This window comes from Pezoporus wallicus, unplaced genomic scaffold, assembly GCF_028554395.1.
Source record: "Pezoporus wallicus isolate ANWC-B61680 ecotype Strahan unplaced genomic scaffold, APGP_CSIRO_Pwel_v1 contig_8542, whole genome shotgun sequence".
In the NCBI taxonomy this organism is placed as follows: domain Eukaryota; kingdom Metazoa; phylum Chordata; class Aves; order Psittaciformes; family Psittacidae; genus Pezoporus; species Pezoporus wallicus.
Window position 1 is genome coordinate 2,954,531 of NW_026640148.1, and position 72,089 is coordinate 3,026,619.

The 72,089-nt window shown below is 41.9% G+C and overlaps 1 protein-coding gene and 1 long non-coding RNA gene across 2 annotated transcripts; both read right to left on the reverse strand.

Moving 5' to 3' along the window:
* Window positions 1-3,212: 3,212 nt before the first annotated feature.
* RAD18 (RAD18 E3 ubiquitin protein ligase) lies at window positions 3,213-60,281 on the reverse strand. The gene is made up of 13 exons (XM_057417692.1): window positions 60,077-60,281; window positions 59,613-59,694; window positions 55,837-55,898; window positions 54,410-54,480; window positions 46,565-46,920; window positions 44,349-44,448; window positions 41,838-42,022; window positions 37,916-37,992; window positions 37,154-37,214; window positions 31,176-31,310; window positions 27,815-27,971; window positions 15,418-15,480; window positions 3,213-4,368 (listed from the first exon to the last, which is right to left on the reverse strand). The coding sequence occupies exons 1-13, from the start codon at window positions 60,134-60,136 to the stop codon at window positions 4,266-4,268; spliced, it is 1,512 nt and encodes a 503-aa protein (XP_057273675.1). The 5' UTR covers window positions 60,137-60,281; the 3' UTR covers window positions 3,213-4,265.
* Window positions 60,282-67,618: 7,337 nt separating this feature from the next.
* On the reverse strand, window positions 67,619-69,742 carry LOC130603738 (uncharacterized). The gene is made up of 2 exons (XR_008973265.1): window positions 68,744-69,742; window positions 67,619-67,907 (listed from the first exon to the last, which is right to left on the reverse strand). It is a non-coding gene; the product is annotated as an uncharacterized LOC130603738 (long non-coding RNA).
* Window positions 69,743-72,089: the final 2,347 nt, after the last annotated feature.

A 72,089-nucleotide genomic window follows, 5' to 3' on the forward strand; every position in this document is an offset into this window, starting at 1 on the left:
CCTCAAGAGCGTCACTGAAATAAATACCCTCCATTCAGCCGCTGTGATGAATGGCGCCACATAAAACAGTCAAGAGTTTTCTGGCAGCACTAAAAGCAATACAAGTCACCAAAAAGAAGCCCAAATCCACAGTGGATATGGTGATGCTATTGCTGAAACATAAACCTCTGTTAATTACCATCAGTACAAAGCAGGTGTCAGAAAAGCCCATCAGTTCCCCAGAACAGCACCCTGGTGACATTTCTGCTGGCATACTCAGGTTTCCCATCAGGCTGCTTTTATTTAAGCCCTTCATTGTGGCCTTGGGTGCTTATGGAGCGTGGCATGGTTTAGCACTCAGTTTCTGGCCTGTCCCTCCAGCTGCCAGCCCCTCTTCTGCTGAAGGTCCTGTATTCCTCATGGGGAGCTGTCCCCACAGAGATGCTCAGTAACAGCTTATCTGCTGGGAGAGTGTCCCAGCTTGTGCTCTCAAACCCAGTGACTCCAGTGGGTCACTGCTTCTTTGCAGAAGTTCACTTCACCCAAGGAAAACACGACAGCCAGTTCTGTTTGAACCATAACCTAATAGCAGTATTCTTGTGTTCACCGTCCTGCTGGCTTGTTTTGAATAGCTGCTCTGTTATCACTCAGAGCATGGTAGCCAGGAGAAGGCAAGCCAAGGAGGGTTGCATGAAGACTTGCAGGATCACCTCATGATGGAGTCTTTCACCCACTGAAGTTAGTATCCCGGAATTTATATATGATAGTGTATTTTATCTGATCATTAAATAATTGATTTAAAGCTGCCTATACTGGAAAGTTAAGAAGTTTCCTTAGCAAATGGACTATGGCGTTACAGTGGGCTCCCTAAACAGTCTGGACAAGTAAAATGGTTAAAGAAAGTGGAAGCTGAATTAAATTCTACTTACTGCAAGGAAGACATTGGATGGATTGGTTTCATTTACTACACCACGCAGCTCTTGAACGCAGGACAGAGATCCCAGCCAGGCACCCCTCACTGTCCCAGAGCAGGCGGGTCAGGATCTGCTTCCACCCTCTCCCCCAAACTCACCTCTTTTCCAGGACCACCAGATTCTGCTGTTTCTTCAGAAGGCAGAGCGCCGTGTACTCCAAACGCTGCTGCTGCCATGCTGCTCCCAAAGACCAGCAAAGCCAGTGCTAAACCCCTTCCAAAATCCCACCTCTGCCCGTGGAGCCCGCACTCCCTCAGCAACTCGGCTTCATTTTCACATGAGGGTCTGACATGTTTGCAGGGATGGGAGGGCTGTGATTTGCACTTGGTGTTACTGGTCCCCTCAAGACTTTGCTCCTCCAGTAAAGGAAAAGAGAGGCTGCATCTTCTGAATTCCTCCCTTCTACTCGTCCTCCCCAGTGCACAGCACCAGGAGTTCCTGCACCTTGCAGGAGGAAGGAGCAGAAATGTTACACTTGACTCATCACTTAATTATGTGAAAACAGATTATGAGAGCAGTAGAGCCAACACAGCCTTAAGAAGGAGCTCCTGAGCCGCCCCTATCTCAACCTCCATGCACCATCCACAGCCCAGAACACATCCCAACCCAGCTCAGCCACTGCCATAGCCCCCAGTGAAGCCAATGTGACCTATAGCAGCCGAACCAAAGGGGCAGGGATTTGCTCCATCCCACCTCCGTAGGTCCCCAGGGGTGATGGGCAATGCGGATGCAGCTACAGATTTGGCACACAGCATCCTGCAGCACCACAGACACCAGCTAAACAGCCACACTGACAACGCAAGCTAGGGCAGCTGTAGATGCCAAAATCAGTATTAAAACAAGAAACACTGGAGGCTTGTATTTGCAGCAAACAAAGAAGATGCACATAAGAAATCACAGAATCATAAACATTTTGGTTTTTATTTTAGCTGAAAACTTCTCTTTTGGAAAGTCACCACAGATCCAACATAGCAGGTCACTGCAAATGGCCACAGAAAGGTTTATACTGAAAATATATGCAAAAGATTAAACACTGTTAGGAAGGTTCATGTCTCTGCACGTTCTGCCCAGGCCGACAGGAAGGGAGTCTTTCATAATGCACACCAAAGGAGCACCAAGCTCCGGCTTTCTGCTTGGAGAAAGATTTGATTGAATGAATGGAAGGAAAAAAGTCATTTCCACAGCTTACGACTTTTTATACATTAAAGGGTATAGCTTCCAAGGGCAATGCTTTTTCTTGCGTTCCTCAAGTGTCCGGGGACACATTCTGAAGACGTGATGACAGGACCACACTGCTGCTCGCTGCTCTGCTCCTGCCACCCGGGAGGACCCTCGCAAGGGCTGCACTAGCCTCTGCAGCACTAAGGCACACAGTGTGTACTTCATGTTTCATGGGTTTATTCACCCTCTATATTGATTTTTCCACGTACTTCCTAGCTCATACTTACTTAATAAATTTGACTATTCTCCTTATTGGGTATTGAAATACATTTCCACCTCACAGCAGTAGTTACTATCATTAACTACAAATTTAACTCTGCGAGTGGCACCTGGTTCCAAAGAAGTATCTGCTCTCAATACAACATATTTATAGCCCATTCACAATACTCAAAAGGAAAGCTCCCATGTAGATAAGTATCACAGGATCCTAATTTTCCCTGCCAACCCAGCACTGTTAGGGACCTCATGCAGTAAACAGCACCAGGCTGACCTTTAACACGTTGGCCACTGAACAATGAATCAGCTGTCAAGGGCTCCCAGCCTTACAGCTCCCTGCCTAAATCTGTAACTGTACTCTAAAACCAAGCCAGCAATGGTACTGTTTCAGATCCTGCTGCTGTGGGAAGGATGATGGGCTGTGACAGGTCCCTGTTGCAGCAGCCAGCGCTGCTCAGCACCACAAACTGAGCAGAACAGAATGGGCTCCTCCTCCAGCCTCCTCAGAGATACCCTCACACTCCTCCTCAGCGTAGAGCTCACAGTATTGGTACTGATAGAGTTTGAGGCTAATTTTTGGGTATGACAGTGGATATTATTACCACATTAAAGAAAATGAAGAGCTGCTAACTCAATAGTAATTAAAACATAGAATAAAGACCTCCAAGGGATGCTCGGCAGCTGATGTAAACTGGTCCACATGAATTTCATTGACCATTACACATACAAACATTTTTATTCTTCTCTGGTGAACTGCACAGAATTTAGATTGCTCTTGTATTAACTGCTGTGATTAAAAGGCAGACCTACAAACAGAAGTCAAAAAGGCTCACTTTTAGTACAAAATAACCCCAAACAAACAAAACAAATCCGCTCCCCCTTTTTCCTCTGCATCCACTTACCTCAGTGGTGTTATTACAGTTCACATTGGCCTCAGACTTAGCCTGCTCTGAACAAAAACACTGCTGGGAACCGCGGTTTGAGGAAGAGTATTTTTGAAAGTGCAATGTCCGGTCCCAATTACAGCTACAGCCCAAAGTCAAAAGACAGACAACTCTCAATGTTATACAGACTTTGTGCTGTCTTTGCTACGTTTCTGATGGAAGGCTATGAGCAAAGCTCCAAGGCTCAGTGAGAACATCTTTGAGCATTTTGCATGGTATGTATTTTGCTTGCAAGCTGTGCAATCTTGTTCAGGTGTACCTTAATTCTCTTGCATTGCTGTATTCCACTACAAAGCTCTGTCATCTTCTAAGAAAGATGAGACTTTTGAATGCTAATATTTATTTTAAAGCTAGAATACCGAATGTGCAATGACCTTCCAATTCCTTTCAAATGTCATGACTTCAAACTGAAGTAGTGACACATACTAATGAGTACATTTACATGGATGCATTAAAAACAAGTGTATTCCTGTGGACTCAAAGTCTGCCCCATCCCTCAGCTGCCCCATGCCTTCCCCCAGCTGAGCCAAGGAACCAGAGCGTCAGCATCTGCCTGACCCCAAGCAAAACACTGTCCGGTGGTTGCTTCCAAGAGGAGAGAGCAAGCTCCTGCAGGATGAGATGTGAGCAGGAGTGGCTGGAATATTCAAAGCCATATCCTTCAGCAGCAAAGCTGCATGTGGCACAAGAGCTCACTGAGGCTCCAGCTGGACTCCAGCACTTCATACCCAACAAGTTAAATGGCCCTCAGTGTTGTAAAGAAAACCCATCAGCACACCAGTCTGGTTATTTTAAGGCAGTCTAATTGACAGCTATGTGAAAGTTCAGCATTTACTAGTTACCCAGATACACTGAAAACTGGAAAAAAAGTAAGAAGTATCTCCCAGCGTTAAGCCTTCTGCGTAGTTTTAAGCTTCGTGGCGCTGGAGCACTAGTTCTTCCTCCTCTTGCTCTCGGGAAGCAGTTGAACATTTTCTAGCACATGGGGCCAACGTGACTCCCTTTTGTTAACTCTTGGACCTGTGGAAGTGCTTCTGGAAAAAGCAAAGAAAAAGGAAAATAGGGGTTTGAAGATGCAAATACCAAAGGCTGTATTAAAGTACTGTAAGCAGTATGTGGCACACACACATGTATGTGTTACACTGGTGATGGTGAAGAGAAATACTGCTCTGCTGTCTTGTTCGAAGAAGGTGACAGCACACACAAGTCACGCCATCCATCCCAAGCCTGCAGGGACAGTGCGTCTCCTCCTGTCACAGGACCACTGTGGAAGAGGAAGGAGCAGCAGCACCCTCTCAAATTCCTTGTCCATAAATGAGAAGAGCCCCTGGCACTGACTAAATGATTACGTTAGATCAGAAAAGGTCGACTTGAAAGGGAGTCATCTCCAGCAGCACAGCCACCAAGGAAAAGGACAAGTGGTTTTGGTCATGGTTACCCAAGAAGGAAAGCGCGTGGGACTCCCATCTTTAAACAGGCTTTTTGCCAGATGCTCTTCTCATTTATGGACAAAGAATTTTCCATTGGAAACTCAAAGAAGTGTTTTCTTTTTAGTCATACAGTTAATTTTAAAGAAAACGAAAAGTTAAACTAGCCATATTTAAATTAAGCAGCTAATTTCCATCATTCAGCCTCAGAGCTTAAAATTCCGTGTAGTGTTGACATGAAGGATACTGCTCATCTGTCAATAGTTATCACTAATTAAACATGCCTTATAAATGCATTCTTTTTTTGACCATTTGCTAGGATGAATCCATCCTGCAAGGACTATTCATTTGGCTTAAACTGGGAATTCACAACTGGAAACAACAACAGAAAACTCCCAAATATATACCAGAAGAGATTAACAGGAACAACCCATGTTGCAGAGTTCAGTTCAGCACCATGATGGAAACAAGAGTTCACCATGTCCAGGAAGATCCCAGCACTGGTTTATTCTGTACCTCTGGAGAGGGCAGTGTCACCAAACACACACACCTGCAGACAATGCACAGGCACACCCCTTGCTAACCACTATTTTGCATTATTTAAATTCAAAGCAAATGCTAATGCTGAGTTTTGCTACATCTCTGAGCACAGTGCTGCATTGCCACTAGCAGTCCCACACCAAACTAAACCACACGGGCTAACAGATGAAAGGATTCATAAATGGATACACAGATGTTTTAAGAGTGTCATGATACAAATTATTTATTTTCTTTTAAATTAAGCTTAAAGCAGCTACTTTCAACCAAACCCATAGGAGCTGCTGCTCTGTGTATCCACAATACCCAGCTCCTGTACATGGGCTGTATCTTATGTTCTAGGTCAAGAAGAATTTGCCTATCTCCATCCAGCTTTGCAGCTTTATGGCTGAGCAGAGGATAATTAACCTCAGAGGTCAGGTCATTATGAGCTGGAGAATCACGCTTTTAGGGACAGAATAAGGTATGGAAGTGATACACCAACCATCCTCTACAGCACATGGCTTTGGCCACTGATGGATGAAGGACCCTGAGCTGGATGGACAACTTGTTTGATGCAGCTTTATAGCCTATTGTCTTTGCTTTCCCACTCCAGGGCTTTGCCAGCTCACAAGCACACAGCAGCGTTGTAGTTCTCCAGGCCAGACGGAGCCTTTCAGGAGTGTCCATTTGGTACCAGAGAGAACTGTCTCCTCAGCCACACACTCCAATGAATGAGGGAATGAAATTAACTCCCAATGGTCTGCAGAGCACTCCTGATGGCAAAACCAAACAGACAAAGCAAGCTAAGGTTTTTTTCCAAAAGGTAACTGCATAATATAAAGCTAAAACCACATTAAACACTTGCTGTTTCTTTCCTTACCATTAATTGCTGCACTTTCCCAGAGACATCACTTGGGTAGAAAGGCTGTGAAAAAGGGGTGTTTCTACGAATTTGTATTGGTTTATTTGAGATCTTTTTGTCAGATACAATTCCTGCAGTTTGGGAAGAACTGCACTGCTTGCTTACTAATGAGTTGTTGAGGTCTAGCTTCCAGTAACCTATCTATAGGTAAACAGTAAACTGATACAAAGCAATGCTTCAGATTCAGTAAATTATTTCAAATATGATCATATAATTACTACACAGAAAGTGCTGTGAGGCAGGAAGCAGACCACAGTGAGCACAGCAGGCAGGCCAGGCAGCACTTGTGCTGGTGTGTGCCATGGCAGTGGATGGGAGCCCATCCACTAAAAACCTAAAGCCCTGATGGTTTTGCATGGCATCTTCTGAAGCCGAGAGTAAAAATCAAAGTTGCATTTGTCCGTACTGCAGATATGTTTGCTTTGGCACAGTACATTCTCTTAGATGAGTATTCTCCCCTTCCAGTAATGAAAAAACTAAACTTAATTACTTATTTAAATCCAGAGGATGTTATCTCAAAGTATTTCCAAATGTCCTTGCAGCTTATGATGGCAAAATAAACTCTTGTAGCAGCCTTCATCTCATAGCAAATATCCCACTGACAAAATAATTACATTTATTGGAGTTTAAAGTGCTTGAGGACAACTGATTTTTATTTTTACTTCCACAAATACTTTTGCAATCCTGCCTCTATTTATTGGTATTCAATCCACTTTATACATGATCCTACAGATAAATCTCCACTGTCTTTTTATTACATGCCGATTTTGTTCTATCATGAAGTATCTCACATTCTACCTCTGTTTTGCTGGATTTAGGATAGGATGCAAACATTAGAAAAAAAATAACACTCAAAGTAGGAATTAGTAAGTTATTTTCCATGCAAATTAAAAAAAAAAAGAAAAAAGAAAAAAGAAGGAAACTGAAAAAATGGGGAAGTTAATTTCAACTTTTCGTAATCTAAAGCTTTGTAACTACCACTAAGCCAGAGAAGATATTGGTCACAGAAATCCATTCCAAGAAATAACTGATTAAAATCAATCTAAAGACCCACCCTGCAAATACTATGCCCTTTGTCTTAACTGGGACTGCTCACATGATTTATAGCTGCTTATGTAAGTTTGGAGAGTGCCTAAATAAGATGTTTGTGTGATACTGGAGCCTGAGAAGGCTGCAAGGTATGAACAGCAACCCAGCTGCACCAACTCACTTGAATACCCAAACGTCATCACTCTCACAAGAGACCATTAGGATGCCTCAATGCCACTGCCTCTACGGATTTCATTACAGTGACCATTCCTATCAAGCCTTTCAGAAATAAATAACTATGAAATGTCACATTTCACTAGAGAGAAAGGCAATAATGTCCAAAAATATGCTGGTTAATGGGGTTCCACTGTATTATGGGGAACTTGTGGAGGATGCAAGATATTCAAAAGGCTAAAAAGGAGAAATACAGCTTCTGGATGAGGGTGATGGGACACTAAGGGGCATAAACCAGACCAAACCACGAGTTTTTCACAGAATGCCCCCAGGAGGGTCAGTTCTAGCAAGGTCTCAGCTGGAACCCCAGAACAATGTGTATATGGCACACTGGTTTTCCCCTCATCATTCCCTTCTCCTCTAAAGGAGGCTAGAAAGGGAAAATAACTAGAGGGATTAGAGGCACAGGGAACATGACAAGGGAAAATCAGTTTCTGTAGCCTTGCTTCCTCTGGAAAAGATAAGGCCAAGAAGAAAAGGCAACAGTTTTCCAAAGTGTAAAATGCCCACTTCTCTCCTTACCAGGCTTATACATGTCACTCACTTTGCTACAAAGACATAATCACCCTTTTAATGTTGGCAGTAGTTAAGCAAATTAACGCTAGGAGACTGCAGAATGCTCACCACTGGACATCTGCATCGAGCCATTAAAGACCCAGAAGCCCCTTTCCCACCATCACAAGTACAGGATTTGTGAAGACACCAGACAAATTATTGGAAGCGCAGTAATTAAAGAAAACCCATTTGAGTTCCCAAACTCCATCTGATACTACTTTTACTATAGTTATGAGGAATACAAATGACTGCACCTACGAAACTTTAGAGAGAAAAATATTTTCTTACTCATCTGACACTTCTGTGGGTTCGTCTTGACCTTAACTGAAGACTGTCAGGTATCAGCCAACACCTTCAGACAAGATCACACATACCCTGAAAGTCTGGGGCAAAAAAAGTAGTATTGCCAATCCCAGGTACTCTAGAAAGCATAACATAGACCCCAAAATGAGACAGAAAATTAGCCTTTGTTTTCTAAAATGAGTGTCCAGCTAGCTTTCTCTAGCTTTCTCTGGAAGTGGAGGACGATGGCTGCACACTGCAACCTGCTCACCTGCACTCATCTCACTGCCATAACTGCCTGCTCCAGCAGGCAGCCTCTTCACTGCTCCATCTGGAGCAGAGAGCCCTTCCTAGGGAGCAGCAATGTTCTGAACCCTGTGACTTGGTTCATTCTTCCCCTGAAGCGCCAAAGGTACAAGAGAAAAAACAAAATTCACTAAAAAAAAAACCCAACTCTTTTGATGACAAAATACGTAGCTGCATTCACAAAAACATGAATTGGAGACCTGCAGACACAAAAATGGGTTAAACAAGCAATTGTCACCAGGAGGTTTTGCTTAATAAGGCGACTTTTGAACGCAGAGTCCATGTCAGTATAATATTAAATGTTCATCAAACCATGAACCTGCACAGTCTTAGGCATTTGCATAATTCTATATGCCAGCAACATGCTGAAGTCAACAGAGCTATTCAGATATATAACTGTTTCCAGGAGCATGTGATTCAAATTTTTATGCCTCACCTATTAACTCTTACCTACACAAGGATGCTTGCTCAGGATCAGGAACTTGATTTATATCTGAAGAATTAAAACCTTACTCTCTGAACTTGAATGGAAAACCACTTGTCTGCCAATAAAAGTTAAGTTGCTAACAGCATAGACTAACAAATATGTGTTGTTCATGGGGAAAAATAGGCAATGATTCAGGCATACCTATTCAACTCTGGGACTGAGAGGCACAGACCATAGTTAAAAAGACTAGGTTGAGATGGCTAAAGGACTTGGCTTGTGAAACCAGACAGGGAAGAAGTTAATGCATTCTTCTGAAAGCAGTGAAGGTGATTTTGATTGAACTAGGCATGTTCTTCACACAAAGAAAAAGGCAGTCAACTATTTTAATAATTAACTACAGAAGAGGAAAGAAATATTTAACTCCAAACTGTCTCACAGTGGAATAATAAAAGCATGAAGAAAAAAGTTCTCTCCACTGCATGGCTGGAAAGACACACCAAACGTGTGTCTGATCTTTGATATGCTTTCAGAAGGTCTGAAATCAGGATGCTCGTGTACAGGGGATGGCACCAGCCTCAGAGCTGGACAGCAGTAAGTCACCACAATAAGGAGCCCTGTGAGTCTGGAAACTTCTGTGAGTCCCATGGCCTCCCAGGCGCATCTCCTTGTGCAATAAGGACATAAGACTGATTATTTCAGGGGTTTTAAAACAGATTCAACTTTGGTTCACATTCATTTTAATTAGGGTAAGAATATTTTTGTACTCCTAGACTTTAATCCACTGGTCGCATGGCACAGTATCATCACCATTAAGAACGCAAAGCAAATGTACTTGACCTTCTACAGAAACGTGCAAATGTTAGTACTTTGGTAAATCAGATCCTTTCCTGTATCTCAGGGTGGATTTTGTAATAAGGAGGGATAAGAATACCCTGACTACATACTACATAGTCATTTATGCCCATCTGTGGTGAAGTCATACATTGTAATGGTATTTCTAGCACCCTGCCTTACCTGTTCCTCACACACCAAGGTACACTTTGAGATGTGTGGGGAACTTGTATTGCAACAGTGCAGAGTTAATGACTGAAGCTACATCTGCATTTAGGAGTGAAACTGAGCTATGACTTAATGACAAAGTCACAATAAAAGCCTTTTATCAAATCCACATTAATTTTTAGGCATTCAGATCCAACACTGCCCAAAGAACTGACCCAAACCTGCAGTTAACTTGGCATCATCTATGGCTACTTGACATCCATACCAGAGAACTGTGAGACTTTCAGTAAGTGCTCACCTAAAGATTACTGAGAGCTTGAAACCTCAGATCCATCAGATACAGAGCAATATGAACTTATGTCATCCCAATCATATTATTCCACAGCCACTGGATCTGTTACTTAACAGAGGGAAAAAAAGCAAGAAAAAAAATGCTGTTGAAAGCTCAGAACACACTGAAATTGTGCTTAAGTAAGTTTCAGGAAAGGAATGAAGTTTCACTAAAAATATACTCCAGACTGCCACTAAAATATCCCTACACTGCTCCTTTTGGGCAACTTTCATTACAAATTAATAGCGAGGATGTTGTATACAAATACTTGGGTTTATTATTCAGTACTAGTCTCTGTCTCAAAAAGAGACAATTATGGAATTGTCATTAAAAGCTTAAAAAAAAAGCTTTAAAAAAAAAAACCAACCCAAACCCCAAAGACTATTTATTCTAAATACAGAATATGAATGTTTAGTGCTTCCTTATTAGATCTGTCATGTAAATAAAAGGCTCAACCACCATTCCCACTGAAAAAGGTATGATATCCTGGTGCAGGGCTTCACCTATTCACATGGGTCTCTCACTGCCTGATAAGAATTAACTGCAGCTGAATAAGCTGTTACGGTCAGACAAGCTTCAGCTTAAGCCCAAACAGACGAGAAGGCTGCTTCCAGAAACCAAAGCTATAGATTTCAATTGAGACCCAGCTGTTCCATCTCACTTTTGTAACTTTTTCATCCGTCCAGGGAAAATAAAGGGTGAGCTTTACATGGTCTAATTAAGGTTGGTTTACATGGTCTAATTCTCTTTCAGAGACCTGCAACCTGAAATTGTTTGAAACCTGTAAATCTCCTGTTAAGAACACTGGCAAACACTAAAAACAGTCACAAAATAGGCAGTGGATTCAGCCCTGCTTATCTCACCCCGACAAACCACCACAGGGACCATCATGGGTTACAGACAGGGATACCAACCTGAATTTTCACAGTGCAAGTGTACTGCCACATGCCTGGCATCCTGTTCTTGCTGGGGAGTGAGGAGGGGAGATAGAAAGCAGGGATCTTTCCCACTCTCCCAGGAATGCATTCCCTGAATGAAGTTAAAATTACTAAGGTATGCTTTCACTGCTGAGCAAAGAACAGCCTGTTCCTATCTCTTTCACTGAAGCTTTAGCTTGAATTTAACCCTTGTAGAGACACAAGAAACTCCTAATCTAAACTGTGGAAATGCATAAAATGGATGGTATTTTTTAGAAGGACTGAAAATCACATTTGACAAAAATGAATCATTCACATGAAAAAAGAAATTTCTGCTAACAAAACAATCCTGCTTTTTAAGGATCGTACTCTGGAACAATACTGGCTTGTCCTTCGGAATGTAAAGCTAAGAGCATCTTAGGATTTGCATCTAACATACTAAGGAAGCATAAATAAGTGTATTCTCCATGCTCACACCTGTAACTAAATGAAGACACTTCCCCTTGGTCTTGTTCTGCAGAGACCTCAGTGAGTTCCAGAATGAGACCTGTCACCAGCAGAGCTGGTACTTCAAAAGTGAGATTCTGTAGGGCATACAGTAATGCTTTGGAATGCTCAGCCCTCGTGCCTTCCTGTCAAATAATGCCATTTAGGATTTATAGGTATTAGAAGACATAAAAGTCTGAATACGGCCCATTTAGAAGTATTCCTACCAGTACAAAATGTGCACTTGAGCCCAGACCATCACTGCATCTTTCAAACTTCAGCAAGAAACACCTAATGAAAATATGCTATCTAACAGAGGAATTCAAGTTGCCCATTAGCTAAGAGGTTTTGTTTTACATGCAAAAACCTTGCTCCTCATAATACTCACCCACTGGCAAATGTTTATTGTACTCCAGAGGCAAGACAGCAATATAACTCAAAGCCAGTAGTTCAAATATCTGGAAGGCTTAACTATAACACAACATATAGCAAAGATAAACAACATTCAAACTACCAGTTTTGCTACTGTGCCACTTTACAAAGAGCATCCATCAGCTCTTGCACCTTCCCTTTTCCCCCATTTCTGCTTGTTTGGTTTTGAGAATTTGCAAAATACAACTACCCTTGCAAGAAAAAAATACTTTGGACACAGAATGAAGCAGAAATCTCATTTAGTTTAAGGCTAGCTTTACTGGTTTATAATCTGCCCATTTCTAGCTCTGATGCCTGTCTTTCCACAGCAGAATAGTAATTACCTCATGTTCAAAAGTGTATTAAAACACAAAGCCAAAAACTGGAGCGTTTCAGTCACTTGGTTCTCTTGCTTTGCAAATAAATGATTATTAATTCTTATAAAAATAAAGTAAGAGAGATGATATCTTTCTGGCATAAGTCAACTTCTATAAAATCTGGGCTGGTGATGAAATATACCATCTGCCTGTTCTTTGGTATGCTGGCCTGTGACTTCCTGTGGTAAGTCTGCCAAAGCAGAGCCCTCATTTGACCTACCGTGCCACTGAGCATCCTGCAGGATACAGTTCTGCACTAAACAGAAAGGATAACTTCAATGAAAGTTGTAGATCTGCTTTACTTAACATTCTTCTGCACTCACCAACTTGGGCAAACTTTATTACCACTCAACTTAAAACCACCACATGACCAAGAAGTTTCCTGGGTGAAAGAAATTATCAGAGGAACAAATGATTTTGTTACGGATATATAATCATAACTAACATTAACATCCATTACGGGACAAACACTCCATTAAAGAACTCTAGTACTGTTTTCAGTATTGGCATTCCCATTTCTTCTTCTACTAAGGAACATGTTTTTCCAACTCATGCAACAAGCCACAGACGCCAAACCCGTAAGCCATAGCATACTCTGTACTGCAGAAAACTATTGTGCCAACTGGCACCTCCAGTATGGAGTTCAGGGAGCACAATAAAAAAGAGCAAACAATAATTTTGATTGTACCACCACCAAAATTAATTGCAAGTCACTATCTGTCTGTGGATAAAGAAACGACAGTCCACCACCTGCAAGCTTGGAGCCAGCAGTTTTGCAAAGATATGGAAAATATGACTGGGAAGGTGAAGACTGTTTGCTGGCTAGCTGCTTTTACAAAATTTCTCCAAAATGCTTTTAAACTGGATGTTTTTAACATGTTTGGTAGACTAGTTACTACCTAGAAAATTAACACTAGATCATAGAATCATAGAATAGTTAGGGTTGGAAAGGACCTTAAGATCATCTAGTTCCAACCTCCCTGCCATATATTCCAGGCATTACATGAACAATTAAAAACTCATTAGAAGTATGTTAAATATCCTCCTACAGGAAGCACAGACTCATCAAAACCTAAGATTTCCCTCAATAAAAGAGGCTGCAATGAATCCTTATAGAAAACACTGAGAAAGTACACAGTTCCCTGTGGTAATTAATTACAGTTCTCCCATTAAGTGCAGGTTTGTTTTAAAAATATAGACCTCGTTACCGTTCCCTGTGCTACTGCAGAGCAATTTACTCTGCTGCTGTTACTGCTTGGCCTGCTCCTGAGCCCTCACAAACCAGCAGAGCCCCACAACATCCGCTGGGTGCAGTTTCCAGCCCCACGCTCCCCCACCTCACTTGCAAGTCCTCCAGTTCTGGTAGTCACAGTTCCCCCATTCCTGCTTAAGCATAATTCAGAGCCACAGATCCTTATGGTTTTTATTCAACCCACTGAGAAATAGCCAGCTGAGATTAATACTTCACAGGTAACGGAATTATGCAATGAGGTGGTTACCAAGGACTTCAGTTGATCCCTCATCTCATGATCCCTGACCCAGTTCATCAGTCATGTATAAATCTTGCAGCAGATGTAAAGATACCTGTGAGAAAGCTGTGGCTGCTTGCTCTTTGATACATGGCAGCAGCAGATCATCACCACCAGAAGAGACTAGCAATATGTACAACCAAGTATTTTTTACTTTGCTTCCCCTCTCAAGGGGTCACTTGCAGGTACTACAAAATAAAAGGCACTTGTGAGTGTTCTTCCAGCAAACACCTTCCCAAAGCAATGCCTCCCTGTACAAGAAAGGCTCCGTGATTACTTTCTCCAGTGAAGCACTCTACCTCTGCCACCAATGTAATCAAAGCCTTATCGGTGCTACTGTTAAAGCCCCTGTAAAATCCACTAGGTTTTCTAACCACACATTGTAAGGGAATTTCAAATGTTACTCTATCATTAATCAGGAATTTTAGGAGCTGTCACAACATATTGACCACGTATGTATGCAATAGATAACAAATTGTGTCATAAATACTCTTTAAAAAGCAGACTACAAGAATTAAACACAATATGGTTCACATCACGCTGCTAAGATCAGCTACCAAAGTGGATGTGATATTCAAAGAGAGATCCCAGATCAAACCAGTGCCAGCTGCAAGGGTAAACTGTACTACTTTTGCAGACTTCTACCAGTCTTGTTCCTGTTCCTTTGTATAACTACACAGCCTTTCAGTTGATATCACAATACAGTATTCCAAATTTCACTATAACTGCACACCTTTAGCACCCACACAGACCCCTGTACTTCCTCTCCATCTTCATGTATTTCATTTGGTTACTTCAGGAATCCTTGGATGGTTTCTTAGTATTTCTTTGTACAAAACCTTGCACAGCTAGACCCAAAATTTAAATATTAGCACTATATAGTACAAATAAGATGTTAAGATTTTAAAAACAAGAAGATGCTCTTCTCTCTTCAAAAAGTAAATCAAAACAGATGCTGCAATTCCAGCATGTTCAATTTGACAGAGATGTGAGTGACAAGAATGCAACTTTAAATACAGTAAGATCAGATTCTCTTATTTTTCCACAAATATCAGTTCCCTCATTATTATTTTTTAAACATCTATTCATATTCAAATATACTTCAGAACAATGATTTTCAACTGGTAAACTGACCCAGATTTTCAACTTGGAGCACCCAGGTATTCAGGGATCCAAAAATACTGACTAAATTGTGATGATTCTCTGGAGATTCTCCAAGAACCTGACTCTTCAGAGGCATTTGCTTCCCCTGCAGAAATCTGTAGTATTCCACAGACTGGAAACTACTACCTAAGTCAGTCACTAGGACTTTACCACTCATATTCTGCTTACTCATCAGAGGAAGCTGAACGTGTCTCAAGTTCTTCCAGATCTCTCAAAATGTCTGAACTGGAGCTGAAAGGGAAAATAAAACAGATGTAAATTATTTCAGTCACAGAGGCTACTTAAGTCAGGATGTTATCAAATTCAGCTACCACTACTGCATCAACATTGGAAGAATCTGTGTGTGTAGATACATGCAGACATGCACACACACGTGTATTTAACTACAAGTATGAGTTTAGCAACATCAGTCAGACCCCTTCTCAAAGTTTCAAAGAAACCAATTCCACAGATGATTTCAGCCTGCAATTTAAATAAGAATTTTTGTCAAAATTCAATAAAATCTGAATTAAGTGAACATCATTCTTAGGTCAAATGTTGATAAATAACTTTTATTGCGTGTTCAGGTTCCATGACATAAACTATTGCAAAGCTCTTAAGTATATGCCAAATTGCAGGGTTGCAGAAATCAGCTGGGAAAATGGCGTTTTCTGGAAGCTATCCTTCAAAAAGATGCCTGTCAGCTCAGTCTGTACCTCATTACAGAAATTACATCACAAAGCATGTTACACAAACAGTTGAGAGAGATTCTACTGTAAACCATGGGACAAGCAGTTAGATACCAGTCCTCTTGGATTGACTTTAAAAGGTTTTACAATCAAATGAATGCTCTGTTTGTTAGAAGACAGCAGACATAAACTGTAAAAATACATTCCCCAAGTCATAACTTTATACACAGATTATATGTTTGTTCTAAACACATATTAAGGAAAACAGCCCAAAAATACTCATTCTCACAGGACAGATTCCAGCGTGGCAAAGTGGAGTCTTCATAATATGGATGATTGCTGAGGTTTATAAATGGCATTTCTGCCAAAAAAAATAAGTTTTAACAAACAACATGTCTCATACTAGAGAGGTTGTCTTTGTGTAGAAGACCCATGCAGTGGTTTAGTGGGCACTTCTCAAAGGTGGAGCCACATTTTCAGTCCCTGGTAGAATGGAAGGTGGAAGCATCTCACTGCCCACTTCGGCCTCAGCAGCCCTCAGAGGGTGAGCGCTATGGTCTGCTGCCCTCTTGTACCATTTCAGTATTGTCTTTGCTTTGCACTGTCCCTGTTGGAGTTACAAATCATAGAATCATAGAATAGTTAGGGTTGGAAAGGACCTTAAGATCATCAAGTTCCAATCCCCCTGCCATGGGCAGGGACACCTCACACTAAACCCAAGGCCTCGTTCAACCTGGTCTTGAACACTGCCAGGGATGGAGCATTCACAACCTCCCTGGGCAACCCATTCCAGTGCCTCACCACCCTAACAGGAAAGAATTTCCTCCTTAGATCCAATCTAAACTTCCCCTGTTTCAGTTTTAACCCGTTACCCCTTGTCCTATCACTACAGTCCCTAATGAAGAGTCCCTCCCCAGCATCCCTATAGGCCCCCTTCAGATACTGGAAGGCTGCTATGAGGTCTCCACGCAGCCTTCTCTTCTCCAGGCTGAACAGCCCAAACTTTCTCAGCCTGTTTTCATACGGGAGGTGCTCCAGTCCCCTGATCATCCTCGTGGCCCTTCTCTGGACTTGTTCCAACAGTTCCATGTCCTTTTTATGTTGAGGACACCAGAACTGCACACAATACTCCAGGTGAGGTCTCACAAGAGCAGAGTAAAGGGGCAGGATCTTCTTTGACCTGCTGGTCACACTTCTGTTGATGCAGGCCAGGATACGGTTGGCTTTCTGGGCTGCAAGCGCTCACTGAAGCCGGCTCATGTTCATTTTCTCATCGACCAACACCCCCAAGTCCTTCTCCCCAGGGCTGCTCTGAATCTCTTCTCTGCCCAACCTGTAGCTGTGCCTGGGATTGCTCTGACCAGGTGTAGGACCTTGCACTTGGCATGGTTAAACCTCATGAGGTTGGCATCAGCCCACCTCACAAGCGTGTCAAGGTCCCTCTGGATGGCATTCCTTCCCTCCAGGGTATCAACCGAACCACACAGCTTGGTGTCATCGGCAAACTTGCTGGGGGCGCACTCAATCCCACTGTCCATGTCAGCGACAAAGATGTTGAACAAGACCGGTCTCAACACCGATCCCTGAAGGACACCACTCGTTACTGGTCTCCAGCCGGACACTGAGCCATTGACCACAACTCTTCGTGTGCAGCCATCCAGCCAGTTCTTTATTCACCGAGTGGTCCATCCATCAAATTGATGTCTCTCCAATTTAGAGACAAGGATGTCGTGTGGGACAGTGTTGAAGGCTTTGCACAAGTCCAGGTAGATGACATCAACTGCTCTACCCCTGTCCATCAGTTCTGTAGCCCCATCATAGAAGGCCATCAAATTGGTCAGGCAGGATTTCCCCTTAGTGAAGCCGTGCTGGCTGTCACCAAGCACCTTGTTGTTTTTCATGTGCCTTAGCATGCCTGCCAGGAGAATCTGCTCCAATCAAAAAGCAAGAACCGTTTTGTACACCACTTCCATTCCCCAGGTGCAGGACAGCAGTCCAACATTGTAGCTCTTTACAGATTTTTGAGAAGAGGAGTTCACCAAACACTGAATATTCATAACACATTGCATCATTAGAGAGAAGATAATTCCAATAGGAGAAGGAATTTAAACCCCAGTGATGCTGTCAGGCAGCTGACAATGCTCAGGGTGCATTAAGAATGGTTTGGGTGCACTCTGACCATTCATGAAGAGCCCTCTGGGTATAAGAGCTCTTGCAGGCAGTCAGCTTGGCTGCTCCTGCTCAGCCAGTTTGTCGCTGTCACCCTGGGCTCTCCCAGTCACACAGACACGGTTGGTGGCTTCCAGCTCCCCAGCCTGCTGTCCTGCACAGCGTGTTCTCCGTGCCCAGGACACTGTCCCCAGTGCCTCTCACCAGCCTGGACCTCTCCCAAAGACACCAGCCAGCATGTCCTCACAGAGCATCACTTCCACCACCTGAAGATGCCCTGTGTTGAGTTAGGCTTCAGCCATAGAGATCTCCACACTCTCAATGTAATGGCATTACAAAACATCAGCTCCTAGGACATACCTGGAGACTGAGAATCACATGCAAACATAGCTGTTTGCTTGTGTTTTTTTTAACAAGCTTTTCTTCAATTAATAAATGGCATGCAACTCTTACAAGGTGGCAGGATTGTCTCATCCATTACCATTTTGTCCCCTCTTGCTGCCTGTCCATCCCTCTGAAGAGGGATTCATCAGATGTGACTGTGGTGATAATCATAGAACCACCAACGGATTACATTAGGAAAACTTTTCAACACATGCACATTTAGTCATAAAAATAAAAAGGAAAAAGATACCAAAAATGTACATAAAGAACTGGTGCCATATGGCAAAAATTATTTTGAACAAAACGGAATTAGAAGTTTCATGTACAATTTTAGAAACTCTGATGATTTCCTGTGAATTTTCATGAACGGCTGCATAAATCTACCAAATTACAAGCATTATCCAACAGAGCACTTTTAATAGGGAAACAAAATCACCTGAAATTAAAAGCAATGCCTGCACTTATAGGGGAAAAATGTTTCATCCTGCACCAATTACCAATACTACTGCTCCCAACAACCAGCAGAGCAACAGGCCCTGCCCAGAGCCCAGCCCCACACATGAGTGCCTGCACAGAGGTGAAGAAGCCCTGGGATGCAGTCAAGGGGAAGGAAGAGGATCACTGTATCTTCCTTCAGAGCATTGATTCAGTACAGCTACAACCTGGTAATACAATTGACTGCTAACCTGTTTTTTTCTCTCTAAAGTCCATCAAAACCTCATTTTGGATACACAAACTGGACGCCAAGGAATAAGTTATTATATTTCTGAATCCTATTCCGATGTTCCAGTCACATTTCAAAAAAAAAGGAGGGGGACAACACAAGGGCCTATGTGCATGCTTTTAGTCCCCTAAAATAGAAAAAGAACAGGTCTGATGCCCGAACATGATGTACTTGCTTGTGTTATTATCATTTATTACCAACTGCGTTTGTCACAAGCAAAACAATAGAAGTGAAAAAATCTGGCTAATGCTCAGAACAGTAATGCAAGTTCATAATTCACAAGCGTAATTCACAGTCTATGCCTACCAAATTATTTTAAAACAGAGCACAAAATGTCCTGGAGTGAGTTACCACCTTGGCCTATTCGTGTAGACGTGAACGGGCTATCGACTCACGAGTGATCAGTCCCCCAGCAAACCAAATTAACTCCTGCGCTGTGACTGCCTTGAGAGATGGAGGATGTATGAACGTCACTGTGCAAAACCAAGCTGCAGGGTTATGAACTTTCCAGCTGTAGCTTGAAAGCCCTTTGGTTTTGGAATATCTTCAAACAATCCATTGTTTCAAGCCAACCGCTCTATGAAATAGTTTTCTGCATCTAGTCTCTCTAAATCAATTTCTTTTAGAAAGACTGAGCAATTGTTTGGTTTTGAGTTGAAGTGATTATATACCTTCTGCCACATGCAGGGGAAACAAACTGTTTGCAAATTAAAAACCGATCAACCAACCAAACCTCCTTAAATATGCCAGACAGTTAAACAATCTAAAAAATCATTTTCAACTAAGCAAAAGGAATTTTGACCACCAACTGAATTCATACTTTAAAAGAAAACTCTTAAGCTCTTCTTATCATTGAATGAGTAGCCCTTAAACTGAAGAAAATTAATTTAATAAAGAAGGAGCAGCTACCTCATTACAGATGTTTCTATACATTTTAGCCTCCGGGGACCAAACAGATCACAGAATTTAGAATAGTTTCATTCATTTCTTCAGTATTTTTTTGTCCATTCACTATCCCATAGATATCTACCTATACTGAGGCCAGACAAAGCAAAACACATCTTCAGACTTTATTCAGCCTCCAGATCAGAAACAATTTCCCACAAGAGATTTTCTGTTCTTTACTAAAGGTCACTGTTCTATCCTAAGATTTTACTTATCAGTTCCAGATGAGTACATTTTTATAGCAAAACCATTAAAGTTCTGAAACTTAACTGCTCAGGATGCAACAAGCTGACAGAGCAGGTGACAGGGTGTGAAGAGATTTCTTTTCCTGGACTTGTTCCTGTCTCCGTGTTGAGCAAGTGCAGTAACCTCCAGTGACCTGGGCAACTCCCCAACTCTGCCTCACTTTTCTGCAGAGTTAGTTTCTTCTGAGCACTTATAGGCAACCAAGAGTAAACTATTCCTTTCCTGACCATCATTTGGATTGGACTTCCAATCCCAACCCTTTCTTTTTATTAAGATAAACAGACCACCTTAAAATAGAGAGAAAAAGGCTGATGTAAGTGTGAATAACATGTCTCGTTCTAAAAATGAAAGGAGCAAATGTCTCTTTGTTTATTTTAAAGGCAGATTAAGTTCCTTCTTGGCTTCACGGTGACCAGACAGGGTCCTTTAATCAGCCCATGCTGCTGTGTATTATGTACTGAGCTCTGGCACGTGCATTGTGCATTTTTTTTTCCTCAATGCTGACATTAGAAATGAATTACAGCCTGTCTCATTTTATCAATGTCATTTGAAGGTGAATGCCCAGACACAGGGAGTGAGGGAAAATGGTTTTCTCCACCTTGCAATCCTGCTTCCCCTTTGACTTGCCTGTGATAAACAGTATGAGCTTGGTGCTGGAGTGGCTGTAAGTCCTGTCTAACATCCAAGATTAACTGTTTACTAGAAAGGCTTCCCTAGCTTCCCACTACCTCCTCTTCAAAACATGTGCCCCTGGTACCATTGAACTTCATCCTCCTCTCTTTGGAGGACAGCAGGCTTGCCAGGCTTGGACCTTCTCCACAACTCCCCATGGATGGCTCTCGTCTACACTAAACCTTATGAAAGCTCCACTGTTTTTCTTGACTCTTTCTAGGCTTTCCTGGCTTCCAGTGGCCTCCTCTGCACCTCAAGAGTGTGCCCTTGAGGCTCTGCTTTTAGAAAAGATCTGCTAGATCCATCTTAACTGCTTTCCTCAGCAGTATGGCAAGTGATGTCCAGACCCCATGCCTCTAGACTAAGGACCAATGACCATCTGAGTACATGCCACAATATAATTTTTTCCCCATATACATCTGAGGTCATCAGCTGTTGCTGTTTGAAATGACTTCTCCAGGACACTCTTTACCGTGTCTCACAGTACCTGGTCATTTGCTACAGCTCACATTTTTTGGAAGAAAGGTATGAATCGACAACACAGCAGATAAGTATCATCATCCTTCCAGAATGAACCCATATTTGAGGCCAAAAATTGAAGATAAAACACTCTTATCTAACATCAGAATATACATCATCTCTGAGCCAAAGTAGTTTAAGACCTATTAAGTCAAAAATGCACTGAAAAAGGCAGTTATTCCCCTGATCAACACACTTTCATATACTTCACTCATTTGACAGTGATGGCCAGCCTAGGGATCAGCACACTTTCTTTAAACTCAGACTGCCAGGGAAGAGCTTGCACAGCTTTCCACCGTTCCGTCCTGTCAATGGACAAACTGATGTCTACCAAGAGGTTTTCAGAGGATTGCTGCTATCTGGTGAACTGTAAACTGAAGCACAGCTTCCTATTTCTACCTCTCCTTCTGCTCATGAGCTAAACCCCAAACTCTGCAAAGCACAAAAATCCAAGAATAAGTGACTAGCTAGATCCAGATCTTAGATCGTGATCAATAGCTCCTAAACTTAATGCCAAGAAGCCCCATTTACTGCAAACGAGGCCCCTTACTCGGGCATCAATCTCACCTGGCAGAAGCTGCAGCCACTCTGTGCATTCCAATGGCAAAAAAATTTATGCAAGCTGTAGATATAGCACTTCTCCACCAGGATTTCAAAATTAAATCACTGTGTTTCAATGTACACCTTAGCATCCCAAACAAGGCCAACAGTATATATTGTCTACTGTTGCAAGTCCTCCACTCTGGTCATCAAGCACAAACATTTTCTTCTAACACTAAGTTTTAAAGAAAAATAATTTGCTTAAATACCTATTATCCCTATTATATAAAATGCTTTTAATAGAATATTTCCTCTACAGAGTTCATTAACCAGCTTATCATTGTCCCTCCTAGCTTCTTTTCTAAGTTTCCTATTGTTTAAGTAGTTGCATAAAATTTGGCTTCAGTCCCAGAAAGTAAAAGGACACAACAGGACTATTTATATGGAGCACTAAAGCTCTGTGAAAGCTTTATGTATGACTTCATAGCTTTGAAAAATTATCCTTTAAAAGTCATGGCTTTGTTTTGGTGTTTATCTGTTGTGCACATTTTGCTCCCTTGGTGGGATCATCAATTTATGAAGAGACCAAACACATTTGGGTCAATACTATACTCTCTGTGCACGGCCCATATCTTTTTGCCAGCAGGTGTAAAACCTTTCACTTTCTCAATTAAAGTATCAACTTAGAATAATATCAGTACAACAGTGATTACTGTACAATGTATGAATTTAGAACATTGACCAACTGCTCCTTAGAAAATATTGACACAAGACTGACAAAAGACAGAAGGCCCTGAGAAGGAGAAGAGTCCCTAATTTACTTGCAGCATCGTTTTACAGAGCAAACATTTCCAGATTTTGTTATATTCTATATACTGCTCAAAATCCTTTTCTTAATCCATCATAGCATCAGCCCTCCATTGAGAAGTGCTCTCTTCATAAAAACACAGCAGATCTGGACTTCCAAATATATTTCAAGTTTTGACACTTCAATGTGAAAAACCTTTACCCTTGTCAAAGGATATCCTCTTATTATCAGAAATAAAATACAAGCCTCAGAAAATCATTACTTGGTACAATAGCACAATGCTACTTAAACCCTCAAAATCTAGATCATTCTTTTTTGATCTGTGCTGTATTTATTTTACTACAATTAACAAAACATTAGCCCCATGGTAACCACAGAGTGACAAAATACATCTCTTACTTTCATGCATCTTATGTGACTAAACCTACTTTCTCCAATCCCTGCAAATCCTGCCATAATTCAGGTCCATTTTGGCTGCACTAGGAATGTGCAAGCAGCACACTGAGTACAAACCACCATTCACCACCCAGAGGTCCACAGCCCAAAGCTAGTCCACAGACATGGCAGAACTTGACACAAAGGGCCAAGCAAAGAGCTGGGTATTGCCCAGAACATCAGACTTTTGCAGAGTAGCTATCAGGAACAGAAACAGTAAAGATGAAAAGCACATTTAATTCTTTCTCGTATGTGTCCTCCCACATCACCCCTCTCTTTCTGGAGCAGGTGAGATTCCTGTAACCTGTTTCCCAGAAAACACAGGAAAACCTGGGAGTGCTCTTCAGAAAGGTACAGTGTGGAACAAGGAACAGTTGTCAGCCAAGAGGGGCCTCCCATGCATCATCACAAGGCATCATTTGTCACTTTAACTAAGCTTTCACTGTATTATTGCTGGTTTGACCTCTTCTTGAGAAGAGTATAAAACCAGGGAGTTGGATGTAAAAGATGACAATCTACAGTGTGTACTGCCCCAAGGCACACTCCAGAGCCCAACTGCCACTCAGTTGAGTCTAATGCACAACTGGAAGAGGAGGGGCACATACAACAGAAAACAACCAGCCACACACACCACAAAGCCAAAAAACCCACCACTTCATTTAACTTCTTGAGCAGTGCAGCAGCTCTCTTTTAAGGTTAAAAATAAACTGAAAGCACACCACCCAAACCAGGGATGTGCATAGAGGAGGAAAGTGAAGATCCCAGAGAGATACTGAAAAAACAATTCTGTGCAAACTCTAGTCATTCTGTTCCTGTTGCACAGGAGCTGAATTTAGGAGAAAACCACAGGGAGCTATTAAGCATGCTTTTATCTTATAGAAGGTCCAAGTATCTGTGATATGTACCCACTGGTCTGTACAACTGGGGGACTCTCTCTTTGATCCAATAAGTTTATGGAAATATTTCATTCGGAGATAATGAATGCACAAAAAGAAGGAACAAACAACTGCCTTGAGCCAGGCATAGCGTACACAAATGCACACTTCCCAACAAAATCTGTCAACTCAGTTCATGAAAGCACGTTCAGATCATTAGTAACTGCCACATGCTAATACCCTCTAGCAAACTTCCTTACAGTCCCTTAGATACACTTTCATCCAGACTTTAGGTTGATATACACTGCTGTCTGCAGAAAAGAAAAGGCAAAGAATAAGAGTTTAATGTCAAAGGCCACTGGAAGAATCATTTATAATGTCATCCACACACCACATTGGCAGTGAAACAGAGATTTAATGATACCATGGATGAATCACAGACTGGTTTGGGTTGGAAGGGACCTTAAAGCTCATCCAGTTCCAACTCCCTGCCACAGGCAGGGACACCTTCCACTAGAGCAGCTTGCTCCAAGTCCCTGTGTCCAACCTGGCCTTGAACACTGCCAGGGATGGGGCACACAGCTTCTCTGGGCACCCTGTGTCAGCACCTCAGCACCCTCACAGGGAAGAACTTTCTTATATCTAATATAAATCTCCCCTCTTTCAGTTTAAAGCCATTCCCCCTTGTCAAAAGCCCCTTCTCCAGGTTTCTTATCAGCCTGTTTAGCCACTGGAAGCTGCTCTAAAGTCTCCCTGGAGCCTTCCCCAGGCTGAACAAGCCCAGCTCTCTCAGCCTGTCTCCATAGCAGAGATGCTCCAGCCCTCAGCATCTTTGTGGCCTTCTCTGGACTTGCTTCAACAGTTTCATGGCCTTCTCGTATTGGGGGATACAATACTCCAGATGGAGTCTTACCAGAATGGAGTAGAAGGGGAGAATCATCTCCTTAGACCTGCTGATCATGCTGCTTGTGATGCAGCCCAAAACATGGTTGGTTTCTGGGGTGCAAGTACACACTGCCACATCATGTGGACCTGCTAATCAACCAACACTCCCAAGTCTTTCTCCTCTGTGCTGCTCTCAATGAGCTAATACAACGATGAGCTAACACAAGCCCTTTCTACCACCCAGGAACTCACGCTTTAAGATTAAAACTCCAAATTTTCCAAGGTCCTTAGCACCAAAAGGTTAATTTGCAATTAAGAAAGAAAATAAAAATTCAGTAAAATAATGGAAGAACAGGAATACTTGCTTAAATTCAGGATGAAGAGCCAAGCTGAAGGTGTTTATTTTGTAGAACTAAAATAACAATCTGAGCTCTAGGGCAACTGCAACAGCAGGCACAGGAGGATAAAGCAGCCCCATCTATCATCCCTGCGCGTGTCAAACATGACATCTCGCAGAGATCTGCATGAGCTGGGCCTGTATTAGCCCCAGGGAAGAGCTTCTGCCTGGGCTCCTGCCCACAACCACTACACAAACCAAATGTCAAGATTCCTCAGAACTGCCTGTCAGCACCAGACAGGCCATGGCCCAAGCTGCAAACCGGAAAACTAAGGCTTCAGGCATATAAAACAGAGTCACAGGGACAGCTTCTTCCTTCTAAGTGAGCACTGAAGAGTTGTTTTCCGTGGCCCATTTCATTCTTCAACTGAGATCCTGAGTGGAGCAGCTTCAAGTCACAACCCAGAACAGTGCAAGCCTGCAAGCACCTTTTAAGGGGTGCATCTACCTCCCCCTTCAGTTTAAGGCTTAGTTCTTGGTCCACTTTTAAAAGGGCTTCAGTGTTTAAAATCAGGAAGCAAGTCTCTTCAAGAGTCCAGAGCACTGGACCCTATTTCAAAAGTAAAGAAATTACTGAGATAACAGTTACCTGCATCAAAGGGAAGCAAAAACTATCATCATTTACATGACATCCTGAGAAACCTAGATAAAACCAGTGCATCAGTAATCTTAATAGGTTTGTTACGTATTAGATAGCAAATACAATGATATGGTACGTTTCTCAATTTTACAGTAGCAATTCAGGCAGAAAGACACACACAGGAAAGAGGGGAAAGGCCATCAGGAGGGGAATGACTTTATTGGTATAATGCAAGTGTGAAGCTAAACAAAAATGGAATGATCCTTTGAACCTGCCACAGAGACCCTTTCTGTCTCCACATTAAGTGATCTGCCCAGCCACCATATTGCTGTTTACAGACAGATGTTTAATATATGTTCTCATTTAGTTCAAGTAACTGGAAACAGGCAGCAAAACCTCATCATGTAAAGCAAAGACATTTAACATTTGGTGCTCTATAATCCCTCTGAGCTGATCTCCTCTTCCCTGTGTCTTCCTAGGCTTTCATTCACTGCTTAATATCTGCCTCTGTGAAACACAGTATCTTTAATCCCCACGCTGACTGTGAGCCAAAATGAATTGAAGAAAATCTGTTTCTGTTAAACTTTGACAACTAAATTGTTCTTTTAATAAACAATGATGAAGCCAAGCGCTATATTATTCTTAATATTTCCAGAAAAGGGAAGAGGCACATACTATTGGTGTAATGGATGGGAAATGAAGAAATGTTACTACTAGCCCAGCAGTTGTCCTTCAGTTACTTCCTCTGATTATCTCCCACTTCTAAACACAGGAAACCTTTTTCCTCCTGGTACTGCAGGCCTGCAAAGGGTGCCTTCTCCACTCACTGCTGTTATCAACAAGATAGCAAGATTATTTTCAAGATCAGCTTTTTTGCTTTTAGACAAGCATCAAAAGTCAGTTATTCTGTATTTGTTTTCAATTGCTTTTCACTTTTCCTCCAGCAGCTGGGGCCGCAGCAGCCAGTACTGCAATAGGATGTTTATCTCGCTCATCATTGCCATCTTTGACAATTGAGTAGATAGCAAATTATGATCCATGAAGTAAATATCTTAAACAGATACAAATGCTACCTTCAAAAACCAGATAGACCTTATCAGCAGTAACAGCTGAGTCTCCTTCCAAGAAAATTCACTGCACTATCAAAAGGATACATTACTTATAAAGCCTTCCTTGATCCTTCATTCTCTGAAACCAAGTAAGGCAATTTCAGGAGGCAAATCTAAATGCATGAAGGAGAGAAGTGAATGGCTGTCAGGACTTCAAGTTTCAGTGGCATTCTACCACTGACTGCAAACAATGGGGCATTTAAACTCCGTTTCTTACAGCAATACTCCACTTAAAAAGCTATTAAAATACTTTAGGCTAGATCAATTTTTGGACCTCTCTAAATAAAACTTTAAACAGAAGGGAAGATGATGCAGTGGAAGAAAAACATCAAATGGTCTCCTCATTCCCTAGACATTCCACTCAGTGTTACACTATCACTCCTCTATCAAGACATGACAAAACTATTAAGTGAACTCTGAACGTATTTCAGCTCCATCCCTCAAGCAACTAAACAGCCAGAAACATAGAGGAGAATGAATCAGCAACCACAGCTTAGAAACCCATCCTATGAAGCAGGATACATCTATTACTTGAGGTTACTGGCAAAGCTTTTCCATGTTTGGTCAAATCTGGTATGAACCAGGGAGAAGAGACTCTTCTTCACTAACCTGCTTGTTGATTCAGGTAACAGCGAGGACGTAGGAGATTCTGATCTCCGGCCTTCCTCCAAGGAAGGTAATTCACTTCTTTTGTCATCAGGAGTATCAGGTTTGAGTACCTGGTCTTTTCCAAGGGCAAAACCTGTGTGATGCTCTTCCCTGTGTTCTAGCAAGAAAAAAGGCAGAGATTAGCAGGAATGACAAAGCAAAATGCTGTCATTTAAATTTCTGCAGTGTTGAGATAGATGTTAATAAAAAGCACAAAGTTTTATTATTTATTTAAATACCAACGTTCCATTCCCACCTACTTGCTTCCCAAAGCTCTCAGTTTCAAAGGTTTAATTTCTTCTCCTGCACAGTAAAAAAAACTCCAAATCAACAAAATGAAACCCTACCCTCTAAGAATCAGAGACTGAAACAGAAACGTTTCATTGTTATGAGCTTCAAACACAAACAAGGAGAGAAATGAAGGGTAAGGATATTTGTCTCATTTCCTAAGATCAAACTGCATTTCGGAAATTAGCAAACACTTAACAAGACAGCGCTGTTCGCCGCTTCTTGCTACCAGTTCACTTCATCCACTGCATGAGGGAGCTTGTTCACTTTAAAGTTTTACATGTCAAGTCCATAGGCTTAATACGACAAACATTATGACTTATTTCCTTATGCACCTAAGACAGTGTCAATCTAGATTAATTGATGTTTCCACTTTTTAATAAGTAATTTCTAAACAATGCATCAAGCAAATCATAAAACCATTTCACTGTGCCAAGTGTTTTTACCTATAAAAAGACGGACAGTTCTCTCAAGTACCTTCTACCTCTCCAAGGTGAAAACAAACATAGACTTATGGGATGTGAAGGTAAACTGTCCTTACACCACATACACAAGTGTTTTCAAACGAGTTATTTAACTAGAAAGTTGCACAGGCCATTAAAACCATACTGATACTCATCTCATTAATAATCCTTATTATAGCCATCCACAGAAGTGTTCTGTGCACCCTCATGAACCAAGCTATATTCCTGCTCAAGTCACTTTGACTTTTCTGCCCCTCCAGAAATTACTTTGACAGAAATGGCCAAACAGAACTGCAATTAGAGTGCAGAGGAGCTATACAATCTTTGAATCCAGCCACAGCTTGCCCTTTACCTGCCGCTGAAATGCATAATTAAATATCAGGAGCATATTTTCGTCTGTTGAAAACAACTGGCACATTACAGCAAGTCAGTTGCCCACCTAATGAAACATCTCTGAAATTAACAGGTTAAAAATAGCACAGGCCCTGTGCAATAATGCAACCCAGAAGAGCATCATTTTGTATCACAAATATTTATCAAATCCTGATGGTGCTTCCCCTTAGGCAAAGCAAAGCCCTATGTTAAAAGTTATAAACACTGGAAATGAAACACTTTAAGATGATGTAAATCAGGAACCGAGGCTTAAAACATCACCAAAACCAGAGCAAGATTTACAGAGAAGCTTAAAGTTACATCAGCCAATACTACAGTAGAGGGTGATGGAAGATACGCAGGTGTTAAAAAGAAGCACAAAACAAAACAAGTATGATTTAATTCTGTATAATTCCACTGCTTCCATGAGAACCCAAATCAAATGGGGAAGGAATGCATACAAAGCCTTTGGTCTTCTCAGCAGTTATGTTTCAAATGGCAAGTCATCACACCACTGCTGGCTTTCTTCCTTTCATGTATTTTTAATTTCCCATTTGATAAAAAGGCAATTGCTGTTAATAAGAAATACAGGGGGAACAGGCTTTAGGCAGCTGTTCCTCTACCCATAAGCCTTCTTTTATTTTGTTTTGTTTAAATGGTTTACAAACAGTCAAACAGATGCAGATATTTGGGATAAAACTAAAAACTGAAACTGAAAAGACTACTGAAAGCTCAGTGCATAAAAAACAATGAAAGTTTTGCAGGTTTGTCAGAACCAGAAGAGGTGGGATCACATACGTAAGTCAACATGGTACAGGATGATACATCTGATATAAAGGTTTTTTCTACCTGAGCACTCTTTTAGAAAAAATATATGGCTTTAATTCAGCTTCTCAAAGTCTGTGGTTCAGCACATGACGAAAAAGCTTACACAGAAGACACAAACCCAGTAACTCTTAGCAGCCAATCACTCAACAGAGCATAGCTAGAAATCATTATCTAATAATATATTGCTTCTGTCTTTACTATAGAACTGGAAGGTCATTGTAAATTATGTTAAATGACATAAACCTTATCCTTGAGATTCTTTATTCTACCCTTCACATGGAAAGGATTATGTGTCACATCAAGGTCTGCATGAAAGGATAAGGATAAAATTCATACTACCACATTGGTATTTTCACCTCTTTTTATTCCTGAGGGCTTTGCTAGAGGAGACAGCGAAGGGACAGCCAAAGATTAGTTCAGCTCAACTCAGGAAAGCAGAGATTTGTGAGAGCTGATGCAAACTAAATACCAGATTTTCCCAAGGATACAGACAACAGCGCATCCAATTCTAGTCAACGGAATTCTCTCCAAAATCCAGTATCTTGAATAGATTAAAATTTACATGTTAGGCTGAGAAATGCTCTTCTAAATCACACATTCAAAGATATGTGTACACTGCCAAAGCAACCAGCACCATAAAACAAACAAGACTGAAGATACCTATAGGGAACAAGTTAATAACACAAGTGAATATTTCTTTGATGCTGTGGGTAGCGAGTATGACAAACACACACTGGATGTTGTGCCTGACTCATAAAGAACTGAGTAACTGCAGTTGTGCATTCCCACTTTTCACTATGTTGAAGTATATAAACACAAAATGAAGTGAGTTAAAGAGAGACAACATACTGTATGAACAGTCTCAAAGAAGCCAAAGTATTTTTTTTCTTGGACCTCAGCACAAATGAATACTTGTTCCAATCCACACAAATATCTCTGTAGCTCCCAATTTCCAACTCGCCATTGTATTAGTGAAACAGAAAAGCTGAAATCCAGCAAGTAAGCCCTATGATCACCTTCATTTCAAAGATGCAGATAGCCACCTGCCCATTCTCAGCAGCTTCAGCAGATTTGGACTGGAACCTAAGGTCCCATTTCAACCAGGTAATTAAAATAAGCACCTAAATAAAGGCCACCTATACAGGTCCCACTAAAATCAAACAGATTATATATTTATTATGGGTTGTGTTTATGTACCACACTAAAATCAATAGCAGTCAATTTTTTATGCCTATGATTTTTATGCCTTTTTTTTTCCCCTTAAGGACTATAGCAGAAGAACAATGGGAGGAATGAACATTTCTCTTTGGGAAAGCCCCACTCCTTAGTGTGGAACGAAGAGGTGGACTATATTAAACAACATTACTAACCTGTGGCTGCTGGGAGGTCTTTGGCAGTAGTGACTTCTTTGGTTTTAGCACCTTCTATTTTTCTTTTACCACTTTGCTTCCACCGATTATCTACTTGATCCACCAAAAACTGAAATTGACTTCTGTGTTTCTTTCCTGTAAATGGACGAGTGAATTACTAATCATTGCCACAGCACTCTTAAGGTACGCCATAAAAAGTGAAAAGGATGTGAACAGAAATAAACACAAAACACCGAATTAAAAATGTTTTTGCTACAGCAAAGGAAAGCCAACTCATCACTGCAATATGTTCCATAGTCTGTTAATGATCAAAATCTGTGTCTGTGCTTTTACAAAGTTACCCAGTAGCCAAGAACACTTACACAGATGAAAGCTGAATTTTTGCTCAGAAGAACTCTGTTTGCTTGGTAGTCCTGTGAGGAGCCCTCTGCTAGAGAGAAAGATCAAAATCTAACTCACAACTGCTCTGCAAATGGCTTTAAAGTTGCTCTGGGTTTCTTCCCCCATCTCTGCAGTAAAACAATGTCAAAAGCTTTTGTGTCATGCTTATTACCCTGTTTTGATTCAGGTCCTCTAAATCACAGTTAACACTGCAAATACCCTGCACTTTTCAACCACTTCGTATGTTTTAAGCAATCCTCTGGTATTCAGCCAAAGCAATGTTGTTTTTTAATCTAGATACTTCAAATTCTTTACTCAGGCTGGGAAAACACCCGGTCTCCTTAGTCAGACAATGTGGATTACCTAACCCTGGGCACCAAGGGAACATGCTGTTTTCCCTACAGAATGCCGCAACTTCTACGGAAGAAGCATATTAGACTGTTGCTACCCACTGCTAGTACAGCAGGGAAGCCCACCAGTCCATATACATGGCTTTATACCGATACGTTATGGTGAAGGCAGCAAACATGAATTTCTTTTCTTTGGAAGGACTTTCAACAAAAGCCACTCTGACAGATTTGCCCTTTTGAGACAAATAAAGTATTTCAGATAAAACCTTTAGCTCAATTTTTTGCCTACCAAAAAAGTGTTCATAATGTTTTCCATGCCAGAGGCAGGAAGGCCCAGTGGACATCCAAAATGTCCCTGGGGCAAAGCAACTGTAACAGCATGAGAAGTAAAGCACACATGGCCCTTGTGGGCTCCACACTGCCTCTCACAACAGTACCCAGTAAACTAGCTCACAGAGACATGAGAGCTCCCAGTCAGAGCATTTTCCAATCCATCCTTGCAGGAAGCAGGACTCAACGCAGTGGCCATGGCCAACATGCCTCCCTCCTCTGCCATTGGCAAGGAAATCTTCCTGGCAATTGCAACACAGTGATGGACTAAACAAACAGCTCCCGAGATGAGTACACCTCATAGTGTAGAACCCACTGCACACACACAGCCTGTTTTCTTTCTTTTCATACGCATAACTGAAAGTCTCTGCTGTGTAGAAGCCACATGCATGCTGCCCAAGTTATACTTGCAGGAAAGACTAAGGTAAACCATAGCAGAGAGGATGGGCAGAAAAGTGAATGGGAATGCTCACGACAAATGAGAGCCAAGGGCTAGCGATGGGCAAACTGGGCCACTCTCCCCCTGACTGGGACACTGCAGCCCATTGTACTGAGGGTGCACACACCAGCTTCCTCCCCATCCCACAGGTGCCAAGAGCAAAAATCAGCAAAGCAAATCAGCGTCCCACTCAGCACGGCCAACATTAGGATTGGACACCTCTCACAGAGCACTGCATGGAGTATGGCACATCTAACCCTGATCTGTGTCCTGCTGCACTGATGGGAGGAGAGGAAAGCAAAGACAAAAATCGTATCAAGTTCTGCCCCACAGAAGGAAACAGATCTAAAACTGACTCCCTTGCACTGAGTAGCTGAAAATGCCACATAAGGTCAACAAATTCTTTAATAAAAGGACAGTTCTTGTCCCAGATGCTCATGTCTGAACTGCTGCACATTCATTACCGAATTCCTTTGGCACTTCAGTTTTTCCAGTATCACTTTTTGTTGTTGTTTTGTGTTCTGGTGTAAGTACAAAGCTTTTCAAGTAAAAATGAAATGTCCTGGCAAAACAAGGCACTATTCAGATGCGCTGTAAATCACTGCTGTGCTGACATGACATACCATACACATTTCATAAAATTACAGGCATTTCAATAATAAAACAACCACAGATATAATTACAAATATTTAAAACGCAAGATATAAGTCAATAAGCCTCTGAATCGCATGGAAAAATGAAAGATTTATAAGCAGAAAAAGCAACTTTTTTATCAAATGTACTTCTTTTCCTGTAGATTTTTTTAACTCTTTAGACAGAGGTCTGACCATGAAAAAAGCAGAAGGAGGCTGACACCAAACAGGGTGGCACTGAGTTCCCATGGAGCAGAAGAAAGCCATTGCAGGGGCCAGCGAACTTAATTGTACCTTCCAGGCACAGACTCTGGCGATCGTTCCAGCAGAGCTTCCCGTGAGCATGTAAACCAGCCCCAGGTTCATCAAGCCAAAATATTAATTGGTATTTCAGGAACACTTCACATACCAAAATGGAAAATAAAACCCCCAAAATCAAACAAACAACAAAACCCACCTCAACAGTGTAATCTGCAATTTTCCAAGAGCCTCGAAAACTGTAAAGATTTGGAAAAGTGTAAAGAAAGGAAAAATAAATAAGTTTTCCCATCACAGCTTCTGTTATCTCAAATTTCAACATGGCTGTTACATACCTTCCAGTGTGTGGTGTGTTTCAGATGGAAATAGAGAACAAAATGTATATGGTTGGGTTTATATTTTTAATTCAGAATTTATGCTAGTGTTAACTCATTCATGAATTCAGCCGTGAACTGGGGACCTAGGGTGCAACTGTAGTAAATTAAAAGGAAAAAACCCTACATTGTTTAATAAAGCTTTTTAAAGTCCATCTGTGCTACACTGAAAAAAATGGCATTTGATAAGAGTTCTTTTAATTTCTTCCTGTCCTCTAATTTCAATATCCAGCTCTTTCTTCATGCTTGCGATTTCTTCCCTATTGCTTTTATTAGAAATAATTTTCTGACAGTAGTTAACACTGACCTCTTTGGTCATCACTTTTTATTAATTTTAAAAACATATGTTCCAACTAAAACATGTTTCTATCTTCTCTTTTTCCTCTTTTTTTTCTCTTTTACTTTAAAGTGCTCGATTAAGCTGCCTGAGGCTAATTTAGTCACATCAAGATCTTGCTGCTTTTGAAGCCATATCCTTTTAATAATATAAACTGAATAAAATACTGGTTTTGAAAAATTAAGATGGCATTTAATACCTTCTTGTTTCCAAATGTGTATAATAGGTCAAGAAAACAAAAGCAGCATCCTGACTGATGGGCTCCTGTTTCCACACCCCACCCCAGGCGTATAATGCAATTGTTTGCAAGGCTCCAACAAGAATGCAACCAGGGGTCCAGCTTTAGGAGGAATTTGTGCACATCCAATATGTGAAAACAATGGAGTTAAGAGGGTCTCTTGTGTAGGATGTCTGGTGACAGTGCTGCCCTATAAAAAGCTGTGCAGGCACTGTACCGAGCAGCACATCCCCATGGCCGCTCCTTCACCCTCCTGCTCCCAAACATTCCTCATCAGTGGGAAGAAGGATGAGAAGCCTGCTCACAGCTGACTGTGATTTCAGGTACCTTCCTCCAACAGCTTTTGTTCAGACTCACCTTCCACATTTACAGTACGCTAAGGAGCAGAGCAGTAACAGATAGGAATGCGCTCAGATGCAGAGCATCCTGCAGGCATCGAGCTTCAGATTTGTGCTTTACAGAACTATGAAAGCCTTGCATGGAAAAATAACCAACCTGGGATTAATACTTTTAAAATTATTTTACTTTTTGAGTTATTTAATTTTACTGCTAGAAATTTCTGCATGGCAAGAGAATAATTACTAACCAGTTACTTGGAATTAGAAGTGAATGCTTAAGATTAAAAACGACAAACAGCACATGTACACTTAAAAAATATATATATACTCAGCAACAGCAAGAAAAAGGAAGGGAAAAATTTTTCTAAAGATTTAGGCCCTTATTTAGCCCTCACAGAAACACAAATAAAATCAACAAGGCTAAATCTAGCTGCATTATGGAATAATTTATATGCCTGAAGCAACACAAGGAAACACAGGAAATATGAGAGTATTGCAGATTTAAATACCCTTAAGTATAATCAGAACAAGTTGTCCCTTCATTGCTTTGCTCCTCTGTGGCTGAAAGCAGAGAAGTTTAAAATCTACTGAATGCTGGTTTAACATTACATGGCAAACTACCATGTCTGAGGGTGCAAGCAGAGCACAGGTGAAGCAAAATGAGTGGGAAAAAACAGGAAAGAAATTGTGACTAATAAAACACCACTAGAGAGCTAAGTACAAAGTAATTCTATTTAAACCCCGATGTACAAACACACAAAGAAAGGTCGGGAAATCATCTGTAAAAATCGGTTTCCATTAGCCATTTCTGTACTAAATTACTACAACAGGATACAAGTCCTGCAATCTTTAACTCTCACAAGGATGTTTGCTTCTAAACTAACCATAAAGATGGTTAGATGGCTCCATGGAGAGAGAAAACACTATTCTTAAGTTTAAGCACATAGTAAGGAGAAAGACAGTTTAAAATACTGCACTTTCCCTCGGTCAAGTTAAACTGGAATCAGTTCTCTGCTGGAAACTAAAAAGGAAAAACAGCAGTAACAAAAACCCACACCACAAATCACAACACACACCCCCAAAACCCACCAAAAAAAAACCCAAGCAAAATTGTATCACTGAACTACAGCTCTCCCTGTGATATTTTTCTTATTTTTAATTCTCTTTTCTCCTTTAAATATTCTCTTCTTTCCTTTACATATTTATTCCAGTTATACTTCCCAGAACAAATCTGTTACTCTGTCAGGGGAGAAGCAATTTTAATAGCCAACACAGGCCCTGATCTCTTACACAAACATAGAGGACTCAGTGTGAAAAATGAAACAAACAGCAATAACAAAACAAACAAGCAAACAAACAAAATCACCCAGTTTACACTGAATCCCAGTCACTGGCACAGAATGGAGGGGAAGAGGTCAACCAAATGAGCAGAGTGTTCTTCCTGAGAGATCACTTCAAAATCACAGGGACGGATGGGAGGGGAAAGTAGAAAAGCAGACAGGGAGGAGGCAGAAACATTTGAGTGCTTGTGGAGAGGGGTATGAAGGAAGGGAGAGAATGTGAGGAGCACTGTGAAACCCTGTATGATTTGTGAATCACAATACACAAACACAGTATGGAAAAACCATTTTTGCTCAGTTAAAAAACACCTTTTAGCGGTATGGATGAGTTGAGAACTTGGGATGACCAACAACCAACCAGAATACAGGTGCATCTTAAATAAAACCAGTGTCCTATCATTAAGAGTGTAGGGGAAGAGGGAATATCCCACGTAATGGGAAAACCCACTATCTGTATTACTGTGGTGAGTGCAGAGGCAAGACAATGAGCCAATGCCCCACCTTGCCAGCTCAGCACACTTCATGTCAGCAGAGACACCTCTCTCTGCAGTCGCCCAGCTACACCTGAGCCAGGCTGGTATTCCTGGAGGGCTCACAGCCTGCAGAGCAAATGCTATAGAGTGCCCAGAACCTAAAAAAAGGGAGAAAAGTGTCAAACCTGAAGGTGAGAAAATTCCCAGGAGTGCATGCCATTGTTCACAGGGACCCAACATTAGGTAACAAGGGATTTTTTTGTTTGTTTGGGGCTTTTTTTGGTTGTTGGTTTGTTGGGTTTTGTGTTTGGTTTTGTTTTGTTTTTTAACTTGTGATTTAACACACACAGATTCATATGCTGCAAGCTCAAGTTTTAACAAAGTACAGAACCAGCCAACTGATAACCCAGTTTGCATGAACCTCTAAGTACAAACGAAAAAGGAGGTGAATTTAAAAGCAAAATGAAGTGAAACTTGCTATTACTTACGATAGTCAGAGTGGATCTCATCTATTTCTTCCTCTGTCTTGTCCTTTGTGAAGGTCAAGCTCTATAGAAAACACACAGGTGTTTATTTACAGAAGCAAAAATATAATGCTGTATATTTTGAAACTAGAGTCTTAAAACTGGATGAAGGATCAGCTGTTTTACCCCCACCAGCTCCTACCATCTCATCCGCAGACAGTAATCTATATTTAAAGTACGTACACATGCTGCCTTGCTTTGCTTTCACAAAGTCAACAGGCCTGAGCCCAGCCATCCCACATAACATCCAGCATGTGTGGACCATAAAATCTTTCCTAATGCTATGCAACAAACATACTCCAAAAGTTACAAAAGTATCATATGTCATGGGAAAAGAACAGGCACTATTGCCGACAAGGAAGTGAGGAATTTACTATCTAAATCCTAGAGAATTCTAGGAAGCAAACTATTCCCCACACTGCCATGGAGGGTCAAAATCGTCCAATATCACCAAGGGGAACATTTCTCAAGAACTTTTTTTGCTATCAAAAAATGTTCCTACTTAAATGGTTTGGGCATAGAAACATCAGCAGTACGCAAAGAACTGCCCAGGACAAATGAGTGGTATGAGAAAATCATGTTGATTATAATATGGTATATGTGAATTACAACATAAAATCTGGGAATCAGGAAATTCCCATAATAAGGTGATGGGCAAACGTTCAGTACCCCTCTGCAATATCTCCTAATCATCCCCCTCTCTGAAAACAAAGATAATTAGCTTACACTTTCCCCAGGTTTATTCAATTCAAGCAGAAGCCGGATCTTCTCATTGTTTTCCAGCTCTTTAACAATTTCTGCAGCTGTTTGAAAATACAAGAAAAGGATCAGTAAAACAGGAGCTCTTAGATAAAAAGATGTAACAGCACTGACTGAAACTACCACGAATTTTAGCCATAAAGAGACAAACCAGCATTAGCTCTCCAACTGTGAACTCAGACTCCCATCCCAAGCAAATCCACTGAGCCTGGGCTCAGAAGAAGTTTGCTCGTGCAGAGAAAACGCTTCCACACGTAGCAGCTGAGCACTGGAGGCAGTGCTGGAGAGTCGGGACTGGGAGGCACAGTCAGGAGCCATGGCCTTGGCCGAGGTGCCTTGCAGCAGCCCCACTGTGCTTCCCAGTGCCTGGCACTCCGCCACCTCCTGAGCGGCTGTTCCATTTCCTTTGCATTAAATTAATGGGAAAAGGTAGTCTTTTCAATTCACATCTGAATCTTACTCTAGTACGTCTTTTAGAAAAAACAGTTTTCATTTCGCAATGTATCATTCAATGGAAGATAAAACAATGACATCTGCTGTTTATCTTACTTCTACCTCCATGGACTGCCTTCCAAGGCAACACAAAACTGTCTGCAGGCTTATGTCCAAGTTCAAAGATGAATTACAACCTACCCTAATGATTAAGTTGGACACATCAAAAGCATATAAACAGATACAACTGTGTATTAACATTTTAACTAAAACTGCAGCTATGCCGGAGCCTGCATAGCTTATTTTGGCATTCCCTTTTACAAATCTGTTTCTACACTTAACCATTTTCACCACACTACTACATAGCAGTGGGTATTTATTAAAACAAACACTTTCACTAGACAGCAAAGTAGCCAGAGAACAAAAGCTTATTTAGCTGTGGAGGTACAAAACCTGTTCAAAACTGGTTTAAAAATCCAGGAATTTGGCACCTGTGCTTCCTCAGAAGCTCAGCTATTCATGTTATTAGTGACCTCAAGTTCACTGCTACCACTGAAAATGCATGTCTGCATCTTAAGTGCAAGTTTAATAATTCACCCTTTACAAGAAGGTGTTGAGCCAGAATTCAGTAGAAAGTTTGCATTATTTAAGTCACTGCATTGTCACACATAGTGGAACTTCATTTAGCTGGCCTGGATGAACAACACAAAGAAATTTGGTGCTACTTCACCACCAGCATCAAGTGAAGAATTGTCTCCCAACACGTTCAAGGACTAACAGAGCAACCAGCTCTGCACAAAGCCAACCCTTGCACACCCTGAGCAGACATGAGGCTTCAGTTGTACCAGCATCCATTCCTCATGCTGACCTTGCTGCTGCTTAACAGCAGCAGTGCAGCCCCAGCTCCATGGCTTTTCCTTTCCCCTCTCCTGGAGCTGTAGTGGCTCCAGACCAGCCCACTCCACCCTCCTTCAAAACTGCTCAACTCCTGTTCAGCCATCGGACAACAGAGCACCTCCATGACCTGCTGTACATCGACTCCTGCTGCTGGGGGAACTTGGACAGACTCTTTGAGAGCATTTAACTACATTTTCAAGTTTAACATAAACCCTAGCATGACTGAGATTCTGATGCAAGTGCTGTTCTTGCAGACCTAAACCACAAACTCCTAAACTTCTATTACTTCTGAAGGCAAACACAATGTTAACTCTGTGCTGGTTATCATCCCAGAGACTTTCTGAAGTCCTAGAAAATAATTTTTGAAAGCATGTTTATTTTTGGAAGCACTTCGGCACAAGCTAAGCAGTAACACTTGGCACCTAAATCACTGCGGCACTTAACCTCCTTAGTCAAGTTCTTAAAATGGTTAAAGAAGCAAAACAAAAAAAGCAAGTAGTGTTGGTTGCAGACTCACTTTTCTCATATGCTTGCTCCCACATTCCAAACCAAGAGCTGGCAAGTGAAATCAGGATTTCAAAAAGCAGGAGCCTACAGTTTGGCTGCTAAATTCATATTTATAATCCTCAGTGACTGACTGTTTTCCAAAAAGCACTGCATCTGGTGGTTCTGTCTGTTTAGTAAAGCAGTTAAACACCAAAACCCTATTTTACTTTCTAAATGCCAGAGTAGAAGTTATGGATATTCAGCATTTCCAACTGCCTGATCACATACAAAACCACTTACGCACGAAGCTAACAGATGAGCTTTTAATATTCACTTGGAATAAATACTCCCCTATACTGTCATATTTGTTAAATAACTGATGAATTAAGTGAGGTTTAATGTGTTTAAATCTGGCAGCCTTCTCCAAGGGTGCTGGCCCCAAATTATTCCTGTTGCAGATGATCAAACAACAGATGTGAAGCTGAGCTGTGCACCTGCAGTGGTGTCTGTCTGCTGCTGAGCCCAGCTGTGCAGGACCAGCTCCTTGGCCCCCAGCTCACTGTGCTGTCCTGCTTGTTCATTCAGCTACTGACAATCCTACTGCCACAAAAATTTATCTGGTCCCAGTAGCTTCTGAGCCCTTCAACACACAGAGAAACATTCAGAATTGTTTAGAGCTTCTGGAAGAAGCAGTGAACTTGTGCTGCAGGATTTTAGTCTCCGTAAACATGAAAATAAAAGAGATCAAACTGAGAGCGAGGAGCATATTTCTCGTCTCTCTACTTCTGAAGTAGCCGAGACCAGCTCTTGCCAGCAGGAGCACTGACCTAAGCTACAGACCTAGCAGGCAGCAAGCGACATCCTGAAACCAGTGCAGAACATGCAATACCAGCTATACGAGAATCTCCAGGACACCAACGGCTGTGCAGCTCCCAGGAGAGAAATATCAGAACATTATCCTGCTAGAAATTCCTTTAAAAGGATTGTTTGACAAAAGCTTCTAATCAAATAAAAAATAATATAGCTAAATCTGGTGTCTGTCTCTCACCCACATGCGCCAGTGTATTTCTGGTGTCAGTTGTATCGCCTGGAGAACTGAACTGAGATGACAAATGCCAGACCTTTAAAAGAGATGCATGTATTCATCTTGTACAAAACAATACAACAAGAGGAGCTGGGACAGTTCTCCCTCTATCTCATGCATGCTACTCCAAATCTAAAATATGGCCACATTGCCTACAAAGCCAGGCAGCAAAAATACCTTCCTCAGATCTTATCCTCCCTGTTCCAGCCCTGGCATTTTTCAGGCATTAAGCCTAAGCACAGGCAAATAATAGATGGCTGCTTAAAGGAAGTTTATATTGCACTCACATTAGAGACTAAACCACATTCTCCTTATCCCATATAGCTATTTATATATAGTCTGAGTTTAAGTGTATAAAAATACTGCCAAGCACCCAAACTGATATAAACTACAGCAAAACATTAAACACTTTCCTGTTAATTCTTTCTACCGTTACCTGTCATATCCAAAAAGATATCTAATTTTGAAATTAAATCAACAACAAAAAAAAGTATAATCATGAAATAATAATAATAATAATAATAATAATATGAACATATAAAAAATATGAAAGTCTCAGTGTAGATGAAGAAGAGAACAACTTCAGAACAAAAGATAAATTACTAATCCATTCACTCACTAAGAACTTCAGGCACTTCTCATTTTTTGACTAAAAGCCTCAAAGTCTAGTTTGGAGGCACTCATTAAAGTCAATAAAAACACAGAAAATTTTTCAGAATTTCAGAACAGGGTTAATAAACCAGGAAGTATCAAAAGAACTTCAATACAAATGTACATCCTTGCTGGATACTTCCAGAGTACAGCCACACATTTCTGGCTTTCATTACATTTCCTTTTATTGCATAAACCAAGATTAATACAAGATAAATTCTTCCAGCTCCAGTTTTCCCCAGATACAGAAACCAGCCTTATTCCTACCCTGAGAACAGAAGAAGCAATGCATACAAATAGCTTGCAGTGGTAACAACTTTCCTAGACTTTCTAACTTACCTGATTTGGGATTTAGAGAATCACACTGAGCATTGTACATGTGCACAAATTCTTGGTGTCTTTTAATCAGCTGTTGTCGGGTCCCACGGGTAGACAGACCATGTTCCTTCAGCTTCTTCTTTAAATCACGATCAGAGAGCAAGCTGTAAACAACTTTAGACATAGGCTTCCTTTTGTGAGCAGAACTGCAAAAGGAAAAGGAAACAAACTATGAAAATAAGAATACTGATTTACATGTTTACAAGGTATTTCATCTACTTTGGGCAAGAAATGCCTGAAAGAATCACTTCAGTCATGACAGACACAGCACATCACAGCTGAAATGGCAACAGCTCTAGAAACCAGAGCACCTTTTCCATCTACCACAAAGAACATTTCAAACGTGCAGAAAGCAATAGGTCTCATCTGATTTTCTGTAGGAAATGATGCAAAACTAACTCAGGTAACTAGCCCCAAGGCTCAGTTTTTAATATCTACAGCAAAGGCTTCAGAATCACATCAGCAAACACAGCATTGTCCACCTTCATTAGGATCAAGCCTTATATTTACTCTGAGTTCAAGAGGAGGTGTACTGAATTCAGATTGCTAAAACACAAGTTTTCCACCCAAATACTGGCCATGTCTTAGCTGAATCAGCTGGTGAAGTTTTAAAGCATTAAAACTGCAAGCCAATACTTGAATTAGGAGATTTTTCAGCTTTCTGGGAAAATTACTTCGAGAAAGATAGTCATAGACCTGAACGCAAATCTATAGTTCCCATCTAACAGAAGGGTAATCTGGTAATGCAGAAAGTGACATTAAAAAGAACTAATAGTGTTCTCAGATGAGTAACATCTAAAACCAAAATTTACTCCTTCATACTGCCTTATGTCAGAACTCAACGTTCTTGGCACAGCTAGGGAAAACATCTCAATTACAGGAAACTGCCACAGAAAATTCAAGTCCTACTACAACTTTTGTCATCTAATATTAGCAGGACAGTTTCCTTCTGCACAAATTAGCTCAGTCTTCCCTACACCTCCTGGAGAAATACACTTAAACTAGGTACAAAGGTGCCCAAATCCATCTACTGCCTCACTCATCTTCAACTTACATGATTTGTTATAGAAGAACAGCATTTAGACATGTACATATTAAAATTCACCAGCAGAATGACCCAGAAGAGTGACAACAACTTTGCTAGCAGAGAGCTTCATGAGAACAGTTCACAACAGTTTTGAAGCTTAATGTTGGTGGGTTTTTTCCCCCAATTCTTAAGAAACACAGTGTGTCCTTTGTGAACATGCACTTACCTGGTGTAATTACTCCTGTGCAGGTTTTGGGACTAAATTATCAGTTTCACTGAAAGACTGCTCGACTGTTAAAATAGCATGCCATGTGCTCCTAATTTGAGAATAAATAGAGCTAAAATTCCTCAGAAAAGAGCTAGAGATGTTTGGGTTTCGGTAACAGCACAACACGGCCATAAAACAAGTACATTGCCAAAAGCTAGCATTTAACTCACAACAGCAGGTCCCTAAGGAGAAGCATCTTGCATAACACGTTCTTAACATCCAAGCAGAGTAGATAAAATAAGCAAAATTTAAATTTCTGTTAGGGACATGGCCTTGACACCAAAGAAAGATCTGGCTTTTATTTCCATTCATTGAGAATATAGAAAAAACCCACTAAAAACATCCCAATGAAAATTAGGATGTAGCATCAGATTTCAGTATTAATTTATCATTTATTCACCTTTAAAGATCTTAAGCCTATAGACTGCATTCTAAGCACTGGGCAAAACGAGCTTTAACATAAAACTACTTTCTAAGTCAAGGAAGGTTCAGAGGAACTGGAAATACAAGTGTGCATTAAAAGTCCCTCAGAGTCCTTAAGTCTGATCAGTTAGAAATATTAACAGCCTAAATTTATGCTCATAAGCAAAACAAACTGAAATCTACGCTTCTGATGTGACTGTGGTAGCCATGAGAAATTCTAGGATGAAAGCATAAAGCTAAAGGTATGCATTAATCTTGTGGACATCGAGATCTTAAAGAAACAACCTTGACTGGGGCAGCTTGAAAAGAACCACAGTAAGCAGAGTAAGGTGCAATTTTTATTTTAACTTGACAGCTAGTGAAGCAATTGTCTTCTGGAATATCTGAATTGAGGGAAGCAATCCATTCACCAAGTGAAAAATGGGAATAACTCACTGAATGGAATTTTAATGTCAGTGACAGAAACCTGACAAGAATAACGTACAGGCTAAGTTTTCTCCATGTTGAATAATTTAAAACACTGTCTGGTGTTTTCCTGCCACTAAAAGCCAAAAAGTAATACTGCTGGCAATCCACATACTTTCTTGAGAGGGAAAAAATCACCGTGATCATATTTATACAATGATTTCAGGATGGTCTATACAGCAGGTAATGAAGAAACACAATACTATAATCCATCAACTAGTATTCCTTATTTGAAGCAATACAGGAAAATATCTGCATGCACATACAAGTTCTTAGAGTTGCTTCTTACCTTCTGAGGCAGTCCTTCTTCTCTTCTCTTGTCAAGCAGGTATCCAGATGTTTGTTTATGTATTCCTCCGGAATAGCAACCTCACAAACAGGACAATCCACTGAAATCAAGGGGGAAGGAATTTACTATTGCATATTACAGCAAAGAGCAGATGTTTTCATCTGAAAAAGCTTATTGTTGATAGAAGAAAATGAAAATTCCAGATTTCTTTTTCTTAAAGATAAGGCACATCTATTCAGAATCTTCATTTTTAGCTCTCATTTTTATTCCAGAACACTTACTTCCCTCTCTGTGTAATTACCAGAATGACTGTCATCTTCCCTGCAGTCAGATAGAATGAAATCACTAATAAAAATCTAGAATAACATACATACTACATGGAAACCTAGAGGCTTATACAGACATCAGCATATTTCTTTTTTTTTCTTTCATTTTTGCGGTATTTCACTCCTAAATAAAGGAAGCTGATTCATTTTGATAAGACTATAGCACTTTATTCATATTAACATAATGTTCCCAATCTATGGCTCTCAAGAGGACTGTCAAGACACAAGTTAACTCAGCCTCACAGGAATCCTACCATCCAACCATGCCTCATACTCATTTCTTAGAACAGATAACCAGATTCTGTGACAGGCTCAGAAGCTCAAGTGCCCTATGGTATAGTCCCACTCAACTCTGAATTCCTCTTGCATCTTATTTTCAAGAAGCAGCTATAAACATTACCTGTAAAACCAATCAAAAAACACAGACTTAAAATATTCATCTTTAGTAATCACATCATGTCAAAACTGAAAGGCTGACTTTAAATGAACAGCATCAGAAAGAGATTCTTTAACTGCCAGCCTCTCTATCAGTATGAAGGAAGTCAGTTTTGATTTAAAAGACAAAGCAAAACACAAGCTGTGAAAAAAAAATGAAATCTTGTGGGAACTGAGGAGCTATCTGGTAACACTGCTTCACAATTCCTGGCTCCCATGACATCATATTCTAGCCAAAGGTTAAAAAAAAAAAACAGAAAGAAAGAAGTGGGGACATTAACATAACACAGTAGTTCTGAGCCATCTATTAATCGTATTTGATGTAACATTTGAATTCTTAACACGAGGAAAAAAAACAACTTACTAAAACCACCTCAGCACTGCCTCAATTTCAAGTCTTTCATTGACATTATTTGACCAACTACTTTGCATTTGTGGAAATAATTTCAATGTAATGCATGCTTGAAGATTTAATAAGGCCATAAAATGGTAAGCAAGTGAAAATTTCAATTGCTCAAGAATAAATGAGCAGTAAAATTTCATACGAGTTTTAAATTACTAACGCAAGTCTGATACATAAAACTTGGAAACATAACTTCTGAGTAATTTGATGCCATTTTCACATGGCTACTTCTCTGGCTGTAATACATCTTTAAGCAGTATTTACCCAGCTAATGAATAAATATGAACTTCAGAGTTCCAGCTGAATAAATTGTTAAACAAAAGAATAGATAAATATGAGCTAGCAAGTATCAGTGTTGTACTCCTACACGGCCTTTTATTTTAGTGTAGGCTTTTATTTGTGTCAATGGGGCGGCTGCCATCGTGTCAAAACTAAGAGGATTCTGTCATTTCATTGTAGTTTATTAGTACAAATAGGCATTTTCATGCTTCAAAATAAATTCATTTTAACACTGTAGAATTATAGGAGAATAAAGCAGAGTACTTTCTTCTGGAAAGTGCTTGAACAGGAATATTAACAAAACTGAAGCCATGATCATTTTGATTTTGAGTGGACTTCTCAAACACACTATAAAATACCTTGCTTCTGGTTACTTAAGAATACAAGAGCAGAATAAATGTCTGTCTGGTCATTAAGGGGAAGGAGAAAAGAAAATTACTTCAGTTTTACTAAATCTGTTGTGCAACTATTGTTTTTTTAGAGTTGTTACTCAAAGCAAAGGAATCTGTAAGCACTCAACTCCATTTAATTACTTGGCATCAGCCCAAACTTCCTCATCAAGATATGCTTGTAGCAGAGCTGCGCCACATAAGCAGTAATCTGAATGAAGCAGTTATATGGGAAGCATCTGAACACGCCAATGCAAGGGAAAACAATGAAGAGAAAGGAGATTAATGCCAAGTACTGAAGGTCCTCTAAAGCATGCAGTCAACCATAGCCATGGACTTGGGGGAGAGAGAGATCTGGGCAAAACCAAAAATTAAGCATCTCACCTTTCCTGACTACTTTTACCACAGATGTAGAAGGCTTTTCCTGACTTTTGGTGCACTTGGGGCTCTCCTGTGATCCCACTTTATTGTTTTTATCATCAATCTCTGCAGAACTGCTGTAAAGGTCACGGTGTTCCTCAGTTTTCGAACTCTTCTCATCTGTTCCTGCCAGGCCGTCTGCCTTTGTTGAGGTGCAAACTTCTTTCTTTGTCAAGAAACTGCCAATCACTGGCACGTCTTCTTTTACAGCTGTCCAAGATACAGAACTCTTAATGTGGCTTTTGCCAGCTGAATGCCTGCTACAGGCCAATGGAGATGAAATCAGTGGAGTATCCAAGTCCAACTGGAACAGCTGTTGTCTAGAAGCATCCAGAAGACAATACGCAGTTAGCCACAATGGACAGTATCAGCTTTTTCTTTGAGAAGAAACCAGAACAAAAACAGATGGAGCTTTTCCTCCATTCCTTCCTCCCTCTCTCCCTCACACGCACACAGCACTGGGGAATTGCTAGCCCACACAAACCAGGAGCACGCCAGCTGAGCCTCACCACGCTCTACAGAGCCTAAAAAGCAGCTTCCTGATTTTCAAACAAAGTATATTGCACTTTGCAACTATAACAAAGTGCCTCTCAAAACACTACTCGGAACACAGCATCCACCATTTCTTTGGTCAACCCGTTCCAGTGCCTTACCACCCTCACAGTAAAGAGCTTCTTCCTTATATTTTTTAATCCTACCCCTGCCCCAGGTTTCTTTGCAGAATCCTATTTATTTTACCATGTATTTTAAACAACTCGATCAAAGACAAATTAAGCCAGAACAGTATCCTTGGCAGGGATGCATTAAGGGCACAGGACAATACAGATGATACTCACTTCTCCCAGGAGACCAGCCCTGTGCACTAGTAACTACAACTGCACAAGATGCTTGGGGTCCCTCAGACATGGATGGATAGCCCCTAAAGACCACAAACAAGTCTGTAACACCAAAGTGTCCTCCTCCTTCCCATCTGTAACACATTGACTTTTTCAGGCACTAGGATTTTTAGTACTGCCAGTGCTCAGCAAGTGCATGCTCTTTATTCAAATGCCGCAGCTTTACAGCTTGGACTGAGACACAATCCACTGCACCAGGGGTGACAAAGCCTCTGAAAGTAGAACATCTGTAGGTCCTCAGCTTGAACAGAAGACTGCGGGTGATGTACCTACAGAATAGGCGCTGCCATAAAATTATCTCTTACAGCACTTTCATGACAACACAAGGCCCATAAGAAGTCTGAAATGCATCTATGCACTCAGATTTCACAGTTGAACACATTTCAGTATTGGGTAAGTACTCAGAAAACTTCTCAGTCTTAAGGTAAAGATTTTTTCTATCTAAGAAGAACAACTAATTAAGAACTGTCTGTACATATATCTTTTAAAGAGAAGTTCACATAAGTCATCGGGTAACCCCACAATACTGCCAGTTTAAGAGGGTGAACCACCACAACTGAATGCCCGCAATAGTTATAGTCAAGCCAGATCTAGAAGGCTGATTTGGAGTTTAAGTTTCTTGGCTTACTGGAGGCAGTGACCACATCTGTCAGTGGCAATTCACATCTGTCCCAGGACTCCCTGACTTTCTGCAGTGCAAGCAAGTGCAATTAAGTGTGCCAGCAAAACTATGTTTTTTCTGTCTGCTCATGCCTAGATATGGACTGGAAGGTTTTAAGGAGGTTAATCCCCCAGCTGACATGAACACAGAGTGGTCTAGCTACTGTTGACAATAGGATCAGCTCCATGGGGACCTCAGGAGCTAGTTAATGGGAACATAAAGGGAGTGCCTTCATACAGCCCTGTCCCACTCTCACCTCGCACTTGCTGTTTATAAGGGGTGTATTTCATCCAGAAGTAGCAGAAATGTCTGACAGCGTATCATTGCTCAACACAGCTTTAGCAGCAATAACTGGCTGACAAAATACCTCATTTTATTGCAGATAAATGCACGGTTTTCTTCTACTTGAGGGTAACAAACTATAGCCTCCAAAGACTTGTCACATCACAGATGGTTATATTCTATGATCAGGTTCAAAATCAAACAAACTTTGTTGCCTTTTATTCCTAACACACTCAGGCAAAGTTTAATCCACAAAAGGAAGCAGCTGGGTAGTCTACCAAAGATAGACTTTTTTAACATTATTCCCCTCTTTATACAAGGAGTTCATCCTATGGTTATATAAAAAGTATCTGTTTCTTCTGACTCCCCCCCATTTTCATACAGGCAGCTTATCATTAAAGTAGCTAATTAAAGTCAACACATTGTCTTATCATATTATTCTTTATGGCTGCTAACGCTATAGCAAGCTAAATTCTGCATGGCTCAGATAACAGAACAGATCCATAAATGCAATCATTGGCATCATATCAGTTTAGTTTTCCCATAAAAAAAAAGAACAACATAGCCCCAAAAGGCAAAAATAACTGAACTAGCCCATTGCCTATATTCACTGTCTTAATCTAGAGAATACAACTGATCCTCTTCATCTTTTCAGTGTATTTCCATTGTTTTTGAGAGCTCGTCCTCTTGTCAAAGTAACACATTCTATTTGTAACTACCAATTAAGTCAGTTTATTTTTCCACAACATGCATTCTCTAGCCAAAATGTATTTCCCAGTGTGTTCCCACTAGCTGACAACACTCCTAAAATTCAAACTTCACATCAGTTTATCTTTTCTCCAGACTTCAAACTGATTCATGTATCTTCTTCTCAACATCTCTTTCTCAAGAAGTATCACAACAGCACAGCTTATAGTCCCTTGAATTCTCCAATGCAGAGACTTTAGTAGTCTGATATGTCCCTCAGGAAGGCTGCCAGTCCAGTACACATGCTCGGAGGTGAGCCTGGACCCAAGCAGACTGCAAACCCAAGCAAGGGGCAGCTGAGCAACTCCAAGGGCTGAAGAGAGGCCAGCAGACACACAGCAAAAGGCTGAGTGCAAAGCTTGGCATTTTTACAGTGTGTCCTATACAAAAGGATAGACTTCTGATCTCAGAAGAGGTGCTCCAGAGCTGACAGGATGGACTACCCAAAGGAGGACCATCTCACTTCAAATGTAAGTTGTTAACATTTGCATGAAGGCAGCCAGAACAGAGAAATCTTCTGAACAGAGATTTCAGATTCTGTAGTAACAGTTGTCTCAAGAAAATATGATCTGGTATAAAATAGAGAAATTGGACACGCAATATAAAACCCCAAATTGATAATAAAAGTTGCTTTAATTACATCATTGGTCTGCAAATAATCAAAGAGTTTTTCTTTGTATTGAAGAACAAAGACTTAGGAATAGACTTTCTGAAAGGATCTGATCTTGGCACAGAATCAATGGAAAGAACACTAGGGCAAGAATATGAAAACTTGTTTGCCAAAACACACATGAAATCTCTGTATGCCTTTTTTCTTTTTTGGTGGGATGCATAGAATGCTAGTACTAAATTCAAAAAAGAAGAAAGTTCTGGACTGGCTTTTCCCAGAGTGTGGTATTTTGGACCCACTTAAGAGCTTCACTGGCTATGCAATGACATCTAGTGGTCTCCCCAGACTGGCACCCCACACCGGAGCACCCCATGGCCCAGGGACGGAAGAGCCAGAGGACTACAGGCACACCTCATGCAGCCAAATGCTCACTGACAATACCCTTATCAACTGCCACTCCACTCCATTGCCATCAGAGTTACTCAAACTGCTCATTATCCACAGAGATACCGACAGTTGTCATTGGAGCAACTGGGACAAGTGTGACTACACTGGAAGACTCATCCCTCATTCAGAGACAGACAGCAGTCAAGAAAAAGCATGCACTTGATAAAGAATCCCAACCTCTACCCTCAGCAGACTGTCCAGCTCACCTGGAAATTGATTCTACCAGTTAACCACAGGACAACACAGTTTTCAAAGCGCTGTGTTTTGCACGCAGTTTTCAACACTACCTGTTATACTCAGGAATTTAACAGGATACTATCACTTCTGAAAGGTTTTAACAGATACAGTTTTACCTTCCTGGCACAAAAACAGTAAATGCATCGCAGGTGACAAACCTCCACTTAAGAGCAGGAGCAGCACCCTTTAAAGGCTGAAAGATGCATCAGCCAGATGTTCGTAAGTCCTAACACACTGTTACAACCACTACCCATATCCTCCTCTGAGACCCACACTCTTTAACCACCACTGGGTTAGGACAGTGAGTTACACTCCTTTTAGTTCAACTAAAAATGGATGGTTACCTTACTATGCTGTATACAGCATCCTCTGTGCCAGGCATGCTTTAGTAACAGTACAGACATCTTGAGAAACTTCTTCATGTCTGCAAGACCCATAAAAAAATTTCAGTGTCCTCCCACATCGCAATTCAGGTTCCCATTTTCCAGTCTGTTTACTTCTCCTTTGCCAAAGCAGCTATGAAGCAGAGAAAGTGGGCGAGAATCTAATGCTTCCACATAAATGAATTCCAGGGAAGAGATGGAGTTGTGAATCTTCCCAGGAACAGCTCACACAGGACAGTCCTAGCTGTACTAAAAGATAATGTCTTTCCTTGAAACTCCTCCTGTGCTCCTGGAACTTTAATTAGTATATAGAAATGACAGTACCTGCTCTCGAGTGTTCAGAGTAGATGTGTTTATTCCTCTGACTCATAGTCAAGTCAAGTAATCCTGATTAGGAAACCAAGATAACAAACATGAAGGTAAAACATATTTTTCATCCCTATGTATGAAAAAAAAAAGCCCAAATCATTTTCAGCAAGGAGTGCTTTTCTACTTATGCAAGTGTAACTCTTAACTGCTCTTACAAAATTTTCTAACCAGGTGATGCAGAAACTGACAGTTTTTAACAAAATGATCTCTTCCTTAGAGGACAATGAAATTAATTTCAAAACAACCCCAAAACTTATTTTTGAAGACACTGGCCTCATTGAAACTGAAAATATTGTTCATAAAGGAAAGATGGCACAAATAGTACTCCCTGTCTTGTTCTCCTGACCTGGTCAGAGTGATGAATGATGCCTGCAAAGCACAGCACAAGCAGCAGAGAGAACGCTGAGCAAAGGTTGCTCTCACCCTGACAGCAGCCTGTGGTAATAATCAATCAGAGCAATGAACTCCCTTAACTCCTTCACTGCTCAGCATCTTTGTGTGTACCCAAATACAAGGGCAGAACAATGTGAATTCAAACCTATCAAATCCTATTCAGGATGCTCCCCTACCCTTCCACACAGAATATAATATTAATGGGTCATAATGAACAACACAACATCTTCACTTTTACTGGGAAACATCAGAGTCCACCACTTCTACAGGGGGAAGCAGGACTCCGAGACAACACTTAGCAAGCACAGATGATCACAAAGGCTCTAATTCTGCAAACACTTGTGCATGAGCTAAACATGGAGCTAAAGTATAAGTGGGATCAACACTCAGGTCTGTTTAGAATGATTTCCATTCCATGCACACGCTGATCTTAGAACACAGCTTTTACTTTGTTGAGTACTACCAACATTAATATTTTCTTTCCCTACAGGCCTGACTTAAGAAGTGTGTTTGCATTTTGGGAAGTACTGAAAAGATTTAAGTCCTAATTTTTATAAACGCTAAAATACCTGAGGCTCAAAGTCAAGTCAGGATTTACTTGAAGAGCTTAGCATGTTTCAAAAAATCAATCTCTAGACTCTGGATTTATTTTGGGAAAGGCCAAAAGGAAAGAAAGCAGATGGGGAAGGAGAGGAGGAGACCAAAGATTTGAGCTCTGCCATCATGACCAGGGCAGAAACTAATAATGCTCTTAAGATTTAATGACACTTATATCACATAACCCTCTCCAGGCAAGCAGCGTTCCCCTTGAACTCAAGACCACTTGCAGAGTAAATGCAATCCTGAGCTGAGAGAGGCACAAACGCAACCCTGAGCTGAGAGAGGCACAAACACAGGTTGCCCAGCATTTGAAGCAACATGAGATTTACTCGCTATCTATAGTCCCCTTATAAGTCTGTCTCATTAAAGCAGTTCTCTTAGTAAGCCATCTCTTGTTGAGCCTTTCTTACCAAGATCTAGAAAGAACCTTGCACCGACTCTCACCTACCCCAACCAGCACAGAACAGGACGCTACAGTTTGTGTCTGACTGATCGAACTCTACGTTGAGAAATTGATTGAACTCCAAGTCACAAAAGGAAGGGTTATTAAACTACGTTGACTGGTAAGATTTATACTGATCCATTAAAGCAGTCGTTTAAGATTCAATATTGTAATGCATCCAAGTCAGCACTACTTGTTCCCTACAAAATTAGACATTACCAAAAAAAAAAATAGTAATCCATTTATCACTAGGAAACACCAACGATAGAGTTCAAGCTAAAGTAATGGAACTATAGAATCTAAATTCATCAAATAAAATCAATTCAATCTAATAGTGGTCATACAGAAGATTAGATCTTCATGACAGAGACTCTCTCAAGAAACAAAGCCATAAACTGAACTACACTTCCTATCACATATGAAGCCAAGAATCGTATTGACTTCAAGCTCCAAGTTCATTTCAGCGAAAAACCTGGGAGTGTATTTCTCTACTACAGGCGTAGGAATACTTACAAAATACCCAGCAAATCACTGAGCTGCTTCTGATCAAAAGCAAACAAATATAACAGAAGAAATCCCATATATTTACTGTAGTCTTTGCCAAGTCATTCTTACTCTCTTTGAAAGGTGTCCTGGGTTCAGCAGTAGCAGTCATTTTTCTCCTTCTTGGTAGCTGGTGCAGTGCAGTGTTTTGACTTTCGGCCTGGGAACAGAGCTGATAACAATGATGTTTTGGTTTGGCCAAGGACTTTGTGAGCCTCATGCTCTGCCAGGGAGGAGGGGAAGCCAGAAGGAAGCAGAGACAGGACACCTGACCCAAAGTGACCAAAGAGGTATTCCATACCACAGCACGTCATGCCCAGGAGGTAACTGGGAGTGACCCGGAAGGGCTGGTAGACTGCAGGGTTGGACGAGGTATCGGTCAGTGCTTGGTCGGGCTGGGGGGGGCGAGTTATGGGTCGGCTGGTGGTGAGATGTTGTATTCTCTTCCCTTGTTATTTCCTTTATCATTGTTATTGGTGGTAGCAGTAGTGATTTGTGCTATACCTTAGTTACTAAACTGTTCTTATCTCAACCCGTGGGAGTTACATTCTTTTTGATTCTCCTCTCCGTCCCTCCAGGAGCAGGGGGAGGGAAAGAAAGGGGGGGGAGTGAGTGAACGAGTTGTCTGACTGGGTTTAAACCACAACAAAAGGGATGAGGAGATCAAAGATTAATTAAAAACTAACAGAAAGGTAATGAAGGTGAAAGCACAACACTCCATATTATTCCTCTTATCCATAAAGCTCACTCAATGCCTGCATTTTTCTGATCTAGTGATGGGAATTCACCAAGAGGCTTCCCTTGCAAGTTGACCATTATCACTGGACAAAACCTAGAAGTCCCCCTACACACATAAGAAGGACCTTTGTAGAATCCTGACACATCTGCTCAACTTCTTGCATGTGGGAGACTGCAACTTTACAGAGCAGCTAACCGGAAGTAAAATCAAAATGAGCTCACACACCTTCCACACATCACCTGAGTGGACAGTAACCTCAAGTCAGAAAACTGTGGGATTTTTCCAAAAGGACAAACATTGGTCTTTGACATCAGTTCTGTGACACCACAATTTTTTCACTCAATTCTCCCACTGCTCCTCGCTCTGCTCCTGTACAAGGACTCCGAGCCTGGCCACACAAAGCAAGTCACACCTATCCAGCTGCCAAACCAGAAGGAGAATACATAAAATTACAGATTACCTTGCAGAATTAAAGCTCTTTACTAGTTCATCCAATATCCGGTTATTTTTCAGGTCAGATTCTGAGACTGCCTATTAAAAAGAGAAAGAAAAGGGAGGGAAAAATAACAAACAAGCCTTCAGATGCAGTGAAAATAACAGGTACCCAGAAAATGTTCAGGTGATCAATAGTCTGTTTCTCGGATCAATGCCTCAACTACCTCTGCTAAACTGCTGTGTGAATGAAGATGCATAAACATTTTTCCTGAAAAAAACCTAAAATAACTGCCTGAGAACTGCAAGTCTGGGAAATGACAGGTAATAGATAAAAATTAAGCATAAAGCTAAAGCAAACAAAATCCAGCGCACCCAGTCTCCAACAGACTGAATACCAAACCAAGGATCCCATGAATTTGATAAGCACCTTAATCAGTGAGGCCTGAAAATAGATGAAGGGAAATGCTAGTCTTCTGATTATTGAATGAAAATATGAATTATGAGATGGCTTTGGGCCTTTAATTAATTCTTTTTATACAATTTCTGATTTTTATCTCTCTGCTCCCTTTTGTTTCAAAGCTTTTATGAGTCTTGCTCATATCAATACCTGTGATTTTTAAGAAGACAGCAGTAAAATGTCCTCTGCACTTGTTTGAATGTTTGGAAACTGGCAAAGCTACAAACAGACCTGCTTTCCAGCCTTGAAAAATCTAGCCTGGTTCATTCTTTAGAAACACAGAAGAAAATTACTTACATTTTGCCAATATTCCTGAAGCGCTATTCATTAGTTTTAGGTAGCCTACCATTTTTAGAAGTTCAATAAAGCCCAACTGGCTTAAGATGAAAAGTTAGATTAAGGCCTAGAATAAATTGCATTCTCTGTTCTTTAATCAAAACCGGGCCTTCAAGTCTGATTGCAATAATCACCCACCTGCAGAGGAGGCTGAACCTGCCTCTAGTGCTTTCCACATTTAACCTAACTCTCCCGGCAAACACCTCCTCTCCCTGGTGGGTAACACAGTCCTCTCATCCCCAGAAAGGCTACACAGTACAGTCTGTGAGTTTTAGGACAAGGTGGTCTGTGGGCACTTCCAAAAACTCCTGGAAAGATGAAGTGAGGCCACGGAAAATTTAAGTGCTTAAATTTCAGCACTCATGCTTTAAACAGTGATGTATTTTAATAAACTAGGAGGCAATGTTAAATGTTTTGTGACGGACTGTGTACACAGCTCTGAGCCAAAACCAAGGTTTGATGCTCCATCTACTTCTGCCTATGCTGACATAGGAGTAGCTGAAACAGGAGAATTCCAGTTGCCCAAAGGACTGCTCACCAAAAGAAAAGGTAGGAATATACAACCAGAATTATTTAGCACAGTTCAAAGGAAAAAGCTCCTTAAATTCACCAAGAAATAAACAGAAAACAAGCCGAGGAAAAGAAAACCAAACACTCACCACACAGCATGTTGGGCACTGAGGTTTGTAGGACAAAAACTTGCGTATACAAAGGGAACAATCTGGAAAAAGGAAATACAAAATTTATTAAGAGGCATTCTTCCAAATGTTCGGTTCAACATCTGTAGTAGTAGATTTTCTTTTCTGTACAATATATGCAAACTATACCACAACACACCAATACTGAAAATACACCATTTCTCCATCAAATTAAGACTGCAGCAAATAAAAGCCAATCTGTATTTTATGCAAGGATTTTTCCACATTTAATCTCAGTCTCTCTGTCAATAGCAGATGTTTATTATCATTTCTTTAACACTTAAATGTTTCCCTGGAACAGCAGTTGGATCATCATCACATGATGCTTCAATAGACTCTGGTGAATTATGCCATAAGCTTCATTTTGTCACAGTAAATTCTTGAAATTAGTCTACTTTCTGTAGTTATCTGTAAGCTTTCATACCACTTCAGATATAAAAAGTCTCATCACACTCTAGCAAAACAGACATTCATTTACTATAACATTACTGGACAGAGTCTTAGCACTAACACACTTAGCAACAGCTACCTAAGCAGATACAGTTCAAAAATCCTCTATGAAGGAGTCAGAGAAGCAACAGGAGCACAAATGCACCAATTTAACACTTAAAACCACAAATCCATCAAACTACTCAAAAATTACATTACATATAAGATGTGATATGGAGGGAGAGATCCATTAAAAAAAGAGAAAGCTTTAACTGTATGAAGATGAATCAAATTACAAATTTGCCTGCCAGCATCTGACACCCAGTCAGTGGGTAAGCAGTGGGACTGACCTCTGTTTGCAACCATCGCTGCTCATAGCCAAGGGCAGCTGAAGCATGTTTGAGGATAATAAATCACATAAGATCTTAGCCTTAACGTTGTGCTTAGGGCTGGCTCTAGGCCCATGCAAAGAAGACTACAGATGCACAATTCTCTGCCCCCGTCCCTTTTCTCCTCCTCTTCCTAGGGGAGGAATGGCCCCACCATGGCGCAGGACTCAGCCTGCCATTCCTGGGGTAACAAAGCAGGTCTCTGTCTACTGTAGGTGGCACATACACTGAAAATTAAAAGGTGTCACAAAGTTCACTTTCATCTGCTCCAACAGACCAAACCCACCTCTAAACCTGCATCTACCAAACTAGTTACAAGACTCAGCCACAGCACCATGTTTCAGTACACAAAAGAGAATCCCAAAGTACCAATTTAAGCTGAGCATCACTGGGTCTCAATGACAGAATGAAAGTATACAAGTTGCTGCCAGGAAGTTACAATGTGGAGTTTAAACTGGAAGTAATAAGGTTGTGAGAAGAAAGAGGAATAAAACAAGCTTGGCACAAGAAAAGTCAGTAATGCCATGACTTATAAACCACGCACTGAATACCATAGGTGTTTTTTTTAAGTGAGCAAGCAGTTCTGAAACCTGCTTAGCTGGAAGCACAGTAGTAATTTCAATACATTTAAAGGAAGGAAAATCATGGGTGACAAAAGGAGCTCACTCCAGAAGCTATAGCCACTTCTCTAAGAGCAAGTCAAACACATCCAGGTTCCCCTGCCAGCCTGCCAAGCTACACTGGCCCCAGGTCAGGGCTGCACTCGCCCAGAGCTGTGCTGGGGATAAAGGTCCCAACTTCAGCACGTTCACTGGGGCTTGTGGCTGCCCCCAGCCCCAGCTCCATCCCTTGCTGGAGGGCAGTGCCCTGATGGCAGAGACAACAGAATGCAGAGCTCAACCACCGCCAGCCACCAGCCCCTGGCTGGTTCCAGCTGCCTGGGCTCTGCAGGGGAGGAACACACTTCCACATCCCCATGCCAGCAGTGGTGCCCACAAGAAGCAGCCAGGCAGAAATAACCTCCCGCATCAGCTCAGCATGAGCCGACCAAGCTTGTCCTCCCAGACTGAAAGTACAAGAAATCTCAGGGTCACAATTCATTCTTCCCTGAGGAGATGTCCATATTAAAGAAGACATTCATCTTCAGGTGCTTTTTATGTGTGAAAGAAATATGAATGGCACACCTATTCTGTCACTAACAATACAATCCAAAGCACTGTGAAAGTTAAACAACCACCATTAAGAGAGCTACTGAATGATCCCTGCTACCTGAATGAGCAGAGGAGGAATTCCATGTGGCTATAGGTACAAACAAATTATAGATGTGCCTGGAAGCCCTGTCATGAAACCATTAAAAGAAACACAAAAAGGTTTCGCAAGCAAATGTATTTCATTTTTATCTATTGACAAATTACTCATTAATGGCAGAGGGCTTTTTGCTCCAACTGTACAATGTCAGTGGATAGAAGAGATTACACAGAGACAATAGAGTAGAAAATACTTCAAGAAATCTTAATTTATCATGGAAAATTTAGGCTTTCTGCAATTTTCAGGGTGGAATTAAATGTGTGTTTTCAAAGTCAAGGCCTTCTGAACTCAGCTGTGTCACAGGCAGGCTCTAACACCAGCTACTGTGGAGAATTATCAGTGCTCCCCACCAGAGATATGCTGTTTTCAACATGATAGTTTTGCCAAGCTAAACTAAATTTCATTGCCCAACTACAATGCCCTCCTTCATGTAAGGAAGAGGAAGTGCTATAGTTTCTGAACAAAACAATTATAACATTTATTTTAACATGAGAAAAGGCTACATGAACTTCCCCCTAATCTGACTTGCAGAAAACTGCTTTGCTACCACATTCCAGCAGTTATCAGCCTGAGGCAGACAGAGTAGCATGGAAAATTTTGGTCATAACACTTAATGCTGTCTGCCATACAGCTTTGCATTTTGTTCCACCCTCAAGATGTTATGAAAGATATTTAAATGAAGAATTGTAGGAATAAGTGGCGTTTAAGAGCATTAATCCAGACTAGTGTTTGTGCTGTCAGAAGACTGTAACTGCACAAGGAAGGATTGCTGCCTGCTTTACAGCTTTCACTCAGTGGCAAATGTCCGTGCTGGCTAAGCCACAAGAAGAGCTACATGTTTTATAAAAGAAATAAAGGATGGGTAATCTGCGCTCTACACTCCAGTAAACAATAAATGGTCAAATGATGACTTGTCTCTGAAATTCAAAAGGAGAAAACTTTTTTGAGACATTTTTCAATAGTTTTCTGTCACTTGGCTAAGGCGCAAGAGGATTTTGCTGGCCCACAGGGCCCATACAGTTGTTCTCCAGTCTTGGGTTTCCTGAGAAAGATGTGTGAAGACAAAACCATTCCCTAAAATTTCCTTGAATACACCTTCTTCAGCCCTACCTGACTGCCTTAATCTGTTAAGTGAATGGCAAATTAGGCTCAGCTGGAGTCACAGGGCCACAACACACTCCCTGGAACATAAGGCAACATGCCTTATGAAATATGTTGATTCAAAATTCCATAAAGTCACAGGATAAAGGGAAGAATGAACTCACCACCCCTGTAGTGACTTGCCACAAATGCCCCATTTACCTTGGCTCCTACTCATGCAATTTTTATTAGAACTGCTGTTTCTGTGCAATGTTTTATAGAACTCAAGTAAATTTAAACTGCAACCATCAAGTCAATAGTGATGTATTAACTGTCCTTCCATACATTAATCAAGGACAGGAGGCACGGATTTACAAGGGAAAAGAAGCAGCATTTTTGTGATGACTTCTATGGACCTAGTACTCTTGAAGTTAGTACAGGAGGCAGCAGGATAGAGTGAGTCCTGCAAGAGCAAGAAACTTACAGCCCTTCCAGTGCAATATGTAACGGTGTTCTTTACACTGTACTTACAGTTGTGTGAACACTGTGGGATGATCATGGCTATGCTGAAGTAATCGAAACATATCCCACACCGCAGCAAGTTATCCACTGCCTGCAAAGGAAGCTCAGGTCACCGGAGGTCTCACACCAGACAGTGTTTCGCTGCCCGCCCTCACACCGAGGACAGCGCAAACCGCCCGCACCGGGCGAACCGGGGCTCCACGCCTGCCGTTAGGGCGGCTCACGGACAGGAGCGGCGGCAAGCAGCGCCGCGGCACAGCCGCGCTCCGATCGGGCCCGCTGACGGCCCGACGGGGCCCGGAGGAGAGAAGCGGGCAGAGCCTTCATCCCGCCGCGGAGGAGAGACACGGAGGGCCCGGCCCGGCCTCCGCCGCCCCGCGTGCCCGCCGTCTCGCTGACACCCCGGCCGCCATCTCTCCTACCCGTCCTCCCTCCCGCCGTGCCCGCAGCAAGCCCCGCCACTCCTCACGCACCTTCAGCGGGAACAGGCTCGCCGGCCACAGCGGCTCGGGCACCGGCATTGCCAGGGCCATGGCGGCCGGCCCAGTCCCAACCGACCCCGGCCTCCCACTTTCCCCGGCCCCGCCGGCTGCGAGTCCAAATCCCCCGCGCCGAGCCCGGCAATCCGTTACCGGGCCGCGCTTCCGGCGCGCTGCGGCTGCCGGGAGCTGTAGTCCGGGAGTCGGGGCCGGGACTGCCGGGGCAGTGCCACGGGCACGGGCCGACCTCGCTGGGCCGCCGCGAAGCCCGCAGCATCCTCTGCCCCCTGTAAACGGCGCAGAGGAGAGGTGTCCGCCCGCAGCCCTGGAGCTCAGTACCAGAGGCTTGAATAGCCTGTTAGAACTGCAGCTTTCCGTGTCACAGCTAGAGTACATCCCACTTTATAGTGACTTGTAACTAAATACCCGCTTAAAACTTTTAAAACCATAGAATCCCAGACGGGTTTGGGTTGAAGGAACCTTAATGATCATCCGGTTCCAACACCCTGCCACGGGCAGGGACATCTTTCACTAGACAAGGTTGCTCCAAGCTCTGCCCAACCTGGCCTTGAGCAATGCCAGGGATGGGGCAGCCACAGGTTCTCTGGGCACCCTGTGCCAGTGGTTCATAACTGAAGTAATTTTTCAGCACCAAATGCATCATCTACTAGGCACTGTTAATACTTTCCCTTTTTTAATGCATGTGTGGAAGTTAGAACATCCCCAAAGGAGCTAAACTGGTGGCACTGATTTCTACGCATTCATCCTGTTCCTTGAACTCCCACGGACGGCTTATGGATGCAACACAGTTCTCAGGCACTGTGATAAGTTGTTTACTCAGGTGACAAATGATATGTGTCAGGGAGTGATCCCATGAGCTAGGCAGGAGTGTTTTCACCCATATCCTCCAGGATAATTTAAAAACCATCCAAGGCACTGTGTCAATGAGGTGTGAACAGTCCCCTATCTCACTTCCTTTCTGCAATTAACCTACTCCACCACCTCACCATCAGTCCTGATGTCTTGCTTATGCTTCTCCTTACAGGTGTACGTCAGCCCTTTGCTATGGGAACGACCTTCTCAGTAGATGTGTGCAGGGCTGTGCTGGGTTGCCATGGAAATGGGAATCATTACTGTCACCTCTGTCCTGGGGATGGCCAGGCTCTTTGAATTCAGCAGAGGGGACATCACAAAACCCATGTTAAAAATACATGGCCTTATGGATGAAAACAGCAAAATAGCAGATAACAATGACTGTGGATGAGTACTGCCGATGGGCTTTCAGAAGGTTTAATAATTGCCTGAGAGTTGGGGAAACTTAGCACATTGCCACAGTGTGTAGGATAAAACTGCAAAACAAGTTGCCTGTCTCGGTGCAATCCAAATGTCAGAAGCTACTTACCAAGGCTGGCACCAAGGCTATGCCACCAGTGCTCACATTGTCCCCATCACATGTGGTGCCTGCCAAGGGGGAACAACAGCAGTCCCTTTGCAGGTGCTCTGCTGCAATACACTGATACACTCCACACCGTTATGAATATTCCTGTTGATTACACGTGTTGTAGCAGAGGTTTCTGCACACAAACACACACACACAATGCATATTTAATTGTTTTTTATGTTCGTCTGCAGAACAATAATGTGTCTCTTTGCTTCCTTCATTCACGGGTTTGCTTTAAGCCTTTTTGCAGCTACTGGTGACGCAAACATGCTGTTACCTGAAAACTGATTTTTCCTATGAGACTTTGTAGGAGGGTAATTTCCACGTCTTATTCCTGATTTGTGAGAGTCTAATTTTTGAATCAGGTAAAATAAAGTCAAGCTCCATGAACTGGCACTCAATAATTCTTACATATATATATACACACACACATAAAAGGTACTCCATGACCTACACAATGGAGAAGGTCAGAAGAAATGTTCATAATGGTATCTGCTGGCCTTACACACTATAATGTCTCTGAATGGATCTGCTTACTGTCTGACACTTGCCAAAAGTGCTAGAATCCACAGTATAATTTCATTGCCATTTAAGTGACCGTTCCTTTCACCTTAAGCAATCCATTTCTTCTGCTTTTTCTGTGAGCTGTGAAAAAAATCAATGTATCAATCTCTTAGTGTTCTTTTTCAATTTCCTATTCTTTCCTCACACTCACCGCAGATCCCATTCCAGGTTTGCATGCTTTCTGACATGAGCTTATTGGTTGGCAGTTAACTCATCCTCCCTAGGAATGGACACAAGGGTTTCATTACTACAGCAACATGTTTACTTTTTGTTTTGGTAGACAGATGAACAGCAAAGGGCAATAAGTTTATAGCTGGGCACCATCCACACAGACTGCTACTGAATAAAAAGCAACTTAAAACTATTTCCAAGGTAAAAGCACCATATAAAAATAAAGCTGTAAAACCTGTGCTTTCACCTGAGTCCTGTATGACTCAGAAGTTAGAGAGCATCCACCTTCTTGGACAGCGTGGCCAAATTATCCCTGTAGCATGTAGAGAGGGAGGAATGTCAGGGCTGTGGGTTGTGCTGTCTCACAGGCAGTATCCATCCTGCAGTGTCTCCAGGGACAGAAGTGGAGTGGCTTGGATGGAGGCGGGTGTTGTTATCACCCGGGGTCTCACACCACAGTGGGGCAGTTGTTGCTTAGAAGCATCAAAGGACATCTCAGTTGGTGCTCTGGCTGGAGGAGCTGTGGATGCTCCCTCAGTCTTGGTGACTACAAGGACACGGTTATTTGGGAGCATGTTCCCTGTGGGGTGCAGTCCTGTGGGCTGTCCCGCAGCAGCTTTCCCACTGCAGGGAGAGGCACTGGGAAGCCGAAGCCTCTCACACTCCTCCAGTCTGGACTGCCAGGAGAATTTGGTCAGGCAAAATGCTCCCGCCTACTCAGCTGGAGCCTGTTTGAGCATGACAGGTCCCAGGGAGCAGATTTAAACCCAAGGACTCCTGCAGAGTGAGGACAGTTATTCTCCTCCATAGGAATACTTCCTGCTGTTACACTGGCATTTTGGTAGCAATACTAAACCAGTTTATTTTGTTGAACTGCCACTAAAACTTGTTATTATACACAGAACACCAAAACAGAGAACAAATACACTTCCCCCAACCCCCTCGAATATTCATTTAAATTAAAATACCAGCAGCGACCAACCTGCATTTCTGTAAACTACGTGCCCTGTTCTATTAGCAAAAAGAAATGTATGAAAAGCTTAGTAGGAGGTAGAGTAGCCTAACATGAAGCAAATCTCCCAAAGCTGCTTATTTGCATATGTACTGTTGAGACAAAGAAAATGTCTAAGTGGAGTTTAACAAACTTCCCAGCTGGTTACACACGACTTAATAATGTTAAGAAGTGTTTGTCCCCAAACGGTGCTTCAGCTCCAGTGCTGCTTACAGAGCTGTTGTTTCTCTCTGTGCTCTTAACAAGTGGCTCGTCTTCTGCTGCCCTTAGTAGATTGTTCTTAAAACTGATACTCCACGAGGATTTGCCTCTCATACGTACGTGTCATTGGACGCACTTTATGACAGAAATACAAATGCACGATGGAAACAAGCCTCTGGGACACGAGCATGTAAATTGGATGAAAATCTGCAGAACATACTGTACTTAAAAAAAATAAAAACAAAGCCCAAACCATGGAACATTTTGAATTGATTGCTTCTAAGTATTTTCAGAGATTCCTTAATATTTAAAGCAGTGGAAAGTTTCTTGTCATGTCATTCCCAACCAAAGAGGAGAAGAGCCTGAATACCACAAGTAAGATTGTTCAAAAACATTTAACATTGACCTAACTCTGCCCTTCTGTTAAAGTTGCCAGTAATTTATTGATTTCTACATGACTAAATTTAGTCTGATGTTGAGAATTTTAGAACAGAAGAATCTCACCATGGAGTACTAACTCTTGAGATGGGACTATATGAAGTCCGTGTCAAAACAATCCTTTCAATAGCAATCTGAATTAAGTATTCACCATGCCAACCAAAATAACATCATTTCAGATCTGACATCTGCCAGTGCAGAAAACCTGAACAGCCCATCAGACCAACACAAGTTAACCAGGACAAGGTTTGGCCCAGAATGTAGCTAAAACCCAGCCCCTTTCCAAAGAAAGAGCTTTACTCATTCTTTCCTGGACTGAATTGACTACACAGCATCAATCAAAAATCTGGAGCAACACAGAGAAGATGTAGTGTGAAACTGTCTTTGGCTAAGGCATGGGTGTGCAATAAGGCTTAGCACCACAGTGTGAGTTTACTATTTAGTGTCAGAGGTTACTTATGTGATAGCTAGCACATCAACTGGCATCATCTCTTTGTAATAAATAGTTTAAGCTAAAACCCAATATCATCTGAACATAGCAGTAATTTATATTTTGTCTTGTTTGTACTCCCAAAGTAGCAGTCAAGATTATGAGCTACAATTATATACATATTTTAATCAATACACACAACCTTTGTCGTTTAGCAAGTCCCAAGGGTTCGCACACAGCTGGAAGTAGAGGGGTGTCTTTTCAATGTCCAGTAAGATGCTTCTACCTTAGTTTTATGCCTTGAGTCAAATGTAATCTAGCTGTGACATTTATTGCGATAGTAACTGATAGCACTAAACACTTTTTGAGGAATCTGTTGGCAGTCTGTTTCCCTCTAAATCAGACCTTCCAGGATGACAGAAGCAAAAGAAGTCACATCCATCAAATGCTCTGTGCAGCCTGTTGACCAAGAAGCCTGCCCAGGTGGGGAGCAGGGTCCCTCCTTCTGGGCCAGGACAGGCTGAGGAGCCACAGCAGAGCTCCCAGGAGCAAGCTCAGGGTCAACCAAGCATGAGAGGGACTCACTGCTCAGCTTCTCATTTTTGATGATACCTGCAGAGAACCTGTCCACACTACAGCATCAGAATCGGGAGTTTGCAGAGTAAGACTGGCTGAGAGCTGCAGTGGTATTTCGGACCCCCCCTCCCCTTTCGAAGCACACTCCAGCGCTTCTTAAAAGGTCTGCTGTTAAGAGTTTTATATGGAAAGAAGTGCGTAAAGCAAGGACCAAAAGTCTCTCCAGAGCGTACTCAATTTGGCTGCCTTAATCTTCTAATAATAGTCACTATTACCCAGATTGTCATTTGAGAATGCCTATTGACTATTAGACAAAATTGCAGACAGACCTTTCAGGCATGAAGCTGAAGAGAAGAGTTTAAATGAGACATATAAATTATTTCACTGAAAAGTTCACTCTGGAAGCGTGGCATTATTTTACAGAGTTAAATCTCTCTCTTCTTTCACAAACCACAGCAGGGTACTCAGCATTTGGACTGGCTTGGGATGGGGTAAGAACGAAACACCCACAAGCGTGGCAATGCTTGGTTCTCCCTTTGCTTGTCCTCAAAGGATACACACATTTCTCTGGGACCTTCCCAGGTGCAGACCATAGGATGTTAACACCTTGCAAGACCAGGACATAAATATTTGAAGTATTGCACTAATATCAACGTATTTATTCTCTCAATATTCCTGCAACAGAGACAGCATTTTCTGTTTTCACAGGCCAGAAAACTGGGACATTCCGATGCTCACTGTCAACATTTAATTCCTAGCAAATGTCTATTGCTTGTGCCAAAGTTCTCTTTTCTGAGACAGAAAAAACTATCAGAAGCAGGAAATTTTATCCTTTTCTCCCTTTTTACTTCAAAGCACCATCTGAAATGGTTCATTAAAAATAATAGCATTAGTCTAACAAGATTATGCAGAATTGTTTTCTGCCATATCCCTTTCAGACACAGGCAGCACTGAAGAAATTTAACATCAAGGTCCTTTCCAATCCTAACTATTCTATGATTCTATGATTTCTGCTTCAAGGATTTTTCATGGCAATGAGACGATGCAGTTTTAATACTTGGTCCAGGCACTGTCAGTCAACCAGCAATGCTAAGCACTCCTAAGAGCAATGAACAGAACTCGGGCGAAATGGGTCAGCTTGGGCAGGGGACATCATGACAGCGCTTGGGTCACCACCACTGTGAGAAGAGGACCTTGCTGTCCAGCATGTGTGCTGTTTAATTGTTGAGTCTTTCAGCTGAAAACAGCACGTAGTGAAGAAAATGTGGAATAAAATGTGTCTACACTGGTATAAAAGACCCTGCTGAATCTTTTTGATTTAAAGGAAGCAAAGACAAAACAGAAAAAGAGTAAAGAGAAATACCTAAGTAGCAACTGAAGAGGTTGATGTACATTACCATGCATTTTAGGTGCTTTGTCTTCAGCAAACAGAAAATGAGCTCATGTGGTGCTTTTCACCTAGGAAAGAACACTGGTTTTCAGCAAGACAGTGGCAAAGCCACCAAATCAGGATCAACGGAGCAGTGTGGGGAAGTCAGACATGTGGTGGGGGAAGTTCAGCAAAGAGAAGTCAGCTGGCCCGAGATGGAGAGAGAAAGGAATGTTTTCCATTAACAGCATCCATTGCAACCCAGCAAAGGGCAAGGGAACGCATGAAATACAGAAAGGCCTCCAGCTCTTGGTTTTGGACAAGAGATACATGAAACACCTCCTGAAATTAATAGAAGACTTGTAATGAGATAATATATTAGACCAAAAACTACAAGCCTTTCACTAAATGTTCACAGCCTCTAAGCTGTGATTAAATTGTTCAGTTCCTAAACTACCCCGGCAAAGGGAGTATTGACCAAACAAGCTATTTAGCGTGGCAGAGACAGAGAAAGGGCTGTTCTGCTGGGTAAGCTAATGCTGCAGTCTGCTCCTACCATCGATCCAATGTCCTTTAAATGGTGTAATTAAGCTTTGAAGTAATGGGGCAGAATGGAAAGTTAAACTCTGTGATTGCAACTTATTTGTTTCCTTGCAGTGGCTGTCAGGAAATACTTATGTCCTGCCTCTTTGATGCAGTTTGTTTCAGTGCACTAACCTGGCCAAAATTCACTGTGTTCCGTGTGCTTCACCCTTGGAGAACTGCACAACTGGAGCCCAGGCAGCCCCTGGCACCAGGGCATTTTATTCTGAGTTCCCATCATTCCCATCATTTTCTTGGAGGGCTGTGAACTGTGCAAGTTAGAGCATCGCAGGCAATCTGAATCACCACATAGCAATGATCCACACCTCCTTGTCTGAAGCACAGAGCATGGGGAGCATTTTGCACAAGCACGTTATAAAGGAGGTGGCATTGTGTGGCAAGATGTTTTATAGCTGCTTTTACAAAATCCAATTTAAACGGCAGTTCATCTTTAGAGGCAGTTTACAAATTGATGAACAGCATTTCCAGCTGACACTGGGGCCCTGTAAGACACTCATACACTCTGCAGCCTCTTTCCTTTCCTCAGGGTTTCTGTGCCTTTGGTAGCAGTGACACTGCTCTGGTGCTGGAGCTGAGAATGGCACAGGTACCGATATGCTGGTACATTAGTATCTCCTGGCCCATTCCAGTGCTTGCAGCACAAGGATATCACAGCTCCATCTGCCAACACCTTCTGCTTCCCATCGGTATTCCGATGCGCAGGTATGCTCAACCCAAAGCACACACCTGAAGCTGCTGAAGCATTGCTACTGGCATTTATTACTCAGCTCCTTGTTCCTTAGCAGGTAACAGCAGTGGCTCTGTGCAGTGTTGGCTCTCTGGAGAGTTTGGGTCTATTCCCAGCTTCAAACCCACTTGTTCAGCTTCAGGCAAGGACCACTCCTGTGCCTCATTTTCCTTATCTGTTAGGCTGATTGGGCTTCACCTGACTGCTGTGAAGCTTTTAACATCCACAGCTGTGAATGTGAATGACTGCTTTTGTGTTTACAGTTTATATTGCCACTTTTGTCATGCGTGAACCTGCAAGCAGAACAAAACCACTGCGTTATACATTTCATACGTTGCCCTCCCATGAAAATTTCTCCTGATGTGTGTTTTTCATTTTCAAAAGGAATAAAAATGTTTGTGCTGCTGTAACATCTCTTTGAGAGGTCAAAAATGTGATCTTCAAAGTTGAGATATGGAGCAAATTATATACTTGGATTATGATCCTTATCATTGTCCACATCTACAGAATCCTTTCTCTGCATAGGACACAAGGGTCCACAGTCTAGGAAATGTCTTCTTAATCATACCTCACCTTTTCTTTCAGGACCAACAGACAATCATAATGCAATGATAAATTCCCTCTTTTCCAGCCCACGCCAAGTAGGATTGAGCAGTGTGTTTGGGCTGACCTCACTGTGCTGTCTTATTTGGTCAGAGAGGGGAGCAGCCCTCTGCAACAGGGCTTTGGAAAGGTCAGGAGCCACAGCGATCCATGTGCAGCCTCGCTGGGCTCGCAGCTTTTTCCACAACAGGTTTTCCTTCAACTGCTGTGGGGAACCAATCTGCCCAATGCAGGTCGCTCAGCGGTTGTAAATGCGATCAGGATCCGTCCTTGTGTAAACATGCTGATGAAAAGGCCCTTGGCAGGTGGGAGAAGGGCATGCAATGGTTTGGATGTGTTGAGGGGGCAAGACGAAGGTGTGAAAGCTGTGTGGTTGGCAGTCTGAGCTGGCTGTGAGTAGCAGGACCCTCTTTTGGCACCATGTCCTGCTGGGCTACCATGACCTCTTCCTGCCCCAGGCTGCCCTCAACACAAGACCCTCACCCTGGGTTCTGCTCCTTGAACCAGGCAAGCAAATCCTGCTCACCTGAGCACAGCACCAAACTGCTCTGAACTTTATCAGGCCAAGCATCCCTTACCTAGTGGGATTTAAATGCACTGTAAATCAGGCTCTGGTGTTTGCAGCCTAGTGTTATCTTTGCTCTGATGAAACAGGGAAGCCGGTGTTTGCTGCCTTCCAAGACCAAAAGGCAACAGGGAGATGCTAATAACCTTTGATTAGTCAAAATGTTCACAGCCTGTGTGCTGAAACATATTCATCACCCCTGGTGCAGGTTATGCTGGCAGGTAACACTGCACCCAGCTGCAGCCAGCTCCCTTCTGCTGCTATTTATCTGTGCCACAGGTCCATGAGAGTCTGGGTTTCACACAGAAATGCCTTGAAAGCGCAAATGGAATCCTTTCTTCTTTTTTTTTTTAGCCTACTTCAATGGTTTTAGGCCAATGTAAATCAGTGGAAAAGAACTCTTACCATTTTACAGAGCAGCATGGAAACTTCATGAAAAAGCTGTTGGAGTTGGCAGCTGAAGGAGCCAGGAATAATATTTAAACTTTCTCTTGAACTGTTTTGAGATAGACACGATGAGTAAAATCACTCTGGGCATTTCATAATAAACCGATGCTGATCGAGTTGGACCTGACCTAAGGGCAGCATGAAATGCCAGCGACTGCTTAAAAGGCAGCTTGGGGAGAGGAGGCAGCAGATGAACCCATCACAACCCTGACTCGAGACAGGGACACAGATTCAAATAATAAGCCATCGATGAATTAGCCTTTGCTGATTTTGGTCTTCTGCCACAGCAGATGTTTGTTGACGTTAGAGAGACGTTGTTCTAGCACATGCAGATACCTCCCATTTGAACACTGATGCTGATCCAATAAATGTGATGAAAATCATGAGTAATCTAACTAGCTCTGAGTTATTCCAATATAAAAACTATCGAACTGATAGGCAGTGCACAGTTAGAAGCATTGGTAGGTCTGTAATACTTTCCGTTCTATTTGATCGTTCCTGACAGCTTATTCTTTTGCCAGCCTTTTGGTTTAGAGTCTCTGTTTGACTGCTTGGTTCTCAGCCTGGGTGCAAGTCCTTACCCCACTAAAAGGAAAAAAGCTAAACAAAATGAATTCAGCTCTTTACAGAAAAATAAGGATGCTGTGTGTTCTTGAGACAGTCCCAGCAGAAAGAGCCCATCATTAGCATCCAAGCACCAGGAAAGGCAGCCCCTTTCTTTCTCAGCACATGATCGCTTTACTTTCCAGCGCTAAATTTCTTTTAGTGATTTCCCATGCAGTTATTCTCTGTCTTAGGGCATGGGGAACATGCAGTGCTCTGTATTCCCCACCCCCCCAGCAAGAGTTGCAATTAAGGTAACGGACAGTAGCTATCAAATAGGAAACAATATTTTGGATTCTCATGCAGAGGAAGAATGGGTAAAATAGGTGAAACATGAAGGCAAAAATGTCGGTACATTAACTGAAGTGTTTCCTGGTTGAAATTTGAGCTCTCCTGCACAGACTTAGCCTTTCTCAGATGAAGGACTTGGGAGCAGATTTGAATACAAGTTGTTCCTCACCTCTTGTGCCATATTATCTCCTGATCTGCTGCCAAAACACTCATCATTGGGACTTTTTTCTTTTGCTAGAGATTATGTTTGGTTTATTCTGCTGCTGTAATTTATCATTTCACTGGCACCTTCCCCTCTTCCTGAGCATTACGCAGGTCTCAGGCTTCGCAGTGCTGTTGTATACAGCTCCCATTGCTCCCTCCCAGCCCTGCGGGTCTGCTTCCAAACCAGGCATGTGTCCCATGCTGACTCCAAGAGCAGTGCCAGGCAGCAAATGCAGTGGGGTATTATGCTGCGACTGGGAGGGAAGAGCTGAGTCCAGGGGTCAGATTTACTGAAGATCCTGTAAATCCCTAAGGTAAGAATCCATGGAAATCAGTCTCTGCCGTGCATCTAGTTCTTAGATACAGCAACCACAAGAACATCCCTTCTGCTCTGGAAACTCAGCAAGTATCGGAGCAGAGCAGTGTTTGATTTAGTGCAGTCTTATGGTACTGCTACTGCTGAACCCAGGACATAGCCGAAATAAGACGCTCTGGAGGAAGACAAGACAATGTCTAAAATGCTGTGAACATAGTGGGTGAACATACCAGAGGGGGAGCACTTGACCTCAGCAAAAGCTGGGATTTATGCTTCACTGAAGGTGCTGGCTTTGTGTAATTCTGTGTTACAGAAGGGAGTAATTCTGTCTGTGAAGGGAGCAGACAAAGGGCTGCAGAGCTAATAGCCAGGAATGCAGATGCAGCAGCATCACCAGCAGCCGCTGAAAAGAGTTTCTCTAGGAAGAAAGAACAATTTGGGTACTTGAAAATGCACTTGCTTAATACAGAGAGCGGGGTCAGTGGGTCCCTGCACTGGCACTGAAGAGCCCCAGGTGTGATCTCAGCTTCCCACCGCCTGCTTTTCCATGAACCAAAATTACTGGAGGGTCACAGCACCCCATGCCTCAGCACCACAGCCAAGACATGCTCAGCATGGAAACCACCCCTGAGCCACCATTCTGGGAGCAAGACATTGCTCCTGGGATACAGAGTTGGAGAGGGGGTGTGGGATGAGGCTCATTTTAATTCCACCAACTTGCTGAAGGTCATGAGGTTTGTATCCATGTCCTGGTTTCCCTCAGTGCCCAAGAAGTCAACTTTCTAATGCAATTCCAAATCATCAAAAGATATGTGAAATAAAATACATGACTTTTCCTTTCAAAGCCTTGAAATTAAATCTAAACAGACCTCTAGCCCCAATCTCTTCTGCTAAGTAGGCATTTGTGGAATTAAGAAAAGGTTAAGTTCCCCGAAAAAGTTGTTTCAATAATGATTTTAAAAGGCAACATTCTGTGCTATATCATTGTGGGCTGTTTAAGCACAGCAGCTCTGAACAGCTTGCTTTGCTATGGCAGTGGAGAAACAGTTCTTTTGCCGTTTCCCCACATAAGCCAAGAATCTCTTCTCCCTCATCAAGAGGTCTTTGCCTTAGCATTAAACATCTTGTTTGGGAATGTCTTAAAGCAAATTGATCATCTGGTTTTGGTTTCCAAAGATTTGCCTTGTAATCTTCCAGGGCACCATTCTCTCAAGCTCTGGCCCTGTTCATCACTTAGTAAACCTACAAAGGGCTCAAATAATGGCAGCCACGTGCCCAGCGCTGCAGTCAGGGACTGAAAGTCAGGAGGTCCTCCCATGTCCACACATTATTGTGCATAAATCTTTTACAAGCTTCTCTAGCTTTTCTTGGCTTATATTTCCCTTTCCCAGAAGGCAGCCGGAAGAACACCGGGAGGCAGTCAAAGGAGTCAAGCAGCAGGAAGGT

Coding starts and splice junctions, on each gene's coding strand:
- RAD18 (XM_057417692.1), bottom strand. CDS start 60,136: ATGGCCCTGGCAATGCCGGTGCCCGAGCCGCTGTGGCCGGCGAGCCTG. Junction 54,481..55,836: donor AGTGCCCAACATGCTGTGTG/GTGAGTGTTTGG, acceptor TCTTTTTAATAG/GCAGTCTCAGAATCTGACCT. Junction 15,481..27,814: donor TTACCTGAATCAACAAGCAG/GTTAGTGAAGAA, acceptor TTTCCCTTTCAG/CTCCAGTTCAGACATTTTGA.